The following is a 72,089-nucleotide window of genomic DNA, read 5'->3' as shown; positions in this document are numbered from 1 at the left end:
CTCCTCCGCCATCCTTCTTCCCTTCGCTCTCTGCTCCTCTTCTGCAGCCCTCTTGCTGCGTGTTCTGCTCTTCCTCGGCCCCGCTCCTCTTCCTCACTGCGTTCTCTTCCTGCTTCTTTCTTCATCTTTGATCTTCTTCTGTGTTCTTCATCTGTATTCTTCATCTGTGTTCTTCTTTCTTCCCTGCACCCCGTCCTGCATGTTCTTTCTTCTTTCTTCATCTGTGTTCTTCATCTGTGTTCTTCTTTCTTCCCTGCACCCCGTCCTGCGTGTTCTCTCTTCTTCTTTGTCCTTCTTCTGAGTTCTTCATCTGTATTCTTCATCTGTGTTCTTCTTCTGTGTACTTCATCTGTGTTCTTCTTCTGTGTACTTCATCTGTGTTTCTTCCTTCTCTTCTGCACCGCGGCCTGCGTGTGCTTTCTTCTTTCTTCATCTGTGTTCTTCATCTGTGTTCTTCTTTCTTCCCTGCACCCCGTCCTGCGTGTTCTCTCTTCTTCTTTGGTCCTTCTTCTGTGTTCTTCGTATCCTCTGCTTCTCAGGTCTCTCCTCTTCTGCCTGACTCCTCTTCCTTGACTCTTCTCTCCTCCTCTTCTTTACCCTTCTTCTTGGCTCTTCTCTCCTCTGTTCTTCTGTTCTGTACTCCTCGCTCCTCTTCTTCTTTACCTTTCTTTCTTCTTGGCTCTTCTCTCTTCTGTTCTTCTGCTCCTGACTCCTCGCTCCTCTTCTTCTTTACCTTTCTTCTTGGCTCTTCTCTCTTCTGTTCTTCTGCTCCTGACTCCTCGCTCCTCTTCTTCTTTACCTTTCTTCTTGGCTCTTCTCTCTTCTGTTCTTCTGCTCCTGACTCCTCGCTCCTCTTCTTCTTTAGCTTTCTTCTTGGCTCTTCTCTCTTCTGTTCTTCTGCTCCTGACTCCTCGCTCCTCTTCTTCTTTACCTTCTTCTTGGCTCTTCTCTCTTCTGTTCTTCTGCTCCTGACTCCTCGCTCCTCTTCTTCTTTACCTTCTTCTTGGCTCTTCTCTCTTCTGTTCTTCTGCTCCTGACTCTTCTCTCTGTCCTTCCTTACTCCCCTCTACCTCTGTAACGCCCCCTCCCCTATCTTCCTATCTTTCTTCCCTACTCCCCTCCACCTCTGTAACCCCCCTCCCCTATCTTCCTATCTTTCTTCCCTACTCCCCTCCACCTCTGTAACCCCCCTCCCCTATCTTTTCTCCCCTCCCCTCTACCTGACCCCCCCACCCTCCGCTTTCCCGCCACCATCTCCTGCTCGCCCCCGCCCCCCCTGCTCCCATTCATCGCCCCACTCCCGCCCCCGCCCCCCGCCCAGAGCTGACCCCTCCTCCCCTCCTCTTCTCTCTTATGGCGGCCGCTCTGCGGCCGCGCCGCTGGCGCGCCAAAGGCAAGCCCATCTGCGCCCGTCCGCGACTGGACCGCGCCCAGGGCCACGACCCCTGGCCCCCAGCACTCCCTAACCCCGCAGCACCGCTACGACCCCATCACCCTCCACGCCCTCAACCCGGGGCGCTCCAGCACCTGCTTCCAAGCCAACCAGAAACGTACCCACGGACCCTTCGTATGTCACACCTGCAAACTCACCTTCCACCACGAAACCACCACGCCCACCAGCCCACGCGCCAACAACCACCTCAAATGCATCCTGATCAATGCATGCTCCGTCCACAAAAACGCCGTTGAACTTTGGGACCTCCTGGACTCCACCGCACCGGACGTCGCCTTCATCACTGAGACCTGGAAGAACGCCTCCTCGGCCCCCAACATCGCCATAGCCATCCCCGACGGCTACAAGATTTCCAGGAGAGACCGCACCAACCAAGTAGGGGGAGGAATCGCCATCGTCTTCAAGGACTCCATCAACGTCACCACCTCCACCGAAGACACCCCCCTCACCGCCGAACACCTGCACTTCCAGATCCACACCGACCCCAGGACCACCCTCAGAGGAACTCTCATCTACCGACCCCCTGGACCACGCGCCCTCTTCAGCGACTCTATCACTGACTTCATCTCCCCTCACGCCCTTGCCTCGCCGGACTACATCCTCCTTGGTGACCTCAACACCACCGCCCTGCTTGACAACCTCGCCAACCTCGGTCTCAAGCAACTGGTGAACACCCCCACCCACATCGCCGGACACACGCTCGACCCCATCTTCTCCGCCAGCAACCACGTATCCTTCAGTCACTCCTCCGCGATACACTGGACCGACCACAGATGTGTCCAATTCACCTTCCGACGCGAGACTCGCCACCTCCGCACACAACCCATCCCACGCCGACAGTGGAACAAAATCCCCGCGGAACAGCTTCTCTCCACTCTCAGCGACAACCAACCCACCTTCTCCACCGACCCCAACAACGCAGCCCTCAGCCTCACGCATTGGATCACCAACTGGGCAGACAACCTCGCTCCCCTCAGACGCCTCCGAAGACAGACCAACACCAAAAAACCTCTCTGGTTCACTAATACCCTCAAGGAATAAAAAAAAAACTGCCGCACCCTCGAGAAAGCCTGGCGCAAGGACCACACCGCAGATAACATGACTGCCCTCAAGAACGCTACCCGCGAACACCACCAACTGATCCGCGCCGCCAAAAGAAATTCCTTCACAGACAGACTGGACAAAAACAGTCACAACAGCAGAGAACTCTTCAACATCGTCAAAGAGCTCTCCAACCCTAACGCCAACGCCAACGCCATCACACCCTCACAAGACCTCTGCAACTCCCTCGCCACCTTCTTCCATCGTAAGATCACCGACCTACACGACAGCTTCGGACACCAAACCCAGCCAACCACCACAGAACCTACAACCCCAGCCATCACCCTGAACGCCTCGACTCACATCAACACGGAAGAGACCAAAGCCACCATGAACTCCATCCACTCCGGTGCCCCCTCGGACCCCTGCCCACACTTCATCTTCAACAAAGCAGACAACATCATCGCCCCGCATCTCCAGACCACCATCAACAGCTCATTTTCGTCTGCCACCTTCCCCGAGAGCTGGAAACACGCTGAAGTCAACGCCCTACTGAAGAAACCTACGGCGGACCCAAGCGACCTGAAGAACTTCCGCCCCATCTCGCTCTTCCCCTTCCCTGCCAAAGTCATAGAGAAGACCGTCAACAAGCTACTTACCAACTTCCTTGAAGACAACAACCTACTCGACCCCTCTCAGTCCGGATTCCGAGCCAATCACAGCACAGAAAACGCCCTCATCTCAGTCACAGACGACATCAGAACCCTGATGGACAATGGAGAAACAGTCGCCCTCATCCTCCTCGACCTCTCGGCTGCCTTCGACACCGTCTGCCACCGCACCCTAATAACCCGCCTCCGCTCCACCGGGATCCAAGGACAGGCCCTGGATTGGATCACCTCCTTCCTCTCCAACCGCTCCCAAAGAGTCTACCTCCCACCTTTCCGCTCAGACCCCACCGAGATCATCTGCGGCGTCCCACAAGGCTCCTCGCTCAGCCCGACTCTCTTCAATGTCTACATGAGCCCCCTCGCCGACATCGTACGCAAACACAGCATCATCATCACCTCCTACGCCGACGACACTCAGCTGATACTTTCCCTCACCAAGGACCCCACCAGCGCCAAGACCAACCTGCAAGATGGAATGAAAGACGTCGCAGATTGGATGAAACTCAGCCATCTGAAACTGAACTCAGACAAAACGGAAGTCCTCATCCTCGGAAACACCCCGACCGCCTGGGACGACTCCTGGTGGCCCACGGCCCGTGGCACCGCACCAACCCCCTCAGACCAAGCATGCAACCTCCGTTTCATCCTGGACCCACTTCTCACCATGACCAAACAAGTCAACGCCGTATCATCCTCCTGCTTCCTCACCCTCCGCATGCTCTGAAAGATCTTCCGTTGGATGCCCGCCGACACCAGAAAGACCGTGACCCACGCCCTTATCATGAGCCGCCTGGACTACGGCAACACCCTATATGCAGGAACCACTGCTAAACTCCAGAAATGTCTGCAGCGAATTCAAAACGCCTCCGCCCGCCTCATCCTCAACATACCCCGCAACAGCCACATCTCCGCCCACCTGAGACACCTGCACTGGCTTCCCGTCAACAAAAGGATCACCTTCCGACTCCTCACCCACGCACACAAAGCCCTCCACAACAAGGGACCCGCATACCTCAACCGCCGCCTCAGTTTCTACACACCCATCGTCAACTTCGCTCTCGCCGCCATCCCTCGCATCCGCCGCACCACGGCAGGTGGGAGGTCCTTCTCCTACCTGGCGGCCAAGACATGGAATTCCCTCCCCACCAACCTCAGGACCACCCAGGACCACTCTGCATTCCGGAGGCAACTCAAGACCTGGCTCTTCGAGCAGCAGTAACCCCATCCCCCTAGCGCCTTGAGACCCCCACGGGTGAGTAGCGCGCTTTATAAATGTTTATGATTTGATTTGATTTGATTTGGTAACAGAAAACTCAACAGTTTCCTTTAACTGGTGATAACTTCCTTGAAAGGCAACCAGAAGGTACCCTGATGACCTTCAGAAGGGTAGCTCATGAGGGTCAGGACTCTGTCTCCCAGGCTGGAATTTGGTGACGAGCAGCGGTCAGGCATTCCTGAATAATGGGCTCTCCAGAAGGCAGACTTCCTAGCTATTGTGGCCCTGACACTAATTAGAAATACTAACTAACTCCTGGTGTTACTTATTTCTTCCTGGCCCAGGAGAGCAGGCAGAGCCCTCTCTTACAGTCAGTCTCTCTACTGGATCAAGGGAACAGCAGGACAGTCATTATTCTATCTTCTTTGCAGTCTAGCAGTAAACTAAGGTCATGGTTCCAGGGGTGAAACTTTTATGCCCACAGTGAGCTGCGGGTGGCGAGGACTAACTAGCCAATGGACTACTAGGCCCCCTTCATGCCTGATGACTACTTCCTGAGAAGGATAGCCTATCCCAGAAGATCCTAATCTGCCTACTCTCAAGATGGTCACTTCTCTTAGTGAGCAGAGCTTCTTGCCCAACCGATAGGTCTGGCTACCTGGGGGCTACACTCCCCTTCAAATACTTGTTTAACAACAGGTTTTCCCTTTCTGTCTGAGATGCCAGCCAACCTGCACAAACAAATGAACACCCCCTTTGAAGTGTGACAAGTATTGGCCTTTCAAAGGTGGCTCTCACTTTGAAGCTCACCGTTTGGGCTCATACCCACTCTGGCCATCCTGCCAGGAGGAGGTCGTACCTCTTCCCTCTGCATGTCCTTTTATCCTCTTCCTGAGAATCATTGTTACCTCTCTCCAGGAGGGCAAAGGTTGTCTTGAGGACAACTGTTTTCAACAAAAATGGCTTCTGGAAGCCATAGGCAACACAGTGGCTTCTTTCTAAAGATGCCATTTGTAAAATAGTTACATTAAATTTGACTTGAACAACAGTCAGATTTAATGCAATGATTCTTTTGATACCTTGACGTATCAGATGTAATAGTCCCATCTGGAAGCTAGCGCTGCTGAGTTGTCAGTGTGCAACTTCATACTAACCAACAAGCCTACTAGCCTTACTACAAAAAAATACAAAAAACAACAATGCAGGGTTTTTGCTGTCAGGATGCATAAAGGCTTCAAAACACATATCCTTTTTAATCTAATGCACCCTGACTTTGGAACAATTTGCACCTACATTAGGAGTGACTTCTAAATATTAAAAAGGAAGGCTTTGGGCTTTGCTACAGGCTGAAGTGGCAAAGTCGAGTTAGCAGTTTTAAAGCTGTGCTATCAGCCTGCAATGGCAGTCTGGGAGTCATGTTTCACCTTGTTACTCTTATGATGGCACAATCAGTGCTTCAGTCCATGGATAACATTTAACATACAGGCCCTGGGTACAAATAGTACCATAAAATAAGGAGTTATAGATAGGTTAATTAATGCCAATTGGGTGTAAACCAATCAAACATATAAGTGCAGGTTGGGGTTTAAACTGCAAAAAAGGGTATTTCTTCACAAGTGGGGAAGCAGAAAATGTTGCGGACTACCTCCATGGACTACATCCTTGTGAATGTCAAAAGGGGGAACACTCCGAGAGGGAAAGTCCAGACTTTGTGCTGACAAAGGTCTTATCGGCGGTTGAGTGCTTTTCTACGTTGATGTTGGTGAAGCCCCTCTACGTTCAAAACATTTAGTTAAAATCCTTTCAGCAGGAGAAACTGACAAATTGAATTTGACCAGAGATTCAAAGTTGGTGGCTTCAGTTTCTGTATCAGTACCAGGCTCCACTAGTTCTCTGGAGGAAAAATTCTGAAATAGATTCTAAGTACCCAGTTTTGCCAGTTGAAGGGTCAGAGGAGTAACCTCTAACACCAGTCGAGAGTCAAGGACCATTTGGGCACCACTTGAGGCTTATAACTCATTCTCCCAGAAGCCAGCTTCAGGGCAAATACAGTTGAAATTAGTCTGCTGGACCCATAGAAAAATTTGGTTTCCTAAAGCTTTCAGGGCCCTGTAGCTTAATAAGAGGTCACCCAACAGACCCTCAGAGTCCACTTCTTTTTCCTGGGTATAAGTGGGGGAAGGTCAAACCCTTAAGGTCTCCCTGTACAGGTTCAACAATAGGTGCAGTGCTTCTTCTGTCTTCTACAGGTCCAGATGTATTCTGAAAGAAATATCCAGGGGTGCCACGTTTATGCCTGGCACTGGTTTAGCAGTTGGGGGAGACTTCTGGACCGATAGGGGAAAAAGTTCTTTATGCTACCCTACCCACTATGACATAATTTCTTGGAGGATGGCCTTACATTACCACATAATGCACTGTTTTGCCAAAATGCAACATGGTAAAACCTTTCTTCTCCTGGGAAGAGCTTTGGAAACACCATGGAGTGCCTTGAGGAGAATTAGAATCTCTCTTAAAAACCAGAGTTTCCCTCCACTGGGATTGTTTCCATCCTGAATATCTAGACAATGAAAAGGCCATGCCTATGTGACAGCTTAAGCTGCCTGGGACATGGGATCCCCCTCTGAAGATTCCACAGATGTGCACAACCCCTAGACCATCCTTTCAAGAGAAGGTCACACCTCCTCCCACCCAAAGCCCTTTTATTCCCTTTCCTAGGAGCCATTTACTTCTCCTGCATAGGGCAACAGGGTGCCAGGTAACAATTAAGGATTAAATCTGGTCCATGGGGGCACAACTTGTGGGCTGGAATAAACTCTTACAGAAGACACCAGCAAAGGTAAATCAAGAGTTGAAACTAGTCTTCTGGACTCATAAAAAAAGTATGCTTATAAATGTTTACAGGGCTCTGTAGCTTAGCAGGAAGTCAGCCAAATGATTCTCAGAGTCCACTTCTTTTTTCTGGGTATAACTGGGAGCAGGTTGAGCCCTTAGGGTCTCTCTGTACATGCTCAACAACAAGTGCAGTCCTTCTTCTGCCTTCCACAGGTCCAGATGTATTATGAAGAAAGTATCCAGTGGCATCACGTTTATGCCTGGCAAAAGCTTGGCATTTGGGGAAACTTCTTGACCAACAGGGAAAAAAGATCCCTTGGCTACCTGACCCACTATGACATCATTTCATTGAGGATGGCCTTAAGCTACCCCATTATGTTCTGTTCTGCCAATCCTCAACATAGTAGAACCTTTCTTCTCCTGGGAAGAACTTTGGAAACACTTGTGGTGTGTTTCTACGGAAATTAGAATCTTTCTTACAAACCAGATTTTCCCACTACTAGGATTGGTGACATCCTGACTATCTGGATAATGGAAAGGCCATTCCTAGGTGTGAGTTAGAGCTGCCTGTGACAGGGGAGGCCCCTTTGAAGGTTCTACAGTGGGTGGGAATATCCTGCAGGTCATCCTGTCAAGAGATGGCCACACCTCCTCCCACCCAAAGTCCTTTTGTTTCCTTTCCAGGAGCAATTTATGGTGCATCAGGCTGCCAGGTGAACATTAGGGATTCAGTTTGGACCCTGTGGGCATCACTTAGGGGTTAGAACTCACTGTCCCAGAAGCCACCAGCAGGCTGACCCTTGGAGTCCCCTTCTTTTTTCTGGGTATAAGTGGGAGCAGGTCGAGTATTTAGGGTCTCCTTGAACAGGTTCAACAACAGGTGCAGTCCTTCGGTCTTCCACAGGTCTAGATGTATCCTGAAGAAAGTACCCAGGGATGGCAAATTTATGCCTTACACTAGCCTCACAGTTGGGGGACACTTCTTGACCAATAGGGAAAAAGTTCCATTTGGCTAACCTACCCACTGTCACATAATTACTTGGAGAATGGCCTTGAACTACCCCAAAATTCACTGTTCCGCCGCAAACCCAACATGGCAGAACCTTTCATCTCTTTGGAAGAGCTTTGGGAACACCCCGGGGGTGTCTCCAGGGAAGTTAGAATCTCTTGCAAAGCTACTGGGATTGGTGCCATACTGAGTCTCTGGACAATGGAAAAGCCATGCCTAGGTTTGAGTTAGAGCTGCCTGTGATATGTGATGCCTTTTGATGTGTCTACAGTTGGTGAGCACATCCCCCAGGCCATCCTGTCAAGAGAAGGTCATACTTCCTCCCACTCAAAGCCCTTTTGTTTCCTTTTCTGGGAGCCATTCTCACCTCCTTGCATGCAGGCTGCCAGCTGACATTTAAGGATTAACTCTGAACAAGCTTCTAGAGGTTTTAGGCAGTAAAATAGTGACTTTTTAAAGTTACTATTCCTAAAGTAGTTAGTTAGTCAAAATTCAACTTTGGCATTAAGTTGAACTTTGTTTAACTATACAAAAGAGTGCATTGAGGTATTTTTCTTAATATTGGCAATCTAAATGTAGCTTTACTGTGTGCAATAAAGGAACCTAGTGTTTATGATAGCACAGCAAACCTTGCTACTGTGTAAAATGGTTTTTGTGCATTTTTCACTGCATGGAAATGTTCACACATTGAATACATATGTTCTACATAGAAATGCTATGCACCCTGCATTAGGGCAGGTAAGGCCACTTTAGGGGTGACATATGCATTAAAAAGGAAGGTTTAGGCCTCGCAAAAAAGTTTATTTTTTAAAATGTAATTGATAGTTTGAAAACCTCTGACCAAGGCTGCAGGGGCAGGCCAAGAGACATGATTTGCATTGTCACTTTTGTGAAGGTGAAATATGTGCTGTAGTCCACTAGTGATATTTAACTTATAAGCCTGCGGTACCTAGAGTACCATATTCTTGGAATGTATTGGTAGGTTAAATATGTCAGTCAGGGAGTATCCATTTCTACATTTTTTTAGTGTTTAGAGCACATAGGCTGGTGCAGAACAGCAGCACCTCAGTGTTCAGAAACCACACATAAGCAAAAAACAAAAAAAATCTAATAAAAAGTGGGTGACCACACAAAAGGGCATTTTCTTACAAGACGTATTGTGGAGCAGATAGAGCATAACTAATTTCAAATGTACATTCTTATGCTGAAAAACAGTGTTTTGATACAAATATCTATATTTGCTGAATACATAACATGGTCCACTACCATGGTGCTTTGTAAACTTTTTCATAATTAGTCTAATTATGATGAATGTCTATCTTTCCTCCATAGTGCACATTGTATGAACTTGTTCTTGAGAATTAAGAAGAAATGTGAGCAGTTTTGACATACTCTCAATTAGCAGCAAGTTCACACATAATTCATTTAATGATGAAAACGGTCATATGGATGTCTGTACTAATCACCTGTAGGGCATTCACACCATCCAATTGGGAAAGTAACATGGCTAGAAAGGTACTTCTCAAATCTGATTTGTGGGGATTTGGTTTTATGTTTGGCAGAGTGATGAGATCAGAGTTGTTTGCAAATGTGAAATTTGAAATTAAGTTGCTGTTGAATACACAGAAAATAGTTATAAATTGTAAATCAGTATTGTGTTTTTGGATCTGTTGTACTTTGAAATGCAGTGGATGTACACCCTTGCCACTATTTCAATCATTCTGATGCTGTGCAGCATTGTTGGGGTTATGTTTAGCGGACTGAATGCCCCATGCTGCATGAAAAGATATTTCTTCAGATTTAGGACTGCAGAGGTGGGCAGTTCTTTCCCTGTGAGTGTAGGGAAATTCCCCTTGTTGCATGTTCACCTCCTATTTTTACTAGATGCAGTTGCCATTTTTATTACTAACACTGTTTGACACTGCTGTCTAGTGTCTAGTGTATGTGCTCTCACCCGTAAAAACATGTTAAACTGGTATACACCTAATTGGCAAATCTAACTTGCCTATAAGTCCCACATATATGTACCCAGGGCCTATAAGTTAAATGTTACTAATGAACTCCAGCACATACTGTACCACCACTAAAGGGATAGTGCACAACATGACTGCAGGCCTGTCACCAGGAACCTGGCTGGCCAGGTTTAAACTGCAAATTCAACCTGTCAAAATTATCACTTTTGCACGTCTAAACCCTACTTTTAAACATTTATGTCACCCCTAAGTTAGTGGTAAGTGCACATAAGGTGAGTCGCATGATATGTAAGAGTAGGACAAGTGTAAACATGCCCTTGTAGTGAAAAGGTCCAAAATATATTCACACGGTAGCAGGGTTAGCTGTTCCGGAAGAAAGCATTGGGAGTTAGGCCCTCATTATGACATTGGCGGTAAGTGCCACATACCGCCATGATGACTGCCACCAACATACTGCGGCGGTCTGCCAGCCCAGAGGTCAGTGAGAAAATGGCAGTACCAAAACCCACACTGTTATGCCAACAGAAATACGTCCACAGCATTATGACCCACGAATCACCGTGGCAGACATTCAACCGCGGTAAACCATTGGCGGTACATACCGCCGCGCTCAAAATACACACACACTAACAAAACAACACCACATTGGACAATTCAAACTACACACACCTGACACACATACACACAATATACCCACACACCCACACCACTATAAAACATACACACACATTACTCACAACCCCTTACAACTCAAGAAAATTGACAACTGAGGGAGAGACACTCCAGGAGGACCCACAGAATCAGAGCCACAGAACACCATCGCCCATACACAATCCAAGCACCTCACAGCACGCAACCCAACACATCACCCCACACATCCTCACAAACACCACTCACAACACACCCATGGCACCACAAAGACACCCCAGGTTCTCTGAGAAGGAGCTAAGGGTCATGGTGGAGGAAATCCTCCAGGTAGAGCCACAGCTATTTGGATCACAGGTGCAGCAGCCTTCCATTGCTAGGAAGATGGAGCTATGGCGGATAGTCGTGGCAAGGGTCAACGCCATGGGACAGCACCCCAGAACAAGGGATGACATCAGGAAGAGGTGGAACGACCTATGGTGGGAGGTGCATTACGTGGTCGCAAGACACCAGGTAGTTGTACAGAAGACTGGCGGTGGACCCCCACAACTAACAACATGGGAGGAGCAAGTCTTGGCGATCATGCATCCTGGGGGACTGGCAGGAGTAACAGGAGGAATGGACTCTGGTAAGTCAAATCTTTACTACTCCCCCCCAGCTGCATGCCATCACAAAGTCCTACCCCTACCCTCACACCCCATCACTCCACACCTTCACATATACCCCACCATCACAACCCACCCATCCCAATACCCATTTCTGCATGCAACACCAATGCATGGACCCCCATCAGAGACCTGCATGGACCCCCATCACCACAGCATGCACACTAGTAACAATCATTTAGCCAACCAAATCACAAGTCACACAAGCCAAAGCTGCCTTGGTAACAACAACCATAGAGGGGAACATACCCATGCATAAGATGTCACATGCAGAAACAATAACACTGCATTTAAATCCCCACAGGACCCCCTCACAAAGTAACTGGAGAGGAGGTGCCAGCAAAATCCAGTCCCCACAGAAGAGGCCCACAGTGATGACAGCATCTCTGCATGCCTGGATCAGGATGACCAACCTGGCCCATCAGGGACCTCTGGACAGTCAGTGACCCAAGCACAGTCCCAAACCACCACAGAACCTCCCCCCTCAGGAAACACCACCACAGCACCCACCCAGTGGGCCCATACCTCTGTCCCCAGGCCACGTCATTCAGCAGTGTGTCCACCACTACAGGGACCCCGGGCAACCCCACAAACAAAGGACGATCAGGGACCTGGGGTCAGTGGCAGTGGGCACACGGTTCAGGGGACAGAGGCACAGGACAATAGGGAAGCTGGGAGGACTGCTGTGCGACAGGGGGAGGACAGGCCAAGGGAACCGACTCTCCACGAGGCACTCACCAACATCCTGGGAGAACACCACCATTCCCAGGAGGCCCTGGGCCAGATACTGGCCAAGTTACAGGAGACCCAGCGGCTGCAGGAGGGACAGTACCTGGGGATCAGGAAGGACCTGAGGGACATCCACACCACCATGGTCACCATTGCAGTGGAGAAGTGTGGCACAATGGTTAGAGAGGCAGACCCTGCTGCAGAGAACGGCCCGGGACCAGGGTTAAATTCCTGCCTCTGCGGTTGTTGGGCTCAATTTCCCTGGACAGGATATTTCTCGCCTCGGTGCCTAATTCAATTCATGGGTCTCACTCTGCAACTCTGGGCAATAGCTTGCTTAATCTCGACAACAGTGCTGGGATGCTTGGCTTCACCTTGGGGGTTGCCCAGGAGTGGGCACCTCACAGGGTAAAGCCAGGAGGGGTTCCACAGCGGTATGTGTTCAGCGCCTCGATACCTTAGGGTCGGAGTGCGCTTTATAAGTACAAATTTACATTTTTTACATTACATTGCAGGGGTGCTGGCAGACATGGCCAACACCACGAGGGAGACAGTGGCACACCAACGGGCCCCTGACACTAGCCACACTGACGAACAGCCCTCCACCTCCGCTGACGCTAGTGGGCAGGAGGCCCTGCCTCAGGAACAACAGGCCACCAGCACCCCTCCCCCTGCAGAAGGAGAACCACCCTGCAAAAGGTCCCTGCGATCCAGGCAGAAGCCAGAGAACATTGCCAAGACCCCGGCCAGGAAATAAGACTCCCCTGAATGTCACCCTTATGTCCCACTATGTCACCCTGTCCACCTTGAACTGCCATTGCCCCACTCCCTATGCCCCCTTGGACAATGCCTCTGTGATACCAGTAGACTGGACTCTATCCTGGACATTCCTCCATCATCAACCCAGCCCATTGCAATACCCCCTGCACTTATTATCACAGAAATAAACACCCTTGGAACTAATACAAGTATGGAGTCTGTAAATTGATTGGAAAATGTATTAGTTTAATAAGATGTAAACGTTGCAATTCAAATGTACAGTTATATATACATAGGTATGACCTGTAGTGGGTAGCATTAAACACACCAGGAGCCAGAGTGGGGCACTGATATGTGAAAATAGAGATGCCAAAGGGTACAGTAAGTGGCCATAGATTTTGGATAATCAGGCTGCCATGTACAATGTCCAACACAAACTGCAATGGAAGGTGAGGTTGCAGTGTCTTACCTGTGTGTCACTGTAAGTACTGTTGAATTATAGTAGTTCTGTTGTACACATCCTCTTCCTCTGCCGCCTCTTCATCACTGTCCACAGGCTCCACCGCTTCCACACAACCATCTCCAGCCTCATCCTCCTGCAGAAAAGGCACCTGGCGTCTCAAGGCCAGGTTGTGCAACATGCAACAATGATCTGGCAGACCTTCTGGGCTGAGTAGCACAGGGATCAACCTGTCAGATGAAGACACCGGAATCTTGGCCTTCACGAGGCCAAAGGTGTGCTCAATGATCCTCCTTGTTCACCCATGTGCCTTATTGTAAAGTTTGTCTGCCCTTGTCCTGGCATTCCTCACTGGGGTCAGTCGCCATGAGAGGTTGGGGTAACCAGAGTCACCTGTAAATATAAATGTATACCTATTAGCCAGACACTCACCTTTAGGGCCAACCCCACACCCATATACCAACAGACACTGGGTGGGGACCATGGGCTCACCTATTAGCCACACCCTGTGCCTCTGGAGTTGAGACATCAGATATGGGATGCTGCTATTGCTCAAGATAAAGGCATCATGTACAGAGCCAGGATACTTTGCATTGACATGGGAGATGTACTGGTCCTTCAGGCACACTATCTGCACATTCAGAGAGTGAAAGTTCTTTCGATTACTGAACACCTGTTCATTTCTCCGGGGGGGACAAATTCAATATGTGTACCATCAATAGCACCAATGATGTTGGGGATATGTCCCACTGCATAGAAGTCAGCCTTCACTGTGGCCAAATCCTCCACCTGGGGGAATATGAAGTAGCTGCACATGTGTTTCATCAGGGCAGACAACACTCTGGTCAGCACGTTTGAGAACATAGGCTGTGACATCCCTGATGCCATGGCCACTGTCACTTAAAAGGAACCAGTTGCCAAGAAATGGAGCACTGACAGGACCTGCACTAGAGTGGGGATACCTGTGGGGTGGCGGATAGCTGAAATCAGGTATGGCTCCAACTGGGCACACAGCTCTTGGATTGTGGCCCTATCAAGTCTGTAGGTTAGGATAATGTGCCTGTCCTCCGTTGTTGCCAGGTCTACGGTCTGTACATGAGGGTATGTCTCCATCTCTTATTTCATCTTCAGCGCTTGAACTCTAGGGTGAAAAATGGTGAGCAGATGGTCATATTCAAACATATACTCAGATTAATATGCCTTGCATTTTTTTACAGAAACTTAATGTGAACGTGTAGGTCCGTTGATGTGCCTATGTCTGCTGTGACGCAGTTAGGAGCAATGGCCTGTGCCCCCCTGAAATGGTGGCCGCCTGACCTGTGAGGAGGGACAAGTGGAAATTAGGTCATTCCGCTGACGTTGTGTGCCGTTGCGAGAGGTGGTCGACGACCGCCGTGCAACACATCATTGGTTATCATTGGGGCCTAAGCATTCCAGGAGCCAATGGTGATGTACGCAGGCGGTGACGGGTACGCACCACCGTGCCGTGACCACCATTTTCTATCTGTTCACTCACTGGCTACCTGACCTTCAACAGGTAGGACCTACACTGCAAGTGCTGCTGTGACCTGTGTCTGGAAGCGACCACGGCTCGAGTGGCTGGGGAAAGGGCCCCTGCCTTCACTTCCGAGGAGTTGGAAAGACTAGTGGATGGGATCCTGCCCCAGTACCTATTACTTTATGGTCCTCCATACAAACAGGTGAGTACACAGTGAGCATAACACATGGGGCATGAATGTATGGAGTGCTGTGTGTGTAAGCACCGTGTAGTGGGTGGCTGAGGGGTCACGGGCAGAGTGCTGCATGTTTGGTGGGCAATGTCAGTGCCCCAGTGGGCAGCCGTCCGAGGCTGCAGGGGAAGAGCTGGTGCCTCCCCCCCACTACTGACAGCACCGAAACCTGCCCGCTGCCAGCACCGCCACCTGCACTGCCATCAGCACCACTGCCTGCAGCAGCAGCCCCAGTGGGCAGCCGTCCGAGGCTGCAGGGGAAGGGCTGGAGCCTCCTCCCACCACTGGCAACACCGCTACCTGCACCGCTGCCAGCACAGTCACCTGCACCGCCAGCAGCACCGCTGCCAGCAGCAGCAGCACCAGAGAGCAGCCGTTCGAGGCTGCAGGGAAAGGGTTGGTGCCTCCCCACCACTGACAGCACAGCCACCTGCACCGCCACCTGCACCGCCACCTGCACCGCCACCTGCACTTCCAGCAGCACCACTGCCAGAGCACCAGCCCCAGTGGGCAGCCGTCCGAGGCTGCAAGGGAAGGGCTGGAGCCTCCCCCCACCACCGATAACACCGCCGCCAGCCCCGCAACTGCCATCCACTGAGCAGCCGTCACCGCTGGCGAGAAGTGTGTAGTTGTGACTACATGGGCTGTGGTGCGTCCTGGCCCCTGCAACACCTGTAGGTGTGACACCCAGGTGAGAGACTGTGAGCTTGCACCATCCAGGATCAGCATCACTGGGCACAAGGCCCACTCCAGAACTAGTGGAATAAGGCATCCACTGACCCCCTCCTTGCCAGGATGAAGCACACTGGGCACAAGGCCCCCTCTAGAACAGGTGGAAGAAGGCATCCACTCACCCCCTCCTTGCCAGGATGAAGCACACTGGGCACAAACCCCCTCCAGAACCAGTGGTGAAGCCATCCACTTGAGAGACTGTGGCTTTGCACTCCCCAGGACAAAGCAGTGGGCAAACCGCCCACTTGAGAGACTGTGGCTTTGCACTTCCCAGGACCAAGCAGTGGGCAAACCACCCACTAGAGAGACTTTGGCTTTGCACTCCCCAGGACCAAGCAGTGGGCAAACCACCCATTTGAGAGACTGTGGCCTTGCACTCGCCAGGACCAAGCAGTGGGAGAACCACCCACTTGAGAGACTGTGGCCTTGCACTTCCCAGGACCAAGCAGTGGTCAAACCACCAGCCTGAGAGACTGTGGCTTTGCACTCCTCAGGACCAAGCAGTGGGCAAACTACCCACTTGAGAGACTGTGGCTTTGCACTCCCCAGGACATCGCAGGGGGCATGTAGCCCCCTCCAGGAGCAGTGGCGATGTACCATCTTCTGGCTGAGGTGCCCGCCTTTCCCTTTTCCCCTGAGGTGCCTGTGTATTTTCAACCTGATGCCCCTACAGTGTTCTCTCCGTATCGAGGCAGGAGTCAAGTGTGGCCTTGGCCTATGTGTTATGGCCCTGAGGGTCACAGACAGTTTGGAGTGGGCATTTTCCCTCTGTTTATATATATTGTACATACTATTTAGTGCTTTAAGGACATATTTATCTAAATGTTTAATATTACACTCACTTTAATCAATTCCTTTTGTCCTTGCGTTATTCCTGAGGGTTATGGGGTGTATAAGTGATGTTGTTGCATCTGTTTGTGTGTAAGGTGTTGGGGGTGGGAGTGGGGGTGTTGCGTGTGTGTGTCACTCTCTTTCCCCCCTTTGTGTGTTAGATGCGGTACACACCGTGGTCGTCTTCGCCGCCGTTCGTGTTCCTGGTGTAGGAGGAAGTAGACAAGCATTGGAAATATGTGCAGTTCGGGCTCCATGGAATTGTGGTTCTTCCTTGAGTGTCGAGAGGTGAGTCGTATCCCTTCTGTGTACAGTTTCCACTGTGCTTTTGATGGTGTTGGTACCGCCCCAGAAAAGGTGGCGGATTGGTGTGTCATAATACAGTGTGCGGTACATTGTCTTCTGCCTGGCTGTTGGCGGTTACCGCTGTGGTGCTTGTTGCCCATTTGCCTGAGCTTCCAGCTGTCATCCAGGAGCTGAATAGCTCCTTGATTGGGTGTGTATTTGCTGTCTTGTGTCTAACTAGCCAATTCGGCACCAATCCCAGTAGGAGGAGAGCTGCCCCCAGACTTGGTTTTGAGTAACCACATGGGAAGGTTTGCTCATTTCCCTGGCCACACCTTTAGGTTGGGCACATGAGCTCTGCACAGGGGAAGGAAGGTTCAACCATCTTAGTCTTAGCTAGAGAGGAGGCTGTGGGTTTGTTTGCGGTAAGGCACAGAGGACCCCCTGCAATTGTGGTTAGACTACCCCTGGAAACTTTTTCTCTGTTGCTTAGGGAAGGGCCAGGAGTCACCCCTACCCACAGGATGGTGTCAGACATAAGTGCGACCCCCGTAGGTACCTTCTTCAAAACACTACTGGACATATAAAGGCAGAAGAAGGCCTGTACCTTTTGTTGTGACATCTGAGAAGAACCCTAAGGGCTGGACGTGTACCAAAGACTAAGAAGTGAACTCCAAGGACCAGTTGGCTGACATCCTGTTAAGGTACAGTGACAGAAAAGCTGCAAGACCACTTACTTGAGAGAGGCCGACTTACCAGTTTCAACTGGACCCACCCTGGACCCTGATGGTGGATTCTCCTGGAGTCAGTCCTGACCCCCTTGTGCTGCTCCTAAGGTCATGGATCCCTGGACTGGTGTTACAGTGTACTCTTCCCATACAAACTGCCAAAGCTGGGACTTAGAACCTATTGTAACAACTGCACTGGTACCCTCCTTTTCAGCAACCCACCGTCATCAAGGCCTACTTTAGATCCAGTTTGTCCCCTCGGCTACTTGTTAATGACAACATTTCTCCATAAAAGTAAGAAGGTAAATGTTTAAACCTGGATGAACCTGGTACCTCTATCTGACCAGCGATCCATCATGGTTGGCCTTCACTTTTGACTATGACCCGGTCTGGCATGACCTGATACCCTCTGTTGATGCGTTGTGATTTTTAATGCTGCTTTTACATAAACCTTGACGAAAAAGTGTCCAAATTCGGGCTCTACAGACACTAGAAAAAAGTTTCTTTCAAAAAAGCTTCTATGCAAAATCTATTGAAGGCCCACTCAAATTTTATTTATTAACTCGTTCTTTGAATTTCTCAGCACCACATACATCTCAGTTTGCCCACAGGATCCCTCAAACCTAGGATTTCCAGCAGCCACAAGCCAAAGCAAAGATGTTCCATCCCATCAGGTTCGAACGTTATGTCCACCCCTCTGCCAACACATGGCATAGGCGCCCTCTAAGAGTGGTCCCACTGTTATATTCTAGCCAGAAAATATTTCTCTCAACATCTACTATCTTAAGCTGAGGTTAACAGACCAGAACATATTAAGAGAACTTAGCAAGATACTACCAAATAATCCTCTTAAACATTTCTCAGAAAACGTGACGATGACACAGCGTTGGGCACGCTGTTTGTGGCACGGTGGTTATTTGAAGCATGGACATGACTATCGCCTGCTATTCAGCCTTGCAACGACTTCCATCCAACAGTCCAATGCAATGCATTGCTTGCACACACCGTTTTATGCTAGAATCACATTGTGCTCAGAAGCAATGCAAATGACATTTTTACAATAGTTGTTTGTGTTTTTTTAGCAATACTTTGGTTTGCGCATGAAATATTCCTACATTTCACCAAGCAACAAACTCTAACTGCGAAAAAAGATGTATTTGATTGAATAACTAGGATCCTTTTAGAAGATAGGTTGTAATTAATATGACCCTTTAAATTGCTGCATTTTAATCCTCCCTCGCACCTTTTATAAGAGCAAACTTGACAGTGATCAAAGTCGCCCTGACTTAAAAAAAAGCTGTGAATAGAAACCAACATGCTCTTCTTTACTAGAGAATTAAATAACTAGCTTCGCACGTCCCAAGAAAGCAAAAATGCAAACGAACTGGAAGAAATGTGTCTCGAAATTCATTGGAAATATCTATCAAAATATATAAAAGAAACAAGAAAAATTGAAAATATAAAGTTTTGGTTCTGATGAAAAATGACTGTTATAAACGATGATAAGGCACTTTGCAACAGAATTGCCAAAAGCCAGCCACTATCTGCTCTGATAAAACGTCAAATGATAACTAGTTGACCTTAATACTTAAAAAAGCATAAGCCAATGTAGGGTTTGTTCAGTTCCACAGTTCAATATCAGGTGACCTCCAGCGCAGGTCACCTGATATTGAGAATTATACTGGGAAAACTCTTTAAATTAGGAACGCATTTTAAGAAAGAATAGGTGAACTTCTCCCTGGTATTAGGTGTAACAAGGGCAGGTGAGGAAAAACATACGATATAAAAATTGCTCCAAAATAAGAAGCATGTAGTGCACACTTGACCTTCACTCAAGAGGGGGTTTATTGAAGAGAACAGGCAAACAGAGAGTGGAGTGGCTGAAGTCAAGAGGAAGCACGGCGAAGAGTGTGCTAGGTCATCAAAGCTAGACCGTGAGTAATGTCGACTGATGGATTGCTTGGAGCAGGTCTGTAATTGTACAAGTAAACCATTGTGAGAAAAATATAAACGCAGTGGGGCCAAGGGAAATCAGCCGGCTGCTATTTCAACGAAATGTGCTTCTTAGTAAGATACATTGAAGTGTAGTGGATGTGTACACACCTGTAAGAATATTATTTCTAGCTGATCGAGTAACTTTCTCGAATCTTTTTTGATTTAATCTTTTTATTCAGTTTCGGTTTTAAAGCATTTACAATATGTGCACATTTACTTCAATGAGGAGGAACCTGAAGCACATCTCTGGTTACAGCCAGCTTAGTTTGATCCTATAAAATTACAGAGTTCCATACATCAGTTAACAATGAGATTAATAGGCAGAGCCAACAGAGTAATTTATCAGCATTAAGAGTAGACATATGCCTCCAATCTTCAGAGTACTCAGTGTTGTGGGATATATTACACACCAAAACATTTCTTAATGAGCACTGGTCTCTGTCTTGCACAGTGAAGAAGTAAAGATTCAGCACTATCATGGCATATAGTAATATAACAACAAAACGACAATTGGAATCTGTTACCATAATTCCCAGGTCTTCGCCTCCCTCTTTCATGCCCCGGCCAGCTCCGTCCAACAAGACCACACGCAGTGCAGCAATAGGGCTCCACCAGACATGCCTCGCCAGGACCTCACTGAGTGGGGGGAAACCAATTGCCAAGGGCGTGGACAAATTGAAAGGCACACAACCAGACCACTGGGCCTTTTCCAGCATGATTCATGGGCTAATAACACCTTCATTAGCCTCATTCTCTAGCTCCTAAAGCTCAGACAGCATTTGATCCCATCCAAAAGCCAGTGGGTATTTACGCAACCCCTTCTGCTTTCGACCACACCACAAATTACCTCATCCATGCTCCAATCAACTTGGGCCCCGAGGACTTCCATCGCCTGGTAATAATGAGTTTGGGGGTCAGGAGGCCTAAGTCCAGGAACCTCGTGGTCGCTTTTTGCTTTTTAGCTCTAGGGAAAAGGCCCAGGACACATGGCTCCCACGTGTTCAGCGGTGGCCATGCGTGCAAACTGACAGATCTCGCCAGTAGGAGCGCAGGCAAATCCGCTGCCGCAAGTGCACAACAGGGGCAAGCAGCATCAGTGCGGTGAAAAAAATGATTAATTTTAGCTGGAGTAAGATAGGCTCTGTGCAATATATAGAATGAGATAAGACGAAATCGCACATTGCACAGTATGTCAGTAGGGCCCCTCAATACCTTGTCTATTCTTTATCTGTGAAGGGTCTGCCTAAGTCGCCCTCCCAGTTGGCCTGCAGGGTGACATATCCATGAGCTGTGTGGGTCCTTAGTGCACTCGCAAGCCAACACACCAGGGGGCATATTTATACTCCGTTTGCGCCGGAATTGCGTCGTTTTTTTTTACGCAATTCCGACGCAAAACTAACTCCATATTTATACTTTGACGTTAGACGCGTCTAGCGCCAAAGTCCATGGAGTTTGCATCATTTTTTAGCGTGGACACCTACTTTGCGTTAATGATATGCAAGGTAGGCGTTCCCGTCTAAAAAATCGACTCCGAGGCATGTGCGCCGTATTTACACTCCCGGGCAAAATTCGCGCCCGGGAGTGGGCGGGTCAAAAAAAATTACGTACGGCCACTTTTGCGCCGTTTTTTAGCGCCTGGAAAAGGCAGGCGTTAAGGGACCTGTGGGCTCTGAAGGAGCCCAGAGGTGCCCTCCCATGCCCCCAGGGACACCCTCTGTCACCCTTGCCCACCCCAGGAGGACACCCAAGGCTGGAGGGACCCATCCCAGGGACATTAAGGTAAGTTCAGGTAAGTCATTTAAAAAAAAAAAAATTGTGGCATAGGGGGGCCTGATTTGTTCCCCCCTACATGCCACTATGCCCAATGACAATGCCCAGGGGACAGAAGTCGCCTGGGCATGGCCATTGGGCAAGGGGGCATGACTCCTGTCTTTGCTAAGACAGGAGTCATTTCTATGGGGGTTGGGAGTCGGAAAAAATGGCGCAAATCGGGTCGAGGCGAAAAATTTGCCTCAACCTGACTTGCCCCATTTTTTGGCGCCCAAGCTCCATATCCCCCTACGCCGGCGCTGCCTGGTGTACGTCGTTTTATTCCACGCACACCAGGCAGCGCCTGCAGCTAACGCCGGCTAACGTCATTGATTAAATACGGCGCCCGCATGGTGCTTCAGAATGGCGTTAGCCGGCGCTAATTTTTTTGACGCAAAACTGCGTTAGCGCAGTTTTGCGTCAAAAAGTATAAATATGGCCCCAGATGTCTACCTGACCCCATGACCTTCAGGTACTGTACCATTAGATGTATCTGTGGTTCAGCGGAGATGTCTCCCCAGTGTTGGAATAATGTTGCTATCAAGAAATTGTACAGAAAAGAGTGTCCTGATGGGAAGATGGTATCTCCTTCTAGCATGGCAAATGGGATTAGCGTGCCTTTATTGTACTGATCTCCCAGCGTATGTATCTCAGCAGCATACCAAGTTTCCAGCTCTGCCATAGACGTGAGCCAAGAATTACGACGGTTTCCCAGTAGTGCCAATGCCAGCGCATAAGGGGTCATCGCATGTGTGAGTTGGAGACTCCTGTGGTAGCAAGGGTGTGCCAAACCCAACAGTATGGAGTCCGGCCTCCCCACACGCACAATTTAGTGAAACAAGTGGGACACACTAGGTATCGTCCAGGGCCATAGGACTGTGGCCGTATCCAACAACTGTGATCCAGAAAGCCATCTGCCCACCCATTACAGCTGTGAAGCTAAATAATATTGCTCCAGATTCGGCACCGCTAGACAATTCTGTTCCATTGGTGAGTACAATTTCGCTTGCGCCACTTTACAGTGGCCCAGTTCCAGATAAATTCCCTTGTTCTGGGTTCAAGTTACCTAAGGAATTTGGCTGGAATGTATAAAGGAAAATTGGAGAAGTAGTATAGCATCCTTGGGAGGACCACAATTTTTAGAAGAGCCACTCTTCCCATCACCGAGAGCGGCAGTGTATGCCAGAAGCTCACCTGGACACGAATAGATGTAACCGCTCGTCTAAGATTCCCATCATGAAAATCCACCATGGAGTGGTGTATATTAACACACAGGTATCGAAACATACTGGGATGCCAAGGAATGATTGTACCAGAGAGCTTAAGCCCTGGGCTAAAGGGGATTTCACACAGTTTTCCCGCAATCCGGAAAGAGTGGCAAAGTGCTGCAGTATAACAGCAACTTCGTCCAGAATGCTGAAAATGTCTTTGAAGTACAGAAGGAGGTCATCCGCGTAGAGGGACACAATATGTGGTCTATCTCCTAGCAGAATGCTCTAGGCCTTCCCCAATCGACGCATCTGTTCTGTCAAGGGCTCAATTACCAGTGAAAACAGCATTGGGGAAAGGGGCAGCCCTGATGAGTCCCTCTGCCCAAGACGATTGGCTCAGAGATAATCGTACCAGTTTTGACATGGACCATTTTGATCTGGGTGAATCAGCCAAGGCACCAGGGGAGCCAGCCACGTCACCAGAATTTTGGCCAGGATCTTATAATCTGTGCTGAGCATTGCCATAAGAACCCAAGTCCACTGGCTTTTACAAGGTTTAGAAAGCAAGATCAATAATGCCTTTCTTTGCAACGTGGTCAGGGAAGCCACCGATGAAGTCTCCTCATACAGCCACAGTAAGCAAGGAGCAAACATGGAGAAGTGTGCTTTATACAATTCTGCCAGAAGGCCCTCAGTACCTGGGGTTTTGCCGGTGCCTCAAGCAGGTATACAGTCCTGTACCTCAAGTAGTGTTAGAGGTTCGTCCAGTTCTACCTGCTGCTCAGGCCTCAGACAGGGCGGGGGGAGTGAAGAGAGCAAAACCTCTAAGTCCAGTGGGTCTGCTACTGCAGCCGGTGGGTACAAGGGTGTGTAGTATCTTGCACGTTCATCATGTATCTCACTTTAGGTATAGAGCATGTGCCCCACCACCGAGCGGGATAGGGGTGCATTGCTGTTCTTGATGTATTAGCCAAGCTAACAGCCAAACCAAACTATTGGTGGCGGCATAGGTGAAAACAGAATGGGCTGCATAGTTAAGATGGTGCAGCCTCTCTATTAGGTGTAGAAGGCTGGCCCTCTATGTAGTGTGCATAGCTATGCACACTGTACAGGGGCTCCCGGCAATCACACATTGGTTTACAGATGTAAAAACTAGATCACCAAATGCTCTAATTTTCAAGGTAGCTTGGTCTACAGTTAGGCCATTCTTGGAGAAGTGCAAAGCATTTGTTGTACTCACAGTTTCATTCTTGCAACTCACACACTCAAAGAAATAACACAAGACCAATTTATAAACATACTTCAGATCTTTATGTAATTTTTAAGACCATGATTATCAAAATTGGTTAAGCACTTTTTGAGATATAACTTTTTGAAGTTTAAGAAGAAATTGTCTTTTTGTGCATGATTACGCACCCTAGGAATCAATGGAAGATCACCTTTAAAAATACATATAAAATATTACAGTTAGTTTACAAAGTTCTTCTTTTGCAGGTTAGTTAAGGTTGTCGGTGAGCACACTGTGCCAGCTGGAGAAGTTCAGGCGGCTCCCAGTTCAGTGGGAGCAACAATGAAAGGTCTCTGGTGCTGGTGCACGGCCACTACAGGGGACCCCTTGGAAAAACATGCACAGATAAGTTTAAAGATGGTTCCTTGTAGTCCCCTTGGAGTGTTGAGGTCAAAAGGGGTGGAGGGCCCTGTTCAAGGGTCATTTGCAGGACAACTGTCCAGGGTCATCCTGAAGTCCCTGAACTGGGGCTTCTTCCTGATAATTTTTCAGCCCCAGGTGGGCTGGTTCTCTTGGTGACCGACGTAGGCTGACCAATACCCAGGGTATGGTCTGACCACTGGAGGGCGCAGTGCCACCAAACTTGGCACACTTTCAGGGTTTGTCCTCACGGTCGGTGTTTTGTTTGGTGCAGCTGTGCTTTCCGGTTCAGGAGTTAGCGGCTGGTCAGAGAAGCAAACCTCACTGACTTGATGGTTACTTGCTGTTGTAGAGTGGTACCTCTACTCTGGAGGGAGTTAACTGGTGAGATTTGAAGCCTGGAGGTCCTCTAGAGTTTTTCCAGTTGTCCAGCAACTCCTCAGTGGCATTTGTCGGGTCTTGGGTGCAGCAGGCAGGTTTTGGTGCCTTTTCTTTGTTGCAGCAGGTCCACAATTCTTGTGCCTTGGATCTTCTTGGTACTGGTCTTCTTTTGTCCATTGAATCTGATTTCCTCATCTAGAGATGCCCACTAAATACTGTATTTAGTGGTCATTAAAGGGGAAACCTAGTAGTGAGTAATGAGTCACCTAACTTTTGAGTGGCTACACCCACTAAAGTGACCACCTTCTGTGAGAAGGACCACTTCCCTATCCCTGATTGGCTATTTTCCTTCCATCCAAGATGGAAGAAAATGCAATGGAGTGCCCACCTCACAGGCAACACCTTAGGGCTGGTGCATGCCAAGTGGGGCCACTCCTCCTACTCTTTGTTTGAGTTTCCCAATGTTGCTCCTGCCAAAAATGGGGGTTTGTATGGGGGTTACCTTCAGCTGCTAGCAGCAGGCCTGACAATCCAGTTTCAAAGGCGCTACTTTCCGCCAGGGCAGTGCACATTCCTGAGGGAGGGGGTGTTGGCACTTTCACCTAGGAAGGGCATTGTTTTACAAACCAGAGAGATGGATCTCTCCCCCAAGGTTTGTAGATTTTGTGTCTGGAGGTAGCAGTCAGCAACCATGCCAACGTAATTAGCTTTTGCAGGGGGCACCTGTCATGTGACCCCTGGGTACATTTAGTGATAACTATAATACAGGACACCCAGCTTGCAATGGCAGTTCTGGGTGCATCTGGGTGCATGGCCCTAGAGGGTGGTACAATCAGTGTTGCTGGTCTCAGGGGCCTCCCCTTAGTACCCCATGCTCTGGGTACCTAAGTACCTTTTACTAGGGACTTATAGTGGCAGCGTGGTGGCTAAAGGTATATCCAGTTGTGCCAATGCATCACAACAGTTTTAGGGAAAGAGCTCTGGCCCAGGGAATCTGGTTAGACTGGGCCCTGGGCACTACAATTTCTAGGCTACATCATTCATTAGGCAAAAAGTGGGGGGCTAGCCATGTCAAAAAGAAGCCTTTTTCCACATAAGGGATTGGCGTTCCTTGCACCTGTTTGCGAGTCAACATCATCCCATAGGATCTTGGATAGCGCTATTCTCATTTTGCAAGAGGGTTTCCTCTACTCTGGTTAAATCACACTCAATTGATTTGCGCATACTCCACTGCTCTCCCAAACAGTGCCCTCGTATGATGACCTTGAAAGCATCCCACTCAAGAAGGACAAATGATGCAGAGCCATCATTGTGTTCAAAATATTCGAATATAGCAGTGCCCAAAGTTGTCCTGAAAGGCACATCTTCCAACATCTCAGGTCATAGCCACCAAGCGGGGGCAGCAGGGATGGAGGTATCCCACCCCAATTGGAGGAGTTGTGGATTGTGATCAGAGTGAGTGAGACCTAGATAATCAGTCTGTAGTACAGCAGAGTTCAAATTAACTGTGCAAAGAATTCTGTCAAGTCGCACCGGTGTGGGACTGAAGAAAATGAATACACTCATACCTCATCATTTCGCTGGCACCATGGAGCTATCAGATGCTAGTGCTGGAGCCAATCCCACAGCAAACGTGCAGCGACTACTGTCAGTGCAGTAGGTAGTGGTGGAAAGGAATGGTCAAGTTTAGGGTCAAGAACACTATTGAAACCTCCTCCCAGGAGCCACGGAAGGCCACTTCAGTGAGAAAGGGTGCCAGATAACTTACACAAGAAAGAGGCTTGGTGTCTGTTTGGTGCATAAATTGATCCTAGTAAGAGGGTGCACCTGTCCAAACGTCCACACACTGTGCCAATTTCATATTCTTCTGCCACAAAAGGGGTACCTGGCAGGATCCATATAAAAGCCCCCCTAGCATGTGAGGAGAAATTTGCTGCAAACTGTTGTCCTCACCAGCCCCACTGCAGCTTTGTGGTCTCCAGTAGAGCAAGATGTGTTTCCTGCAGGAGCGCTATGTGGATCGGGTGCCGCTTAAGGTACGAACAGATGGAATATCTACGCACAAGTGTATGTATAGCACTCACATTCCATGTAAGTGGGAGTCATAGTCAGATAGAGGGGTGACAAACACAATATTGTTCCTCGAGTTAGGCAGCACTGCACGACAAGCGGCCAGGCCACAGGGGGAGGGGAAGGGTGGGAGAATGGACTCCATTTAACCAGAAACAAGTGTGCCATAAAACAAATGGGTGCCACAAATCTAAAACAATAGAATGCAAGTAGAGCAGAGGGACAACCGGTACCTGCCCAAACCATCAAACCCATCATTCCGGCATAACTAGTGTGGGAGAAGAGGTGCCCATGATCAAAGAAGGGGGGGTGATTTGTTACACTGAGAATGCCCAATAGCAAACTTCCCTGTTACATCATATATGCAGGCAGAAACCAGGCATGTTTCATAACGCACTCTACAACAGCCCAGTGGGCCACACACAGAGCCATTGCGTACAGCGCTGACAGGGAAAAACGAGCGACAGGGAGTGACAAAGTAAAGTGAGAGGGGAAAAGGGGGGAGAAAAGGGAGGGGATGGGGGCGTTGAAGGAAAGATGAAAGAAGAAGGCAGACCTAGCAACACCCCCTGGAGTCTTCTACAGTTGTAAGTAAGCAGTACGACATACATTCTAAACAGTTTAAGACAACAATACTAAGCAGCATAGCTTTCCTGAGAATATCAAGTAACATCTGCATTGAGGTTTCCAGCTGACAGGTTTTGGGGGCAAGGTTGTTCAAGTTGCATTCAAGCTAATGGGTCTTGTCTATTAGTTTGTGATGCTCCACGTGGAGCAGAGTGAGGTCATTAGTCACCTCGTCAATTTTGTTCTCTATCGATGTTCGTGTTTGGCCGAGGGACGTGCCAAGGTGTTCCACTGCTGTCATCACAGCATCTAGCTTATGACTAGCAGACATCGAGGCATCTGATCTCACCGCCTGGGAGTTGCCACCAGTTCCAGAGCATAGACGGCCCATTTCACCAAACTGGGAAAGCCAAGTGTCCAGGGATGATAAGGCTAGGTATTCAAAATGTTCAGTGCAACAGCATTCAGACCGCAGCGATCTACGCTTCAGTGTTCTGCTCGCTCCAGGCTAATCAGCTGGTGCCTGCAAAGTTCTCCAACGCAGAGTACGCATAAGTATAGTCTCAGTCACCAAGAAGGGGGTTCCAGGGATATGGGAGCCCGCGTTCTTGGCGATGTGGCCTCCAGGAAGGTACAGCAGCACGAGCAGCCCCCCCCCCACCATAGGCAGCAGCCTCAGATCAATGAGGTAAACTTCTGTGCGACCTACCTCTCACAGATCTATTTACGTTCTTCGATTGCCAAATTGGTCCCAGGTCAGTCCTCCACCAGGAAGGCCACCCCTGCATAACTCAGACTCCATGCCCACTATAGCGATCGCTCTATTTTATGGCACTGAAATGAGATCACCACCGAGGGGCCCAGAACCCCCTGTCCGCTCAGATGGCTCACAACAGGCACTCCAGATAGGCAGAGGAGGAGAGGGGCCATCAAGTGAGTCCAGGCCCCAATCCCATTAAGGGCAGGCTGAGCGTGCTGCCTCCCGTCAGATCAACAGGTCCCGCGTAGAGCAGACCCAGGTCAAACAGGATTACTTTAGAAGCCATCCCAGAGTCATTTGATGATCATCCAACTACCTTAGAAGTCATTTTCTCATCATCCGGTGTCATCAAGCTCTTGGAGTCATCAGCAAAGCTTAGAAACTTGTGCCTGATGACTTGAGGATGATTTAAAAATGACTACCTGATTACTTCACAAATTGATATTATTCCTGATGATTTCAGGATGGGTATCTGATTACATCACAAGAAGAGATTGCTCCTGATGACTGCAGGATGGTTAGTGATTACTGCACTAACACTGTCTTGCCACCCTATCCCTCAAATACTAAAGGAGAGTAGTCAGTATTCAGTTTAACATCTAACAGTAAATTGGCCCAAGAGCACACAAGGTAAAATATTTCATGTGTTACACTTTGAGTGCAGTAACACCCTGCTTGCCCTGGGGTACCTGAACTATGTTTCACACCAACTTTGCTTTTTAAACAAAAGTAAAAGCTCACTTTTAAGTTTCTACAGTAATTACAGTGTTATTTCAGTGTGCCTACCTTGCAATTTCATGCCTGTAGGTGCATTTAAACTAGCGCTATAATTCAGAGGTGTGATTAATACCTAAAACAAAGATTGTTATTTTATTACCGACCTCAGAAGGATTAAAGGGTGAGTCAGTTATTCTGGAATTAAAACCTGCAGGCTGCCTGTTAGTGCCAGATGTCTTCAGCAGGCACATTAACCCACTGAACTAGCATACATTTTTCTAAACATGCACACTCTCTCTCTCTCTCTGTCTTTATATATATATATATATATACATATATAGATAGATAGATAGATATAGATACATATATATTCAGATATATATGTATATATTGCTTTTAAAACTTTTCAGAAGGTGTACAATTTTAGTTTAATTAGCATTTCTGCTTCATATGAACCACAGATTTTATATATGCCCATTGCTTTTTTATTGGCCTCAGAAGGATTAAGGACGGCGTAAGTTTTTCTGAAATTTAAATATACTTATTATCAGCCTCAGAAGGATTATCGACTAGGTCTGTTTTCTGGAATTTGAATATATATTTAAAGTCTGGAAAAATTACTCAGTCCTTAATTTTTCTGAGGTTGATAAAATAGAAATGTGTATTTATAAAAAAAAGTGTGGTTCCTGTGAAACAGAAAGGGTAAGCATTCTGATCAATGTTGCAAACCTTTTTAATGTCTTGATAGCAAAATGTGTGACATTTAATCAATATTGTTGTTATAACTATCAGTAACACATCAGTACATATTATAATCAAATCCTCATTCTTTGTAGTTTTATATAGCTCTAAGTCGACCCAAAGATATTGGAGCGCTTTACTTGAGCACCAATTAAATTACACAAAGACACATTCATTTGTTTGTTAAGAGAGATTAAGTGATGTGCTCATAATCACAGGATGTTGAGCGAAACTGAGACTCAAACCTGGTTCCCGATTTCCAAAGTCGTCAGCACTGCCCATAACGCCACACCTCCTCTCACTTGTGTAAATCAGGGGTTGAATGTCAGCTGCTGAGATTTATCTGCAGCCTTCAAATTTACTAGGTCACTATCTTAGAACACAGACAGCGTGAGAAGGTTACAGAGATGAATTACTTTAGCCCTCAGAACAACAAATGCTGCACTTTTGATGGCTTCAAATGCTTAAGCAGCTGCTCTCACCGGCGATTGTGCACAACATGAAGAGCACACAGACTTTTCTCTGACTTACTAGCAGCAGCTTTATAACATGCTGAGCTCGGAGTACCCAGCTCTCGCTTGCACAGACAGTGCACACATGTTGTAAGACAAGTGGTTAATTTGTCAATAAAAATGTGCCGGTGCCCAAAGCTCTCCTCTGAATCATGCAGCTGCTGCATATAAATGTGCGAGCACAGAATGTAATCCCAAAGCCATCTCGGGCCTCTTTAATCCAATTACAGCCACTCCCTGCCCCTTCAGATCACTCTTCCATCTTTCTGCTTTCACCCGTAGTAAGGCTTTTCCGTCTTTCTTTGCTCCATCTTTCCCATACGTGTCTTTTGCTCGCAGTAATTGTCTGATACAGAATAATAAGTGCCGGCCTTCAACAATAAATCCCGGTGCCCCCCCCCCAGGCAACCACTGGCTCAAATTAAGCACTGGCTCTGTGTCTTTTGAATATGCAGTGGGAGCATCATGAGGGGCCTGCCTGCACAAGCTAGCATTTTCACAACACTTACAGGAGAAAAGGTTTCTGTTTGTGCATGATTAGCGCATGATTTGGAGCATGATTTGCAGTGGTAGTGCGCAGAATGCGTGCTGAAATATATATTCAACAGCCATCTTTAGGATTTGGGCTGTGTTAGTATAGAGGGCCATTTTAATGGTTTGGGTTAAAAAGATGAGAGAGATTTTGACAGTTGAGCCTGCATACTGATCAATAAATCGGAAAGATGACTGAGATTACTGAAGAAGCTGAAATGGGAGGGAAAATAGAAAATTATTTAAATAAGACACTAGGAAAACTTATGAGTTATACTTCTGATTCAATTGATAAAAAGTTAGATAAACTATGGCTAAATAGTAGGCAGAAGGTGATTGAAGATACATTTACTCCAGAAATAACAGTTAGTGAAGGCAATGGTAAGGCACATCAAACTGTGCATGGTCACGGGTAAGCATGATCGAGTTGAATGGGGACTATCCATCATTCAAAGTAAAACTATACCTCCTGACAAACCAATCAAATGGGGGTTGCTTTGTTTAGACTTTGGTATTCTTTTTTGTTTTACTGAACGTTTTTGAAAAGGCAGAAAAGCAACAAAACATACCTTGAAGTGATTCCATGTTAGTTTCATCCCATTTAATGGAAAGTGAAATTTAAATGCGCAGATTGCGGACTACGCATCATCAGAACAGCTTTTTCTGCAGTTTTTATGCAGCATGAGTTTGATCCAAAGGCATTAGACAGCTTTGCATGAGCACTAGATTATATTATGCAAAGCAATATTGATGCTTTTTTGTTTGTTTTTTATTCATGGGAATGTAAAGTGAATCAGAGGGTAGTGAGCAGACACCAGGCAGTTCCAAAGTCGGAAGCTCTGGTCAAGTAATTGTATGTTTATATAACGCTTAGGACGTATACAGTCTAAATTGAGAGGGTTGGCTTGTGTGTGAATTTGATTTCACCATTTACTTGCCTTAGAATGGGAGGCATTCCAAGGGGGAAAAAGCAAAAATAACATTGTTAGCTTAAAAATCAAGTCTCCAACTTGGAGCGAGAGCGTTAGTCTGTGTGCAACGTACGGTGATTTATTAAAGCCTAACTAAAACTCCCAGGATGCAGTTTGTTTTTAAATGACACTGGAGAACTGTGGCCCCCATCTTCTTATCTGGCAGTCCCTCTGTCAACACTATTACAACACTAAAACATATACCAAACATCAGCGTTGGATGATTTTCACTGTAGTAGAAATATGCTCCTCTGTCTAGGAGAGCTTTTGCCTTCCATTCTTTGCTCCGTTCGGATCTGCATGGTTGTTTGCCTGTTTACAATACATTTTCAATAAAGATTGTTGAAAACAATGGACAAGGGCAACCAACCTTGTAAAACCCCGCCCTCATTCAAGCCGTTTTGGCCAATCGGGAAGGCGATTGTTGTGCTCAACCCAACAATCAAGTTACTCGACCCCAACCCATGCAGCTCTTTCTTCCTCATGTTGCTGAAACTGAGGGAAATAATGCCGAGCCTTGGAGGAGCGTGTATGGAAACAAACAGAAGGAATTGCATCACCAGAGTCTCTTTTCAAACTAAATCGGGGACTTTGCAGGGTGTTAAGCTGAGCGCAGCGCTCTGGCAGGAAGGGAAAGAGTGTAGTGATCAGGGAGAAATAGATGAATGAGGTAAGTGAGGAACCGGCCCTCCCCATCCCCCAAAGGTGAGCTGTTGACTAGTTTGGTATTTACAACAAAAAAAAAACGGGGGAGAGGGATGCCTCGATCCTCATAATGGGCTTTTTCATTGTGCCTCCTTTCTCTTCTATCAGTCCTTTCATTTCTGCAGCGTATTCTACTGCAGCTTCGTTTCTTCCTGCCCACATCTAGCATCTACGCTCTGTTCCTTACCTGTGCACTTTTCACGCTGTAAGGTCTGTCCTTGCATGTGCTGTCTACATTACTTTCGCTTTCTTCTCTGTTTTCACACATTTCTTCCGCTTTTTGCTCTGCCAGCTGCTCTCTGCTTATTACTAAAACATTTACATCTGATCTCGACCCTCCGCATTAACTCTCTGCTTGATTTTCGCACCCTGCACACATGCTCTCCTGCTCGATCTGCTCTCGCCATTACACCTGCTCTCCACTATCACATTTGCTTTACAAACTGTGCTGTCCACCCTATGTAAGAATAAGCCACTCACCACCTGCATTCTCAACCCTCCACATCTCTTCTCCCTGCACGCTCTACAACCTGAACATCCATTTACCACTTTTGTAAGTGCATGCTCTACCCCCCCAAATTGGCTATCTACTTTCCACATGCACTTTCTACATGCATTCTCTCCACCGTCCACGTGCCCTCTTTACATTTACTCCTCACAATTCACATCCATTTTCTTCCCTGTACATTACTATTCACCCCAGACATCTTCTTTACACTTCACGTTTACATCCTCCAATTGTAGTCTACAGCCTGTTCATCCGCACATTAGTCTGTACATTTTCTCGCAATTTTCCATTTGCTGCTGTCACCCTGCAATCATTTCCATGCTATATATCCATTCCCAACCATACAAATGCATTTTCCTCTCCCCACTACGCCCTACACCACCCAGACTCTCTCCGCCCTCCACCTTCCACCCACTCTCTCTCCGCCCTCCACCTTCCACCCACTCTCACTCTCCACACACTCTCACTCTCCACCCACTTTCACTCTCCACCCTCCTCCCACTCTCTACAATGTACTGCAACTTTCCACATGTGCTCTACACTTTGCACATGCAATATCCATCCTGTATCTCCGCTCTCTACTCTATGTGCTCCACACCCACTCCAAACCCATGTGTAATACCATTCACTACATCTACTGTGCAGCCACTACATCTACTTTCCACTATGAGCACCAGCACTCCATGACCCATATCCACCCACTAAAATATGCTCTGCATCCACTTTCCATTTATGTTCTCAAACTATACATTTGCCTTACCTCCTATCCATTCTCTTTCCATTGTCTGCAGTCCATGTATCCTGCACATACACTACACACCACCAGCTACATGCACGATCCACCCATGCTGTCTACTCTCCAAACCCAATGTCTATGCTTTGTATTCACCCTCTACTTCTCTTCAACACAATACACACTCATTCTAAATCCTCTGCATCCATACTCCACATTGCCCGCCACATCTACACTTTACCTCCGCTCTATTCTCTCTTCTTGAAACACATCTCTCAGTGGCCAGCTGCTTTCTGCCATCTACATTTGCCCTCCTCATGGGGTTTCAACACTTTGCCTACCTTTCTATTCTCCGCCCTCCATAGGTGCTCTTCAATTGATAGATTTGTCCTTCACATGTACTTGCCATCCAGTACTCTGCTTGCCACCCTTCACATTTGCCTCCCCACACTTCAGATCTGCTTCCCTGCCCTCCACATTTGCTTTTCACATTGCACATCACCTCTCTGCTCTCCACATTCACTATCCACACTGTGCATGCCCTCTCCAACCTCCACTTGGGTCTTCAACTCCATACATTCGCTCTCCAACCTCAAGATACCCTGTACATCCACTCTCGATGGTCAACAGCCACTCTTATTATCTATTCTTCAGGCTACTGCACCACATCTGCAATGCAGGCTCTACCCATTCTACTATTATGTATATCTGCACTTCATGGTCTCTATCCTCTCTGCATTCCACAACTACTCTCCAAGCCCCCTCACAGCACTGTATAGACACTTTAGACACTGGTCATCTGTTTCATCCTCTAAATGTGCTCTCCGCCTCTCTTTTTGTTCTCCATACTCTGTCGTCACCCTCCATATGCAATCTTCAGGATCCAGGTGTGCACTCCACACTTCACATGCACTCTCTTCTGTGTATTCATTGTCTGTTAACCCTTCACATCTGTTCTTAACCCTTCACATCCAATCAAAGCCCTCTGCATCCACTCATCAAGCCTCACCTACACTTTCCACCATATACATCTGCTCTCCATGTTCAGGTTCTACACTCTAAACTTTCACTGCATAACTCCCTTCTCACTGCAGTACATCTGATCGTTGCCCTTTATATTCTCTTGTACTACATGTGCTGACCATACTACATATGCAGCCTTGATCCTCTATATCTACTTTCCACACTGTATACCTTCTCTCCCCTCTGTACATTTATTTCCCACTGTGTACATTTGCTGGAAACACTCCACTGTCTACATTTGCTCCACACCCTGTGCATCTGGCCTCTACCCTGGACATGCGCTCTCCATTTTGTACATATGCTCTTCACACTAAATATGCACTCTTCTCATCTACTTTTAAACTATACTTTGACATGTCACATCTGATCTCCACCTTCCACCTGTGCTCCACATTCTGCACATCACTCTTCACATTTGCCATTCAGCCTATACAGGTACTCTCAACCTCTACGTCTTCACCACCCTAATTACACACTTTTGCCACACTCCACATGCTGTTTTCACTCTCCACATTCACCCTGGTCTAAATTCTTCCCTCCGTCCTTTCTCCACACTACCTCCCCACATCTGAGCAGGCTCTCTATTCTCTTTCTACAATACATCTTCACACCACACCCCACATTGCCTCTCAAGCATCCCCTCTCCAACAAGTACCTACACAAATCTTCCCACCACTCTCCATCTTCAAACTTATTGTTCATCCTCGTGGTGAGTATTTCAACTGTCTTCCCTCGATATCCATCCTGTACATCAGCTCTTCGCGGTACACAACCAATGTAAGCACTTTTTATCAGCTTTCCAACTCCTTCATATCCTCACCCTGCCTTGTACATTTGCTTTCCGCATGTGTCTTATCCATTCTCCACAAACTCTCTGCGCACTACATCAAATCTGTACTCTTTTTCTGTTGTTTCGGTCTGCCCCCTACCCTACTGATTGACTCTTAGTCCTTTTCATTCTCTCTCCAAGCACTTGATCGCTTCTGCATCCTGCATACTACTCTGCATAACATCCACGGCTAACCCTTTCCATCTCTGTCACATTTATATGCTCTCTCTCTCCACCCTCCGAAACCATCCTGCGGATCCATTATGACCCCCGACGTGAGCTCTCCATGTGTCAATGTCCACTGACTCTTCATCCCTGCTCACCTCCACAAGCACTCTCCATTCTTTTTCTTGAAACTATCTCTTGATGTTGAATCCAAAGCTGATCCACACACCACACTTCACAGACCAAATACATGCTCTTATATTCACATTTGCCCTCCACATGCACATCTGCTCCCTGCCGTCCACATCCACTCTCTGTACTATACATGCATTTCCCACCTTCCATTTGCCCTTACTACTCTATACATGTGGTCTCCACCCACTCAATGCATTCTTTATCCTTTCCATCCATTCTCCACTGTCCACATATCTTTTCTCCACACCATCTCGCCACATCTGCAGTGCAGGCTCTACCTACTCAATCTGCATCCTCTCTCTGCGGCTGTGAATTTTGCCTAATTCTGCGTAATTCCACTGAAATTTTGTGTAAGTGCACAGAAGCAAATTATGTGCATTTTGCACACCCCTAATTCAACACGCTCTGTAACCTCCCATTCAGGCCCCACAATTACTTCTCTACATCCAATCTGTCCTTTGTCCACACCACATTTGCTCTTAGTGGATTACATCCACACTCTGACCTTTCCATTGTCTGCCTACTCTTTTTATTCACTATCTGCATCTGTTGTCCACCTTAGATATCCACCCAAGCACTCCCAATTCACTATCAAAGTCCTACCTCACTTTCCACGAAGTACATCGACTCTCCATTTTCATGGTTTGCACTCATTCCTCTGTGCATACATTCTTTCTCAATGGACTACATCCACTCATTGCCCTCTAGATCTTTTGACCAAACTCTGTATGCCATTTACTTTTACTTCAACAAACAATTTCTGCCTGCTATATCCACTCTCCACCCTACACATTCGCTCCAACGTTGATGTCCACTGTCAACATGTGTTGTTCATGCTATATTTGCCATCTCCATCCTTCATTTTTACGCTCTGCACTTTACCTTCCCTGACCACTCTGTGTTCTTCACCCTCTACATGTGCTGTAAATACTCCACATGTGCTGTACATGCTCTCTCCACCCTGTACGGTTGCTCTTATTTCCACTCTCTGCATGTCCTCTCCATTTGGTTCATATGCTCTAATACAGTCACAGCACTCTCCATGTTTCCACCCAGCCAATACATGCCTCTCCACGCTAAACGAACACTCTCCACCCTAACATATGCTTGCCACCATCCAGATATTCTCTCCAAATACTTTACACATTCCTCGTGCTCTCTCCACCTTCTATGCTCTCTCCACCCTCCTTATTCTTTCTACCCAGTACTTCCCTCTTTAGCCTCCACATGCTCTTTCCACTGTGTGTATTCACTGTCTACCCAGTACATCCACTGTAAACAGTCCAAACCCTTCTTTCTGTATCTTTTCTCCAAACCACCCCACACCACCACATCATCAGTGTAAGCTCTACATCCTCTCTCCATCATGTCCATCCAAGCTCAACAACCTTTGTCTCCCCTTTTTTGTACTTCCACTCTTCATCTCTGCTTTTCAAAATCCTGCACCTTACTGTAAACTTCTCGCCCACACTGAACGTTCATGTCAACCAGCTACCTCTGCACATCTGCCCTCCACTATTGATATCCACACTCGCTCTTCTGTCTGGACATGGGGACTCCAACATCCACAGGTGCTTTTCACCCTTTGCTTGCATGCTCCCCTCCACATACATTGTCCTCCTTCTAAATCAGCTCTTGACAGCTGTTCTTCTACTTACACAGCCCTTTGTTTCAACTCTCCAGTTTCCATATCTTCATCTTGACCTGTATGTTTGCTTTTTCCACCCCTAAACTAGTCTCTACATCCACTCTACACCTTTGGCACAAGCTCTTCATATCTGCTGAACTTCCACTAACTCCATCTCTGTTCACCTCCAGACTACACAAGGACTCACATTTTTCCTTGAAACTGCTGTTTATGTGCTATTCAGATCTACTGCTCACACTACCTACACACCTTATCCATACTCTTCTGTCTAGCTCTATCGTGTTTCACTATCCACTACCACTTCTCAAGTCTACTGTGCATATTTGATCTTAAAACACCACTTAACTCTTTGCTATTCAATGCTTATTTGCACACACTCAACACCCCTTACTCATATCTACTTCCCTCACTAGGCATCACTGAGCATATCTCCTGTTCTTGCACGCTCTAGATCATCATCCATACATTATACAATCTACTTGCACTGCAAACCCATTTTTAATCAAAGACTCTCAAATTAATATACAATTTATGTGTAGACATTTAGAACACTATACACTGCATTGCTCACTGGCATTTACTTACATAGCACTCACTAATTACTCATCACCCACAGTACTTACCCTCATCCACTTAATATACTGATTTACCAGTAGCCATCTTGGCCATAAGCTTGTCCTAACTCATCCAAGTGCAGCGCCACTGACACCAGTACTTACCAGACTACTAATACCACCACTTGACAATAGGTACTTTCCATCTGAGTGACTGGAATCATGCAATTCTGCAGCCAGGTTTTTTTTTCCATAATTGATTTGCCACATAATCTTTGCCCAGACAGTATTACTATGTGTAAACATAACCAAATAATGAAGTAATACTAAAAAGTGACACACCATGCCACATAATTAGCCATTTCTTGTTGTATAATTTGGTGCTCCCCTTCTGCATAATTCCAATGGCCCTGTTTATAATAATAGTTGCTGTCACCCTGCACTCATGGACCACCACTGGTGATACTTATTCATGGTTGTATGTTGGAACAACGCAGGCATTTACCATGCCTGCCTTAACGCGTCCCGAACCACGAATGCGTTTCTACAACGCATTCCTTTACCACGCAAGTCATTACAATGACTTGCGTTGGGGAAAGCTCTGGACTTTGGAATAGTTTAATTTACTATTCCAACTCCAGTCTGAGCCACAGTAGGGAAAGTGTTGAACTTAAAGTCCAACCTCAGTCCAACAACACTTACCCTAAGGCAAGTCGTTGCAATGACTAATATCAGTTCACACCAGTCTCCTACACCCACTGATAAGACACTCACAACTCCTCAGTGACTCACATTCCTATTTTCCAGCCACTCAAATCCATTCCTCAATCTCACTACCATTTAATTTAACCTACTCACACTACTCATTCAGAAAACCATTTAGAAAACTTTTCACATATCTACACCATTGACCCACTTGAAAACAGTAACTTAAAAACCCACCCACTCACAATTAGCCAGCCCCTCGCCCAAAGCCATTCAGTCATAACTGTCAATCTCTCCCAGTAAAAATATTACTCCCTCCTAAAATTCATGTCATGACATCCACCAACAATGCTTAACAAACCCTCTCACCTATAGCTCCTCAAAGTGCTCCCCTGCCACTGTCATTACCATTTTCCTATATCTTCTCAGACACTGATAGCAAGAACTAAAAGAGGATATTGTTAATAGAAGTATGCAAAATATGTGTAACTTTCTTTCCACACAATTACATTAAATCTCTGCACAATTCTGTGAAATTACACATAATTAAAGGAAATGCGAATGCAGCAATTAGCACTGTATTTTAGTGTTAAATGCACCCTTGCGTCACTATTTTACGCGAGTATTTTTTGTGTTAAAAGGGTGAGTAATAACTGCTCTCATTCTGTCATTTCTGTGCATTTTTGGTAAATTTTTACCACAAATGGCACATTCACATGTAAAAGATAGTATAATTATGCAGTGTGGCATCATTTAAAAGAAATTGCGTAAGAAGTTTAATTCAAAATTCCCAATATTATGTTAATTACGCTGGGGTAATTAACATTTTTTTCAGGCCTAATGGTTGATAAGATTGAGATAAGTGGGTGAAATGCATTGTGGTAGTTCTCCCTTGTCCTTAATACAGTCTGTTGTAAGCGCAAAAAACATGCTTAGTATGAAGTAAGTGAAATTCCAGGCATTCAACACAATTATTTCAATTTAGAGAAATGTGTTATTACTCCATTAAGAACGTTTTAATACCATTTTACTTCAAAGAAACTGGTGCTATTTATGAAACTTTAAATGCGATGACATGTTTCCTTACAACACCTGTAATTCCCCGTTAAAAACATATTTTGCAGTAATTGCAATTAAAGGTTGCGGTGACAGAGTTAGTGGAAGTGCAGTAATACTACAACATTAAGTCAGGCAGAGATATGAAATGCTGTAATTGAGGGGCTTTATTGTATTTACTTAAAGATATGGTCTAATGTTCTTATAGTGTAGCTGCGGAACAACTCTGAGAGAGAGATCAATCACAAAAAATTAAATCAGTGCAATCATCATAAAATTATGCTGGACTCAGAAAAACATATCCAGAAATCCCCAGGGTCATAGTGAAGTAATAAAAAAGAACCATGAAGTACTTATGGAGTTGTAAAATAATGCATACACATCCTGAAGTAATCATAATCTTCTCCCATCCCCTAGTTGTAACAAAGGCATTGTGACGTAATCTGCTCCCATCCCCTAGTTGTCATGGAGACATCATGAAGTAATCTGCTCCCATCCCCTTGTTGTCAAGGAGTCATCATGAAGTAATCTGCTCTCATCTCTTTGTTGTCATGGAGTCATCATAAAGTAATCCGCTCTCATCCCTTTGTTGTCATGGAGTCATCCTGTAGTAGTTCAAGATAATCACACATTTTCCAAAGAAGTAATCAGAAGACCATCCTGGAGTAGTTCTTGTGATGACTCTGGAGTCATCTCATTTAAATATTTCGCCCTATAGGCATACTTCAGGATGGTTTGGGATGACTTCACTGGATAATTACAGGAATAGCCCAGCTGAAGTCATCGGATGACTTCAGAATGACTCCAGGAAGATCTTCCTTTTTGACTTGGGGAAGCAGCAGTTGGCGCCCTCCCCAATATCAAGGCCAGGGGGGGACATAAGAACTCATCAGCTCAGGGCCTGGAGGTGCACCCTCCAGCCACGAGCAGGCCTCCGAGGGTGCATCCCATCAGGCCTCTCCTCTCGCATCGCCCCCTCCCCCCGCTGCAGGCTCACTCACTGCCACCTTGCGGCCCGCTTTCGCTCGGCAGGTCTCACTTCTCCTTGGGGTCTAGCATCTCCCACCAGATCAGATCAGAGCCATTTCTGGTGCCAGTCATGCACGGGTTGCCGTGGCCTCTGCTGCCCTCCGACGCTGTTTGTGGCCTGCGCCCATGTGAGTATCAGCAGCTTGAGCGTCTCCTCAGCCTCGGCACCCGGGTGTCAACCCTCACGACTTGCACCTCCAGGGAACCCTAGACTCAACTGTCCTATTCTGCCGCACGGCCATGCAGAGTTGCATGCCTGGGAGCGGATAAAAGGCGGATAATCGGGGCTTTGCTATGGAGCCTCGCTAATACTCAGCCACCATCTTGGCTGCTCAAGCCATGGCCCCATCGAGTAAGTTTCTCGATAGTTGCACAAAATGCACCCGGCCGCTCGTTGATTCCATTTGGAGAGTACCCGAATGAATCTATTACTCCCAACAGAGAAGAAATGTGGCTGAAAACTAAAGCGACGTGGATGAATGCATTCAACAAAGGAACTTATTGCATAAGGTTTTAAACCAAATTAAGTATGCGTACCCGTTGGTTTACGAACCGCTATACAGTCTTTTAAAACTACAAAAACAAAACTGTATACATCAAACAGTGAAAATGTCAAAACCTTCTGGTAACAGTAGCATATTTTAAATTTCAACAGAATTGTATTCCAAGTTGTATTATAGTACCTCCTCGCGGCTTCCATTTGTAATAACAGAAATAAGAGAGCCACTTAGAAATGGTCAGGGTAAACTAGAAAAGTAAAATAAACCTCTAAACTAAATAACTAAACGAGTTTTGTTAATGAAGAAATTAACTATCAGATTTATCATTGTTAAGTCTCTTGTTGGGGCGAGGTGTCAGATCGTGATTTAACAGGAGAAACAGTTACTAAACATTTCTGTAGAAGACATATACAGACATGCAAGGCTGCTCTCCTGTTTCATGGTTAATCTGCTTCTAACCTAGTAGAGGGGTCTGTTCTCGAGGACTGGATACCTTTGAAACAAAAGGCACCAGTCATTGGCTTTCAGAATTTACTCCAGTGTCCTGTTGTCTCTTTGGAATCCAGTGGAGATTTTTGTAGGTGAATATGTATTACTGGTTGTTGGGATTATTAGCCCTGGCGCTATGATTGGTCAAATAAGAATTGGTTTGTGCACCTGATGGCTTCTCTTTATAATTTTTCTCTTTTCCTGAGTTTTTTCTTCATTGGGGAGGCACAGGAGGTGTACTTTACAGCAGTTAGTGCCTCTTACCATGCCATTTTCTTGCTATTTTTAATGCAGCACTTTATATGATTCAGCCTCCCCACTCTAAGGGAAAGAATCAGGCACTTTTCCAAGTCATCGAATGCGTTGAGAATACACAAGACTGTATTTGTAGACTTACAAATTCCTCTTTGGTGTGCTTCTCCTTATGTCCAGATGCAGTCTACCAGCTGTTCGTCCCCTTCTTTTAGCTTTGGATGCTTTGGATGCTCTCACCCTTCTCTCACTTCTAATCAGCCATCCTTAAATAAATTGCTTGTGGGATTGGACAACTACTGCACTGGAATATGGGCGAAATTATCGTTCACATTTTAGTAATCGCATTAAATCATGAGAATTCATAAATTCCAGATCAATTACGTGATTTAGCGCTGTGCATGCCAGATGATGTTACAATTACTGTAAGAGCTCGGTTAGGCATCAGTGGCAAACACTGCTTATCTCCAATCGTTTTCAGTCTCCCCTTTCTCCATACCCCTCCAGGCGTTTTCACTTCTTACATCAATAGTGTCATGCTGCTTGGATCGGTAAGCTGTACCAGCCTCACACCAAAATGGCCTCTGTAGTTTTGGGGGTCTGAGGTTGGCTCACATGTTGTCAGCATGCTTCAACCAGCACAGTATGCAGTTACCATCAAAAAACTTTGCTGTGTGTGCACGCCTTAAATTGGAATTGCAGGCACTCATGTGTATCAGAGTCTACGAGCAACTTCTCTGCTGCCGGTGCCCTCCTGCTGTCTTAACTCCACTATTTGTTCAACCGATTTTTTTGAATGCAGAAGAGTGCAGAAAAATCTCTATTAAGGTCGAATGCTATATTGTCATCCCTTTGCGATAATTCAGTATGTAGTGTACATCGTTATTGTGGTTGCACGTAGTTGCCCATTCTGGGAAACGTGATATGTGCACCTATACTGTTTACCTCAGTGCTAAGTGTAGGAGGCTGGCCTGGATTATAGTGGGTACCCTGTGGGACTTACACCCTGTGCCAGGTCCAGTTCTCCCTTATTAGTAGAATAGAGGTGTTTCTAGCAGCTTAGGCTGATAGAAGGTAGCTATGGCAAAGCAGCTTAGGCTGAACTAGGAGACATGCAAAGCTCCTACTATACCACTTATATCATATGCACAATATCATAAGAAAACACAATACTAAGAGTTACTAAAAATAAAGGTACTTTATTTTTATGACAATATGCCACAAGTATCTCAGTGAGTACTCTCAGTAAGAAGATAAGTAATATACACAGGTTATATGTACACAAACCCAAAACAGGTAAGTAAGAGTCAGAAAAGTAATGCAAACAGTGTAGAATTACACTAGGTTGCAATAGGCAGACATAGGTCTAGGGGCAACACAAACCATATACTCCAAAAGTGGAATGCGAATCACAAATGGACCCCAGACCTATGGGAGCTTGTAGAGGGTCGCTGGGACTGTAAGAAAACAGTCAGGGTGTCCAAGATACCCCACCCCAGGACCCTGAAAAGTAGGAGTAAAGTACACCTACTACCCCCAAAAGAGCACAATAGTTGTGATAGGGGGATTCTGCAAGAACAACAAACACAAGCAGTGCACTGAAAATGGATTACTGGACCAGAGGACCTGCAAAGTAAGGGGACCAGTTCCAATAGTCGCGACAGTGTACGGGGGGGGGCAGGAGCCCAGGAAACCCCAGATGAAGGTGCAAGAAAGCTGCCTCCGGATGGAAGAAGCTTGGAATTCTGCAAGAACGAAGAGGACTAGGAACTTCTCCTTTGGATCGACGATGTTCCCACGCAGAAATACCGCAAACAAGCCATGCTAGCTGCAAGGGTCGTGGTAGAGGTTTTTGGGTACTGCTGGGGACCAGGATGTCGCCCCTTGGAAGAGGAGACAGAGGGGGCGCTCAACAACTCAGAGAGCCCCCACAGAAGCAGGCAGCACCCGCAGAAGTACCTGAACAGGCACCTGGAAGATTTGTGAACCGGACTCCACGCAGAGTTACAAATGAGGGTCCCACGACGTTGGAGGCCAACTCAGAGGGTTGAGCACTGCAGGACAGAGTGCTGGGGACCCAGGCTAGGCTGTGCATCAAGAAAATCCTGGAAGAGTGCACAGGACCCGGAGCAGCTGCAAATCACGCAGTACACAGGTTTGCAGTCTAGCGTGGGAAGGCAAGGTCTTACCTCCGCTAAACTTGGACTGAAGGATCACTGGACTGTGGGAGTCACTTGGATAGAGTTCCTGTGTTCCAGGGACCACGCTCATCAGGATGAGAGGGGACCCAGAGGACTGGTGATGCAGTGTTTTGGTGCCTGCATTAGCAGGGGGAAGAATCTGTCAACCCACGGGAGATTTCTTCTTGGCTTCCAGTGCAGGGTGAAGGCAGGTGACCCCCCAGAGCATGCACCACCAGGAAACAGTAGAGAAAGCCGGCAGGATGAGGTGCTACAATGTTGCTGGTAGTCATCTTGCTACTTTGTTGCTGTTTTTCAGGTGTCTTGGAGCAGTCAGCGGTCGATCCTTGGTAGAAGTCGAAGAGGGAGATGCAGAGGAACTCTGGTGAGCTCTTGCATTCGTTATCTGAAGAATTCCCCAGAGGAGAGACCCTAAATAGCCAGAAAAGAAGGTTTGGCTACCAAGAAAGGAGGATTGGCTACCAAAAGAGGTAAGAGCCTATCAGAGGCGGTCTCTGACATCACCTGCTGGCACTGGCCACCCAGAGCAGTCCAGTGTGCCCCCAACACCTCTGTTTCCAAGATGGCAGAGGTCTGGGACACACTGGAGGAGCTCTGGGCACCTCCCCTTGGAGGTACTGGTCAGGGGAGTGGTCACTCCCCTTTCCTTTGTCCAGTTTCACGCCAGAGCAGGGCTGGGGGATCCCTGAACCGGTGTAGACTGGCTTATGCAGAGATGGGCAGCATGTGTGCTCATCAAAGCATTTCCAGAGGCTGGAGGAGGCTACTCCTCCCCAGCCCTTCACACCTATTTCCAAATGGAGAGGGTGGAACACCCTCTCTCAGAGGAAATCCTTTGTTCTGCCTTCCTGGGCCAGAGCTGCCTGAACCCCAGGAGGGCAGAAACCTGTCTGAGGGGTTGGCAGCAGCAGCAGCTGCAGTGGAAACCCCGGAAAGGCAGTTTGGCAGTACCCAGGTTCTGTGCTAAAGACCCGGGGGATCATGGAATTGTACCCCCAATACCAGATTGGTATTGGGGTGACAATTCTATGATCTTAGACATGTTACGTGGCCATGTTCGGAGTTACCATTGTGACGCTACATATAGCTAGTGACCTATGTATAGCGCGTGTAATGGTGTCCCCGCACTCACAAAGTCCGGGGAATTTGCCCTGAACGATGTGGGGGCACCTTGGCTAGTGCCAGGGTGCCCACACACTAAGTAACTTGGCACCCAACCTTCATCAGGTGAAGGTTAGACATATAAGTGACTTATAAGTTACTTATGTGCAGTGAAAAATGGCTGTGAAATAACGTGGACGTTATTTCACTCAGGTTGCAGTGGCAGGCCTGTGTAAGAATTGTCTGAGCTCTCTATGGGTGGCAAAAGAAATGCTGCAGCCCATAGGGGTTTCCTGGAACCCCAATACCATGGGTACCTCAGTACCATATACAAGGGAATTATATGGGTGTACTAGTGTGCCAATGAGAATTGGTAAATTTAGTCACTAGCCTGTAGTGACAAATTTAGAAAGTAGAGAGAGCATAAACACTGAGGTTCTGCTTAGCAGAGCCTCAGTGATACAGTTAGGCACCACACAGGGAACACATACAGGGCACATACTATGAGCACTGGGGTCCTGCCTGGCAGGGTCCCAGTGACACAAGGGCTAAAACAACATACATACAGTGGAAGCAGTTGATGCATGTGTCCGTTTTTGTATGTGTTTTTTAACTGAGGTTTTGTACAAAGATAAGCTGCTGCTTTGAAAGTATGTCGATGTATTTGTTTCTAAAGGGAAACAGATCAACAGTCTTTGGCGTGCTATCTGATTTTCTTCTTGCACTGCTTGGTCTCAAGGCAGGGAATTCCTCAGTTACGAGCCTTGGAAAGCCCTCCTATTTTACTTTTGGATGTCAGGTGGTGTATGGTCCAGAGGTTAATAGGTTTCAAGGGGATTTATCAAGTCTTAAAGGTGACACAAATAGATAGAGGTAGATAGCTTTAGGAGTTGGGCTAATTCTACTGAATTTACAAAGAATTGTAGCCCAAAAGATTCTAAGCTTAAAAGTCACTTTTAAATTTCATAAAGCATAACATTTTAAAAGAAAAGGATTTTCATATTTCCAAAGGTGCGTTACCTTCCACATATTTGCAGTCAAAATATTCTTTCCTTTTAAAAACGTACATTTTTTTTCAATCCATTTCTAAGCTCCATACTTCTGCAGCAGAAATGTGTTTCATAAATTTATAAACAAAGTCTACAAAAGAAAATAAGCCCACAGTATTACTTAAATTAGATCAAATCCATACTTGTAGTTTTAATCTAATATTTGTTTGTAGAAAACTCATCAGAAACTCTTACCATAGAATTCATTAAGTAATTGCATGAAATTCTATCAGTCAGGGACAATAGTCAAGTTCGTCTATAATTGCATCATACTCTACTGTACAATATATTTTGCAATGTTTTAATTATAAATGAAGTAGCTCATACTTATTGTTTTTGACCTGTAACATGATGGTGCCATCTTGGATCAATTAATGTTGCATCCTCAAAGAGATCCCTCTTTTGTTTTTAATAAAATCTGTATGTCTATCCATCTTATTTTTAGTTTTTCTAGAGACAACTTGTGTTTATATGTGCAAAAAAAAAAAAATTCCACCTGTGAGTGGAATCTAGTGTGTATAGAGTATCTTTCACTGGATGACAACATGGTCACAGTGTGCACCATCTTGATTCAGGGCCATATGTGTCAGAGTCACCAGATCCTCGGGGTCTGTGCACGTTCCCAACACGTCCACCACAAGACAGCTCCAATACTCTGATTAGAATGTCACAGAGTCTAAGAGAGTCCAAGTGGGGAAAAGGGGATTAGGTAGGGAACAGCTGGGAATGAGACCTGTAGGAAGCAAAAAGGTTAGATCACACAATATCAAGATTATATCATACTAATCATTACTAGGCTATGACTCTAAACATTGTCACACTGGAAACATGAATAACTTAAGCATGGACTTAAATTACAAGGCCTCAAAAATGTTTGAATATCTGTGAGGGAATCAAGAAAGATTAATACAACATTCTAATGAACCACTCAATGAAATGTTCCATATGAATTAGAAACATCAGAATTGTCTAGAATTACGCTTTCAAATTCAAGCATCGACGTTGGCATGAGGACAAGGAAATAATCTGAATGATTTCTATAACACCATATGAATTGTACTTGAGAGACTTGTTATGCACATACAATATAACATCTAGAATTTTAAAACACTTTAGTTTTCTTAAAATGCAGGAACATGAATTGCACACATTACAGATTTCCACAAAGGTTTGTAACTGCCATGAAATGATTGTGCACAAGGAGTAACATGAATTAGACATGAGAAATGAATCGCGCATCTTACCGATTCAAAGACCACCAAGTAAATGCCATGAAGTGGTAGCACACAAAGAACTTCGTGATTTTAACACAAGAAATGAATCGCGCGTTCTGCCAATTCAAATGTCACCACAGAAATGCCATAAAATGGTAACACACAATGAATATCATGAATTAAACACAAGAAATGAATCGCACGTCTTGCCGATTCGAAAGCCACCATGTGAATGCCAAGAAATGGTAGCGCACACTGAATATCATGAACTAAGCACAAAAAATGAATTGCGCATCTTGCCGATTCGAAGGCCACCATGTGAATGCCAAGAAATGGTAGCGCACACTGAATATCATGGATTTAGTACAAGAAATGAATCGCGCGTCTTGCCGATTCGAAGGCCACCATGTGAATGCCAAGAAATGGCAGCGCACCCTGAATATAATGAACTAAGCACAAAAAATGAATCACGTGTCTTGCCGATTCGATGGCCACCATGTGAATGCCAAGAAATGGTAGCGCACACTGAATATCATGAATTTAGTGCAAGAAATGAATCGCGCGTCTTGCTGATTCGAATGCCAGCATGTAAAATACCATTAAACATCAAGTGCACATTCACACGCACGAGAGCAAAATAGTTTTATCATGCTACTTAGGCCCAAGAACTCAAAATCCTTTGAGAACGGAATCGGGGGGCCAGCCCGACCTCTGTCTTACCACCCTGATCAAGAATCACCGAGCACAGTGAAAGGGCGAGGCCTGGAAGATCAAAGTAGGCCTCCGGAACAGGAGCTCAGGAAGTTGCTGCTGCTCTGCACCGGGACCTCTGAATAGTGAGCACGTGGAGCTGGGCTGGCTCCCTTATATAGAGTCTTCGCCCAGCCCACAAACCACACCCAGGCATGCTGCAGGGAAAGCTTCTAGAAGGCCCTGGAAAGGGACCACACCCTGACACAGTCTGAAAGCCTGCAGCAGTACATTGCAAATGAACAGTATTTATATGCACCTTGAACATAAGTCTTCAGGATTAAACTCTGCAATGCAAAAGGTTAAACAACAGCATATCAGCACAATGCATGAATTACGTTATCTTGAGAGTGCTGGGTTTTTGCATTCTAGTCGCACGTAGAGCGCGCACTGCCCTGATGTTGACAATATGCCCTTAAATGTACTATTTCCTCCATGTTCTATATTTAACCCTACTCTTTTAAATATATCACATACACACCAAACTGTATTTTTGCCCTATCTATATCAAGTGTGATTTATTTCCTCAATACTCACTCTGCCTACATTTTATTTGCATTTAATTTCTCTCTTTGGGGCTGCACACTACTTTCTGCAACATTTTGCAATTGATGTGTAGGGGCTAGAATTGTCTTTTTCATTAGTCTCTCAGATCTACCCTTGTCATTATCAATATACTGTGTGAATCTATATTGGAAAACCCCTAACAAATGAGTTGCTGTTGTACATAATATTATTTGGTTAAACTTCGTTTGAGGTGATTTATCACCTATACTCATCCACTTAAATTTTATCTGAGCAGTAACACAAAATTACATTGGAAATACAAAAAGTGTGATGGATATCTGATGTTTCACTTCATTTATCTTCTGAGTCAATTATGTATCAAAACATTAGCCACATTTTGTTAATATTTAACCTGCATTTATTTCTACTTCAAGTATTTGAACATCTCCACCCTGATAACAGAGAAATATCCTCTAACTTCAAATCATTTTTCCACAACTGAGATAGTGTATTAGTCTTCAATTTGCAGTATTATTTTAATTTACACAACCTAAGCAAGAATAGGTACAATTTCTCTTCAGTTTTAATTATTTTTTTATTGAATTCTTTAGTTGCACATAGGATTCCAGCACACTGATAAATACTTTGATCGCTCATATACAAATTATGTTTTTGCTTTGAACATCTGCTTTATTCCTCCACCTGTTTGAAAGGGTTTGTTAATGTCTTTAGATCTTAAGATTGACTAAAGAAAGTTATACTTTCCTTTGATGTTTTCTCAAATAAAACGTTTCTTTTTAATGCTCACACATTTTTTGCCTTTAGTAACATATCCTTTTCATTACCACAGTCCATAAATTATGAATTTAAAGTTCTTAAAAAAAATCACAACTTTGTTCCTGCAATGAGTGGTTTTTATCTTAAGATATGCGTTTTATTCATAGATTAAAAAAATAAATTGAAATTTCACAGTTCCTTGTATGATATTAATGTTTAAACATTTCCCTGATGATTGACCCATTGTGAGTCTAAATTGAATTTGCAGTTTACTAATGTTTGTCCTGTTGTGATTCTAAATTGAATTCATCCATTACTCTCATTCAGTCTCATTCAATCTTTGCTGAAAATGTAACTACTCTTCTTTTGTATCAAAATGACTTTGATGACATCAATGAATCTTTTCCAAAAATATAATTCTGTATTTTCATTAATCATTGTTAAGGATGTTTTTTGGGGTGAATTGTAAATAAAAAAGGCATGTGAAGGGCTAAATGAAATTCTATAGCAGTTCCCTATACATGTAAATGGTATTTAATCTCAAATTTGAGGTAACTGTGGTAAATAATTATATATATATTATATTAAACAGGGAATGGATTGTTTATTTAACCTGAAACTGAGAGACATTTGGAACAATGGCTTGGACGGCACGAGCTGTTAACGACGTGCTTTTTCTGAAAGGCGAGCTCTTTTGCTAATTTCAATATGAAAGTGAAAGACATGTGCTCTAAATACTGCGAAATGTGTCAACAGAGGAAAGGATTAAGGATGATAGTTAAGTAGCACAGTTTTTTACCAAAAATGTTATAAATGGAAATGCCTGTTAATTTTTTCATGCTTAAAGAGACGTTCGTGCTGAAAGGAGTAAAAATGCCGCAATTGCTTTCAGGTGTTGTGGATAATTGCGAACTAACAATCCCAGAATGCAGTATATAAATCAGGATGGAAGTAGCAAAGAGGAAAGAACAGATGAAACCACCGGAAGAAGACACTTTGTCGAAACGCGTCGTGGGGTCTGTTTGAAAGCTTGTAACATCGTGAATAAAGGGTTCAACATGAATACAGCCTCCGAGAGTGCAGCGCTGTTCTTCTTTGAAGGTTTATGTGAGGGTTTTGGTCTTAACCCTAACGCTGCACCAGCAGGAAGGCACGTCGCTAACTAGGACCAAGTGCTTGTGTATGTTTAATTCAAATAGCAACAGTGCCCGGCATGAAGGACTGGATAAATTTGGAGCTAGCAAGGAAATACTTACTTTCTGCGTGTGTACAGTACACTGGAGGATTTAGAAAGATTGGACTTCCAAAAGCGCCTGGTGCTGCTCCAAGGCACTACCTCGTCGGAACATGGTGAGCAGATGCCTATTAAAGTTTCTTATGTTGCTGATGCGGCCCGAAATATAGGGTCCGGAGACTGCATGCTCTTTCTTAGTTCATATCATCGGATGTATATTAAACAGGGAATGGATTGTTTATTTAACCTGAAACTGAGAGACATTTGGAACAATGGCTTGGACGGCATGAGCTGTTAACGACGTGCTTTTTCTGAAAGGCGAGCTCTTTTGCTAATTTCAATATGAAAGTGAAAGACATGTGCTCTAAATACTGCGAAATGTGTCAACAGAGGAAAGGATTAAGGATGATAGTTAAGTAGCACAGTTTTTTACCAAAAAATTTATAAATGGAAATGCCTGTTAATTTTTCATGCTTAAAGAGACGTTCGTGCTGAAAGGAGTAAAAATGCCGCAATTGCTTTCAGGTGTTGTGGATAATTGGGAACTAACAATCCCAGAATGCAGTATATAAATCAGGATGGAAGTAGCAAAGTGGAAAGAACAGATGAAACCACCGGAAGAAGACACTTTGTCGAAACACGTCGTGGGGTCTGTTTGAAAGCTTGTAACATCGTGAATAAAGGGTTCAACATGAATACAGCCTCCGGGAGTGCAGCGCTGTTTTTCTTTGAAGGTTTATGTGCGGGTTTTGGTCTTAACCCTAACGCTGCACCAAACAGACCAAATGGTAAACAGAAAAAAAAAAACAGAAGAGCAAAAAGAAATAGGAAAAAGACAATATCCCCTCAGAAGTCAGAAGAAATAACATAAAATCAGCCAAATTTGGTGATAAATCTTTCAGACTATGAGTTAACTTCATCTGAACTACAATTATTAAATAAAGGTTTATCATTTTGCCCTGAGAAACATTTTGATTATGTAAATACTTGTATTGACATTTATAAATTTATTCGAAAATAAAAATTGGCAACATTTTATTCTACAAATTCCAACAACACAGATCTAGATCATGAGGAGGTACTAACTGATAATTCTAAGACAACAGATTTGCAAATTGATCAGATTGCAGATTTGAAAAACCTTTTTGACTTATATCATGATTTACCGGACGACGAGTATACTGAAGCAGAGGTCCTTCAAGAATTGCAAGTGGGCACTAATAAACATCAATTTAGCAATTTTAATAAAGATCAAAGTTTTGTCCAGTCTTATCACCTGGTAACAAAATTGACATATTTTCTGAATTAGTGATGGAGGATCTAAATAGATTACAAAAGACCAGACATCATGGACAACGGGAAATTTGACGAAAGAAGAACGATTGGCTTTAAAGAAATTGACAAACAATAATAACATCATAATAAAACCTGCGGATAAAGGTGGAAATATTGTGATTCTTAACATACGGAGCTATATGTCTGAGGCATACAGGCAATTGAATGATGAATCCAATTATAAAAAATTAAATCATAATCCCATGAATCGAATGATTTATCAATTACATTCAAGACTTGATGATTGGTATGAACAATCACTTTTGAACAAGGAAGAACTTCAATTTTTGAAAAAAGAAAATCCAACCACACCCACAATTTACTTCTTACCCAAGATACATAAATCCTTAACAGCACCACCAGGAAGGCCAATAGTTTCGGTGATTCATTATATGAGAGAATTTCAGATTATGTTGATTATTATCTAGCACCCATCGTGATGACCTTAAGTTCATATATTAAAGATTCAGGAGATTTTATTGCGAATTTTATCGGATATAAATTGGTCAGATTAATATTTATTGGTCACAATTGATGTTGTGTCGTTATATACATCTATTAATCATGAAATTGGCTTGAGAGCATGTGAATATTTTTTAAGGCAGAGAAGTATTGTGGAGTATGAGCATTCAAAAATGTTATTATCTATGATAGAATTATGTCTCAAAAGCAACATCTTTATTTTTAATCATGAAATTTACCAACAAATGTGCGGAACGGCAATGGGCATTTCCCTTTCTCCGAATTATGCCAACCTCACAATGGGTTGGTGGGAAAGGGAAATTGCTTGGGGTAAGGACAATGATGTATTTATGGATAAAATTGTACTTTGGGTTCGGTTTATTGATGACTTATTTATAATTTGGCAGGGATCACAGGAGGACTTTCAGTTGTATTTTAACAAATTGAACAACAATGATTTAGGTTTACAATTCATATGTGAAATGAGCAAATTATCGATTAATTTTTTGGACATTAATATCTATGTGGAAAATAATAAACTAGAAACCACAGTATATCGTAAGAAAACTTCAACAAACAGCATTCTGCATGGTAAAAGCTTTCACCCTAAACCTCTTATAAAGAGTATCCCATATGGGGAGTTACTCAGAATGCGTAGAAATTGCTCTAATGATCGGGAAGTTGAGTTAAAATATCAAGACACTATACAAAGATTTAGACAAAGAGGGTATAATCAGAAAATTTTACAAAAGAATTTAGAAAGAGTACGAACCATCCCTCGGGATGAAACATTAGTTCCGAAACGAGCGAGGACAAGACAGGATAATTCTGGTGAAAGTAAAGTTAGAATGATATTGGATTACACAAAGGAAAGTGGCTTAATTAGAGGAATTTTGTGTAAACATTGGCATGTTTTACAAAAAGATCAAGATTTGGGTCCTAAAATTGGTTTAGCCCCATTAATAACATATAGGAAAGCACCTTCATTAAAAGATCATCTTATTAGTAGTCACTTCATTATAAAAAATCAACAAAATTGGCTGTCAGAACAACAACTTGGATTTATTAAATGTAATAGTTGTAAAGTATGTAAAATTGGTAGATCAACCAAAGAAGTGAAATTATGGAATGATATGAAATTGAAGATAAAACATCGAATTACTTCCAATACAAAATTTACAGTCTACGTCATTGAGTGTCATAGTGGTTTAAAATACATAGGTAGTACAATTTGCATGCTTAAGAAAAGAATTTTAAAACATATTAGAGCAGTTCTGCATAAGGATTTCACATATGCTATTGTAAAATTTTCAGCAACATGAAGTGAACAGTTGGAAACAGTTACGGTATTATGGAAATGACCATATTCCTGAACATGAGAGGGGTGGAGATAGAGTAAAGAAACTCAGACAACTTGAATCTAAATACATTATCTTAATGAGGACAAAGAGCCCATTGGGATTGAATAATGATGAGGAACTTTTTGTTCATCTTTAAATTTTGGAATATTGGTATTTATAATGTTAATGATGTCTTTATGAAACTAGAATACTTTAATTTAAGTCAAATGGTAAAATGTGAATTCAAAACATTTTTTGTATTCAATTACTGTGGCTAATCCTCATAAGTATTTTTAAATTAATCATGTACATAAGAAGTTGATTACTTTTTGCCTACCTTTCAAAATTATATAATGGGATAATTATTAATTTATTTAAGTGATTATTGATTCCCTTCTCCATAGTATTTTGTTCAGATATTTTCTTTTTAATCTCAATGCAATTCCTAACTACTGAAAAATTCCTTTTTAGGTTAATTATATGAGAGTATACACAGAAAAACTACTCGGACCATAATGCATTGTAATGACTATGGGAATAAAGCACTATAAATAGTGAGAATGGAGAAAGGACTGTAAAACCAGGAAGAAGACTGTAAAGTCGAAACGCGTTGGTTTTCTCTTTTTGCATCAAATAAACTTGATTTATTTTTTGAGGAGCTGAACGGAGTGTGTGGCATTTATCTCTTGCTTACAAAATTAATTGAGGGTTCAGCCACCCTCTTTGCCTCGCACCAGCTGAGTGTGCGTCGTTTTTTCTCTTGGCGTGCTTTGTTTTGAATATATATATATATATATATATATATATATATATATATATATATATATATATATATATATATATATATACACACACACACACACACACATACATATATATATACACACACACAAACACACACATACATATATATATATGCAATTGAATAATAACAATTTTACAAGCTTATAAATCCCCGTGTTGGAGGAAAATCCATTCAACACTTTCTAGTCCTTTATTACAAGAAAGTGAAGTATTTAAGGATTGGTTGACAGATCATCTCTTCAGCAATACCTTCAATCATATTCAGTTGCCTTAAACAATCACTAGAACCTTCTGTGTAAGTAGTGAACTGCTTTATCAGTCGTTTGAGGATCTTTATAAATCAATAATGGTTGTAGCACAGAAGTTACAGTTTTCCAGGTGGATTAATATCTTTTGTATTTTTCAGAACCAGATCAGCGGACAGTGAATGTTGAACGACCATTGGCGGTACGGACTGCCACGGCCAGCAATGGGACCCGCCAACAACAAATGCACACATTGGCAAGTTTGAAAAGCACACACCTGACACACATGCACAACACTTTAAAACACACACATACACAGCCCACAATCCTTTGGAAAAGCCAATAGCACAAAAGATATTGACAACACTACACGCATACACTGAACTCACCATCACACAGGTCACACACTCAGAAATACAACCAAAACTCATACATTGCCCAACCACCATCACACGCCACACACCCAACCACACAACAGCACACTCACCAATACACCTATAACACACCACCCACAGCACACACCATGGCACCCCCTATTCGGGGCACAGGTGCAGCAGACTCCCTTGGCCAGGAAGATGGAGCTATGGCAGAGGATAGTCAACAAGATCAACGCCATGAGGAACCATCCATGCACAAGGGATGAAATCAGGAAGAGATGGAATGACCTGCGCGGGAAGGTTTGTTCCGTGGCATCCAGGCACAATATCGCTGTACAGAAGGCTGGTGGTGGCCCCCCCGAATATAGTGAGTGAGAGGAGAAGGTCCTGGCTATCCTGCTCCCAGAGGGCCTCACTGGACTCATTGGAGGACGGGACTCGGGTAAGTCAACTACAATATTTTAACAGTCACCACACATATAATGCATGTATCACCCCATCCCTCTTACTACCACCAGGACCCCATGCCCTACCCAGTCCACGACACCCACACCCTCACATCCCATTTATCTGCATGCCCACAATCCCCCATACAAATCACCATCCAGCCCCCTGTGCACAGTCACCAACCCATGCATGGAATCCCAGTAGCACTACAAAACCCACAATGCACCACCACCCCCTCAATAAATGCAGCAAAATGTACATGAAGGGACCTTGCATGCCACTACATGGGAATCCAACCACCAATTACTGCTGACCAGTGCTGCAATTGACAAGAAAATGCAGGACACCCACATCTTTAGTCTCTCACGCACAGGCACCACCACCCATGCCACTCGGTCAGAGACGTCAAGGAATGCCAGTCCTCCACCTGAAGACGAAGGCCCCACTCAGGAGAGTGCAGAGGGATGTCTGGACACAAAGGAAATCCCTGGCCCATCCCACAGCCCTGGACAGTCACCCTTCATAAGCCCCACCCAGGACACCACTGACACACCTACCACTCAGCCACCACCGTCAGCTCTGGCCAAACGACCCCACACCAGTGTCACCAGGCCATGGACTGGCTGCCAACATGTACAAAGGCCCGAGTCTCCACCCACCACCAGGCAGGGTGATGAAGGGCCAAGTGGGACTGCCAGACCTGTGCAGGGGACACAGGCACTGAGGGCTAGGGCCAGTGGGAGGGTATCATTGGCCCAGGGGGGATGGCCCAAGGATGGATGCTGTTGCCCAGGAAGTGATTTCTGAGGTCCTGGGAGCATACCACCATTCCCAGGACAGGATGGGCCAGATCCTGGCCACCTTGGAGCAGAATCAGAGGCTGCAGGTAGCACACCACCGGGAGGACATGGAGCACTGGAAACAGCTCAATGCCACCATGGCCTCCATTTCAGGGATGCTGCAGAGCCAGACAAACATCCAGCCTGGGTCCCCCAACCAACTGCAAGCCCCTTACACTAGCCAGGACTCTGCCCTGTCATCTACATCTGCAGCAGCTAATGGACTGTTGGCACTGCCAGAGGAGTCACAGGACACCAGCACCCCTAGCCCCGCAGCCCATCTTCACCCTCGCAAACATGCCCTCAGACCCAGACATCCCACTGAAACACCAGCCAAGACCAAGCCCAGTGCCAGGAAGTGACTTTGCCCTGAACTGTCTATTTTGTGTGCCACTGAGCTACCTAGTTGACAAGCCACTGTCATCTCACCATCTTCGAATGGCCCCACAGACGATAACCCTGTGCAACCAACAGCTGAGCATATGTACCGGAGTATGTTGTTCACCATGTGCCCACTCCCTTACACTGTCCCAACACTCATGGATGTTTTGACCTGTGTACTCAAAATATCTGTCCTTAGTCAATATGAGCTATAAATTGTGAATTTGAATGCATTAGCCAGTTACCATCATAATGCCACTTTTATTTCAGGAGGGGGACTGTACTGTCTGAAGTATGTCACACTGTACATCCCATTGTGTTAGCTGGCATCTGCCATTTCAGTCATGATTTAGCCTTATCATTGGTAAAGGACACCACAATGCTTACTACATGGTTAGAGCGGCAGACGCTGATGCAGATATCTGGCCCGGGACTAGGGTTCAAGTCCCACCTCGGTGGGTCTTGGGCTAAATTCCCTTGGACTAGATAATTCTCACATCACTGCCTAATCTAATTAATGGGTCCCACTCTGTAACTCTGGGCAGTAGCTTGCTTAATCTCCACAATGGCCCTCACAGCGCTTGGATGCCTGGCTTCACCCTTTGGCTGACCAGGAGTGGGCGCCTCACAGGGAAAAGCCAGGAGGGGTTCCACCGTGCTATGCGTACAGCGCCTTGAGACCCTAACGGGTGAGTTGTGCGCTATACAAGTGCAAAGGTTTACTACATGAGTCAGCCTGAAACAATGCAGTGAAGCCATCAGCATCATAGGAAATGTACCTGCGAGTCACTGGAAGTGTAGCCGGATTAGCTGGGTCCTGGAGGTGATGTCTTCCCCCTCTTCTTCACCATCACTCTCATCTCTCCTCTGAGGTGGCAGGGGTGGTTGGACAGCATTCTCCTCTTCCAGAAGTGGGATAGCTTTCTTCACAGCCAAGTTGTGCAGCATGCAGCAGGCCACCACTATCTTACACATCTTGTCAGGGACATAGCACAGGGATCCTCCAGAGAGATGGAGGCAACAAAATCTTGCTTTCAGGAGTCCTATGGTCCGCTCAGTCACCCTTCTAGTGCAACCATGTGTCTTATTATAATTCCTTTCTGCATGTGTGGCACACTGCTGTTTCTCAGGACAAATGAATCATGGACTGATCCTGGGAACCTTGCATTGATGTGAGATTTATTGATCAGCAGTACACACCAATTGCACATTCATGGAGTGTGGGAGCCTGGCCTGGTTTGTAGTAGGTACCCTAGGTACTTACCCATTATACCAGGTCCAGTTATCCCCTATTAGTGAAATGTAGTTAGTGTTCTAGCAGCTTAAGCTGTCTAGATGTAGCTGTAGCAGAGCAGCTTAGGTTTATCTAGGAGACATGCTAAGCTCCTGCAGTACTACTATACTTACACAGTACTTACACACAATAAAAGACAAGACTCAGTGTTACCAAAAACAAAGGTACTTTATTTTAGTGACACAAGGCCAAAAATATATTAGCGGCAATACTCCTTCTAGAGGTAAGTATTATACACAATATAAACACTAGAGACCTAAATCAGGTAAGTAAATAGTCACAGAATTGTGCAAACAGTGGAAAATACAATAGAATGCAATATAATGCAATGGGCAACACAAACCATATACTAAATGGAATGCAAATCACGAATTCCCCCTAGCAAGTGTAGTGTGTAGAGGGACGCTGGGAGTGTAAGAAAATGACAAAGGTAAGTAAAATACACAATCCCAGAGTCCAGGAAAGTAGGAGTAAAGTACTGCAAGTTTCCTCAGGACACACTACAAGTCGTGATAAGAGTTATTGCAAGAACCAAGCAAGACTGCATACAAAAAATGGTGGATTCCTGGACCTGAAGACCTGTGAAGAGAGGAGACCAAGTCCAGAAGTCACAGAATATTCCGGAAAGGACAGGAGCCCAGGCCAACCTAGAAGATGGTGCAAAAGAGGATTCTCCGGTTAGAAGAAGTCTGCAGAAGAGCACCAAAGAAGATGGCTGTGGGTTCCTGCTTGGTGCAGGAGATGTCCCATGTCGAGATGTTGGATGCAGGCAAGTTGCAGTGCTGGATTCATCCAACAAGCCTTGGTTTAAGCAAAGTCGCAGTTTGCGTCGAAATAACGCTACCTGGACCCAGGAGGGACCCGGGGGCCTCAACTCAGACTGAGGAGGCAGAGGAGGCGCCCAACACTGGAGAGAGCCAACAGATGACCAGGCAGCACCCAAGGAAGTCCCAGGACATTGGGGACAAAGAAGGTGCAAATTGCGGTTGGTGCAGCACAACAAAAGAAGGTCCCACGCCACTGGAGAACAACTCAGCAAGTTGTGTATTTCAGGATGGAGTGCTGGGGACCTGGGCCACACTGTGCAGGAAGGATTCTTGCAGAAAGTGCACAAAGGCCCAAGGAGTTAGAGATGACGTGGTGCACAGGGGTAGTGTCACAAACCGGGAAGACAAGCTCTTACCTCTGTCAAATTTGGACAGCTGGACCTTACGGCCATCTGGGTCGAAGAGGTCTACCACCTGGGCCACAGTAGCCTTTCTGGATACTTTGTTGCAGTTACAGCGGTTCCTGGAGCAGTCTGAGGTTGATCCAACAGTCACAAGCTGAAGTAGAGGTTGCAGAGGATTCCTGGAGGAAACCTGCAAGCTGAATCTGCAGATGAACCCAGAGGAAAGACCCTAAATAGCCCTGATAGGGGGATTGGCTACCTAACCAAGTGTTTACCTATCAGGAGGGGTCTCTGACATCACCTGCTGGCACTGGCCACTCAAAGATCTCCAGAGTGTCCCCACACCTTGGAAAACAAGATGGCTAATGCCAGGGACACACTGGAGGAACTCTGGCACTACCTGAGGGGTGGTGATGGACAGGGGAGTGGTCACTCCCCTTTCCTTTGTCCAGTTTCGTGCCCAGAGCAGGGACTGGGGGTCCCTGAACCGGTGTAGACTGGCTGATGCAAGAAGGGCACCATCTGTGCCTTCAAAGCATTTCCAGAGGCTCTGGGAGGCTACCCTTCCCATGCATGTAACACCTATTACCAAAAGGAGAGGGTGTAACACCTTCCTCCCAATGGAAATGCTTTGTTCTGTCTTTGTGGGACTGAGCTGCTCAGATCTCAGGAGGGCAGAACCCTGTCTGTGAGGTGTCAGCAGCTGCAGCTACAGTGCAAGCCTCAGGGAGCTGGTTTGGCAGTACTGGAAGTCCATGGTAGAGACCCCAGGATGCATGTGATTGGCTCCCCCATTCCAGGTTTGGAGTGGGGGGACAATTCCATGATCTTAGACATCTTACATGGCCATATCCGGAGTTACCATTGTGAAGCTACATATAGGTATTGACCTATATGTGGTGCATGCGTGGTATGGTGTCCCCGCACTGGCGAAGTCTGGGAAATTGGCCCTGGACAGCATGGGGCACCTTTACTAGTGCAAGAGTGCCCTCACATTTAGTAACTTTGCACCTAACCTTCAGCAAATGAAGGTTAGACATATAGGTGACTTATAAGTTACTTAAGTGCAGTGAAAATGGCTGTGAAATAGTGTGTGCACTATTTTATGCAGGCTGCAGTGGCAGTCCTATGGAAAGATTTGTCTGAGCTCCTTATTGGTGGCAAAATAAATGCAGCAGCCCATAAGGATCTCCTGGAACCCCAGTGCCCTGGTACAAAGGTACCATGTACTAGGGACTTAGAAGGGGGTCCAGTGTGCAAATTGGAATTGGAATATGAAGTCACTAAACTATAGTGACTAATTTGAAAGTGGAGAGAGCATAAGCACTGAAGTTCTGGTTAGCAGGACTTCAGTGACACAGTTAAGCACTACTGACAACACATACATTAGGCCACAAACTATGAGCACTGTAGTCCTGGCTAGCAGGATCTCAGTGAGACAGGCAAAAAACATTGACAAATAGGGTTTTAACTACAGTATGAGCACTGGGGTCCTGGCTAGCAGGATCCCACTGAGACAGTGAAAACACTCTGACACCCACTCACAAACAGACCAAAAGTGGGGGTAACCATGCTAGAAAGAGGCTACTTTCTCACATGGAGTTATAATTTTTACGATTCCTATACACCTGTTCATGTCCTCTTGTGGGTATAAGTGCTATGTGGGTACCATCAATGGCACCTATCACATGGGGTATATTTGCAAAGGCATAGAATCCAGATTTGATGGCGGTGAGATCAGCCCTTTGGGGAAACTGGACATATCTTTGCAAGTGTTGAACAAATACTTTCCATTTACCATTTATTTAATTGTTATTAGCCTATCCGGCCTTAACAATAATCACACAATAGATATCAATCCCTCGAACTCAATAAAAATCACATTAAATAAAACATCTCAATAAAAGGAACTATGCTTGAATTTTTGATTTAACATGTGCCAAAATGTATCCAATTTACCATGCATTATCGTAAAACCTGATTTGACCATAATTTACATAAAAACTTAACTTATTCTAGAAAAACATTATGAGTCTAATATTTAAAATGTCTTATTATGGGACGAGTCATTTGGGGCCTTGCATTGCCTTCCAGCCATTTAATAAAAGCCCGAGGCCTAACCCAGTTTACACTACCCTGCACCGATTTCCCAAGCTAAATAGGTACGGGATAACATAGGCTATTGTGCCTGTGCCAACTGTAGGTGCATTGATAGACGTAATTTCCATGCTTCCAAGATATAGGTTGAGACCTTTGTCACAATGTATTTCTCATCTGAACGCATACATAGCGCTTCCGCCTCCTTGCACTTCCTAACTCCGGAAGTTCTGAAAAGTGGACGAAGGTACAATTTACGGAGTCTGAGCGTAAAGTGGCATAGTAAAAGGAAGTGGGAAAGTGTTTCCGGACCACCATGAAGGCATGGACAACATTCTAAACTACTCGGAGGAGCGGATTGCCATCTGTTGACCACCGCTGTCACTGGTAGTGTGCCCATACGGAATTTAAAGTAGAGAGCCCTTTTTTCCTCCGGATAAATACTGTCTATGAATAATGCTGGTTTAAGCTCTTGGTTAAACAAAATATACCGCTTGAATAAAGGGCTAAATGACTCGCACATAATCTCTGTCTTTCGCTCCCAATATGCCTTTTTTATGACAGCTAGACTAGGCCTTCCGATTTTTTCTGGATGGAGCCAAAAGTCATCCTGGCCGATAGCAGCCAGGATAGTTGAGATATGTTTGAACCAGGGCAGTTTCCGATGGTTTTGCAGCTTCATGATATCCTTAAGTACGTCTCTGAATGGTTTAAGAGCCTCTTTTGTCCAAATACGGATCCAGTATCTTACTGGAGCCAGAGCGATGTAGTCCTCAACCTTTCTCATCTGTAGATCAATTCTTATTGAGTTCATTGGTGTAGCATTACCTAGACAAAGTAATTGGCGTAAAAATTTGTTCTCGGTTACTTGTATTGATGGAATCTTTCTGAATCCCCAGATCTCTGCGCTGTAAAGTGCTGCGGCTCTTGCTTTTGTTTTGTATGCAAGCAGTGCGGAGCTCACGGAGTGATTGCCTGTAGCCTTTGCAAATCTGAGTACTGCTCCGGCTTGTTGGGCCAAGGAAATTCTGCTTTTGTAGATTTGTGGTTTCCATGTCTGTTTTTCATCTAATCTGCAGCCCAGGTAATCATAGGTGGCCACTCGGGCCAAAGGCTTATTATTTACCCTAAAAGTCGATTGCAACGTCTGTTTTTGGTTGAGAATCATAAACTTTGTTTTCCCCTCATTGATTACCATGCTCCTTGAGGTACAGAAAGATTCGAAGCCCCTAAGTAGACCATGCATTGCTATCTCTGTTCTTGCCAGTAATACGGCGTCATCAGCAAAGAGCAAGATAGGTATACTTTCATTGGCTAGTTTTGGCACGTCCAGATTTAATTCCTTCAAAACTTGACTTACTTTATTTATATAACAATTGAATAAGGTTGGGGCCAAAACGCAGCCTTGTTTTACACCTCGCTCAATTGGAATTTTGGCCGTATAATCATTTCTCGTAGAATATCTGACCCTGGCAGTGTTTCCTGTATGCAATAGAATTAGCAGCCTTAAGATTTTTCCCTGTATGCCCATGTCCGACAATAGCTGCCATAATGTTTGGCGATTTACGCTGTCGAAGGCTGTTTGGAGATCCACAAAGACCAGGTATAATGGACAGTTTTTAAGGGTGGCGTATTTAGCACAGATCATGTTTAGCTTAAAAAGTTGGTCTGTTGTACTTTGGCCTCTCCTAAAACCAGCTTGGTGTGTTGATATTAAATCTCCGTCCTCTAGCCATTGGTCTAGACGCGACTGAATCAATTTGGCAAAAATCTTTCCAACACTATCAAGCAGTGAGATAGGTCTATAATTGCTCACCATGTCCCGAGGCCCTTTTTTGTGAATTGGAACGATTATTGATTCCTTCCAAGAAGGAGGGATTACCTCGTAATGCCAAACACTGTTGAATAGACGGGCTAGAGCAGGTAACCATAACGTTAGCTGGTTACGGTAAGCATCTGAAGCGATGCCATCTGGGCCTGCAGCCTTATGCGGCTTTTGAAGGAGGATAACTTGTTTAATCTCTCTTTCACTGAATTCCGGTATTAACTTCATTGCACGTGGAATGACGTGGGCTACTTGCGTGGAATTTGTGCTGGAAAATTCGTTAGAGACTAGTGCATTCTGGGTTCCGTTTACCGATCTAAAAAGACAATTTGAAGATGCTGCATGGGTCTTTTGAAGAGGAAATACTTTGCTTGATCTTTGATTTCTGCCTCCCAGCCCTTGAGTGAGGATGTTTGGGTTAATGGTCATCCCTGGTTCTGTCTTGGCCACTTCCTGATACAAGGCAGTAAAGTGCTTTACCCAAAGTTGAGGGTTAATATTCAGTTCTAGGTTTTTCGGGGGGCCTTCGCATCCCCACCTGACTATCTCCCAAAACTTTTTGGGGTTCCCTGCCGTTATTGCTTGCAGTAAAGTTTTCCAAAGTTTATGTGGAAATATCTTCCTTTTGTATCTTAATAATTTTTTGTACTGTTGCCTACATCCATGAAAATGTTGCTCGTTGGAATCATTCAAGTGCCGGTTCTTCAGTGCTTGTGATAAGGTCTTTTTTAGCTTTAAACACTCTTCATCGAACCAGCCCTCCATCATTTTAGGATTGATTTGAGGATGCTTGATCTTTTCCTTTTTTGTTTGCAGTAGCAAATTATTAAAGTTATGCAGGAGGGGTATAGCGTCATTATCTGATGGGTTTAAGAACGTGCTAAGTAATGACAACCAGGTTTGGCTGGGAACACTCATATAAGGTTCATCCTCATTTGACCTTAATATGTTTTTCCTGTTTGGTCTCATAGTTATTGTTAGGCTATTTCCGTTGAATGGAGACTCCGCCTTCCCTGGGCTCGCGTCCGGATGGACTATCTCCATTAGCAGTGGGTCGTGATCACTCTCGATTCTGTCCCTTATTTCCATATCGATGACATAATGCCAGGCTTCGATGTTTATTGCCATATAGTCAATTATGCTTTGCCTTTTTCCAGTTCGAAAGGTAGATTTAAAGGTTTTATCTGACTTTGTTCTCCCATTTAATGTGCGAAGTCCTCCTTCTATTAATGCTTCAAAGATTAATTCTCCTTTCTTGGAGTCATTACAACGTTGGATAAGAGGCGTTGGGATATTCCAAGCATAATCTTCCTCTGCTACTTGTTCGTCCCAGAGGATAGAATGAGGTTTAGTGTTGAAGTCACCACATATCAATAAAAAGGTTTTACAAGGTTGGAGAGAGCGATTGTTCGTGTGACTTGGTACTGGGTTCCTCCGATCCATGGTTCTTTTGTTTAGGATATGTTCTTTAAGGAGACGCACCCCTGGCATAACTTGAGCCCGGCTGATAGGTGGGAAGTACACATTTACTATTTCGAGTGACCATTCCTCGTATTTGACTGCGAGCGTCTGGATTCCCTTGCTTTGTACGGTGTGAGTTACTACGGAGTTCCTCAGTAATGAAGTTCTAATCCAAATACTCAGACCTCCCGAGGGTCTTCCTTTTTTTTGCTTAATTGCAGGTGAGTGGAAGGTGGCGAACCCGTCTAGGTCAATAGCATGAGTAGACCAAGTTTCTTGGAAGCAGCTGATGTCTTGTTTTTTAATAAATTCAACCCAGTCTTTATCTTCCATTTTGTTTTTTAAACCTGCTATGTTCCAGCTTAGAATTTTTAATATGGGACTGATTTTATTTTTTATGTTCGAGTTATCCATTTTTTGCTACGAGCTTTTAAATGATTGCTCTTTGCAATTCTGTAACTGTGGGGGATTACCCCTACTGTTTCTAGGGGAATTAGCTACCAGGCAGAACCTCATATTACTCAAGTTTGTTCGTTCAGGGAGTTGTTGTTTGGAGCTGATTGCTCCCTGAAGTATCGAGCCAGAATTGCCTTTTGCCTCTTGCCTACGCATCATGTTTCGGTCTGTAGCTTTTTCAAGAAGTATTGTTGGATATAGTTCTTTTTGCGGAGTAGCAATGGATATTCCCCAGGTCTTCATCGTGTTTGAACATTTTAAGATCTGTTCTGCTATCCAAGGTGAGGCCCAGACTGTTTCTGTTGATTCCCCGTTCTCTAATTCTTTTTTTGGTATGAATCTTACTGAAAGGAGTTCTTTAGTTGTTACATTCTGTAAGGCTGGCAGGGAGTTGACAAGACATAAGATGTTAGACCTGTTCAGGATGTCGTGACTTCCTCTTGAGGAGTACTCAGGCATGAACAAGATCGTGGCTTCAGACTTTTTAGTTGTTTCAGACCGGATCACAGTGTGCCCGCCACCTTCCTGCGACAGTCTTCCTTGGAGTTGGGTGTTCTCATTTTGTCTGTCTTGAGTGGTAGCTGCACGACTAGTAGGTGTTCGATTTACCTGGCCTTTTTCCCTCCCCAGTTGCACTTCTTTGTTCCTTTGTTCTTCGTAGGGTTGCCTTTTTGGAGGCCAATTGTCCCTTTTTCCTTTGATTTCATTGGTTTCCAGGTCCAGTGCTGGGCGCGATGGTGCAGGCGAATCAGTGATCCACCCAGGCTGGTTGCTGAGATTATAATTTCCAGGGCTGCCCTGAGAACAATATTTTGCCTTTGTCCGGGGTGCGGGAACTGGAGCTGTTGTGTTGTCCACGCACATGGTTGTTCTTATACTTTGTTCGTTTCGTATATACTCTGGGGTCTCTGCCCTTCTATTTTTGCCTTTGCTATTATCTTGTTCTGCCCCCTCACTAATGGAGTTCGGAGGCTGCTGGCATTTTCCGTAGTGGTCTTCTACTATGTTTGAGTAGTGTACCTGAACTAAATGTTCAGTTTTTGTAGCTGGGAGGTGCTTATCGATACAAATGCTAGGTTTGGATGTTCCTGGGCTCCATTTGGGTTGTTCGTTGGCTGGAGGATCATTTACCTCGTTTATCCCATGATTTGTTCCAGGGTCTTTTCCGGACCACCTTTCTTTGTCTAAGTCATGCCCAGATGCTTGGTGTCCCCTGGGGCCAGTGGGTATGCAGTTTATATGGGAATGGTGAGTGCAACTTTTGTCGCACAATAATCCGGGATTTTTGTTTATAAAGTTAAAAACTTTATCAGTGGGTTTCTCAAAACTCTCCGACTTAATGCTTTTATCTTTATACTGACGTTGGGCGCTCTCATCACCTGTGTTCCTGATTTCTCCTATTAGGCCTATCTGTTGTAACATGTTTAAGGCCTTTCCTGCTGGTGCTTTTTTTTTTCCTCTAGCTTTCTTCCATGTGTTTTTCCATCTGCCTGTTAGTTGAGGCCTTTTACCCGGAGGCCTTTTTTCTACTGTGTTTGGGACTTTGCTTCCAAATTCAGGACTTCCATTTGTTCTCTCCCTCTTAGGTGTCTGATTTTTTGCATCTGGATAGTTCTCTCGTCCTGGGCCGAAGTGCCTTTCTATATTTTCTTTGTCTGCTGGCCCTTCAATTAAACTAGATTCTGTTTTCCCTAGCTCGTGAATGCACCCCTGTGTGCTTTTAAGGTTGTGTTTGCAGTCTTCGATTATGTCTTTGATTACTTTTGGGACTTCCAATAGTTTTTCCAGCAGTGGTCCACAAACTTGTCCATCCAACTTGTCCATTTTATCGGCCACTGCTTGATGCAACAGGTTTTCCCTAATTACGCCCTCTACTAGGGCCATCCTGTAATCTATAGACTGTATTGAGGATGTAAGTTGTTTGGTCAGTTCAAGTTGATCATCAAATTTTTGAGACTGGGCCATGATCGTTGTTGCGATTGAGCCCAGTGTTGCACATATAACTTTCATGATACTAAGAATTGGTTGGTCTAGTGAGAGGTCATCTCCATTTCCAATTTGTTCGTTGGTTATCTGACCTTCTGGATTTTTACCTTCCTTTCCTCTGTGGCCTATGATTATACTACCTTCCAGGAAGTTTAGATCTTCTGATGTTATGCTGTTTAGTTGAGGGTCTGTGTTGCCAATAACGGAGTTGTCGAGTGAGGACAGCTCCAGACTGAAAGAACTACTGTTGAGTCTGCCCAGCATTAAATTAGTTTTAACAATTTGTCTTCCGCAGTGAAGCTGTGGCGCTGGGGTTTTATGGGTCTGTTTAGATGGTGAGCAGTCTGTTTCTGGACCCATTACATTTTGGAGTGCTGTGAATTCTGCTTGGGCACATTGTGGAGAGGATGTTAGTGAAAAATTCCCGGAGTTCAATAGTCCCGTTTGGGGGTCAGGATAAGGTGAATCGTTGCCTTTTCTTTGCTCTCCCGAAAAGTTGCTCCACTTTGGGGGGTTATTTAACTCCACTTCACCATCCCCAAGAGGATTACTCATTGGGCAGAATAATTGCGATAAACCAACCGGTTGCTGTTGCTGCTGAAGTGGGCGAGTATCCTGGAGCCCGGTCGCTGGTAGCTCCAGTTCACCCCCCCCCCATGTTGTAGCCACCCACTTCCCCCGATGGCTGTGATCGGAGGCCACTGGCTTTAGGACTTTGCGTTTGCGGCTGTTCTGAGTTCAAGTTCACTTGGTTGTAATAGTTAGTGATAGTGTTTGTTTTTGGTCTAGTTTTCCTTACTCCCGTAGATCCACCCGGGCCCGGGAGCGTCGGTGTATACTTATGTCCCCTGCACAGAGGAATTAGAAGGCCCCCCACAGTTTCGCCTACAGTTTCTCCTGCATTCGGTAGGGCACCCCCTATATCGTCAGAGTCAGTATAGGCTGGCAAGCAAGGCAGTGTCACCACTTCTAATGTCCCGCCTGACTCTTCTCCTGGCTCGGAATCGCTTTTGTTGGCGGGAGACCCGAATTGGACACCCTCTGCTGTGTCTGCTGTGTCTGCTGTGTCCTCACCTAGGTTTGCGAATCCCCCCTGGGATTGCTGGATGGTTCTGGGGTCCTGGTCCTGGTCCTGGTCCTGATCCTGATCCTGGTTCTGGTCTAACCCTAGGCTTTGTAGACTTTTGAGCTCCTGCTCTGATCTTTGGGAATCCGCTAGGTGAGTGAGCGCCTTGTTGGCCTCCCTAGCCTTCTTTTTTTTTCCTCTTGTCCCAACCATCCTCCGGTTACCGTTCACTGCTCACCGTTCACCACTCCCCTTGGCTCCTTGGTTCCTTACTGGGTTCCTTCCTTGCCTGGTCTTTAGAAGAGACCACCAACAACAACGACAAGTCCCAGTCCAAGTCCAAGGCCAAGGCCAGCTAGGGCCAACTAGGGCTATGGCTAGAGCTGTTGCTGTGGCTGCGGCTGGGTGAGGCTGGGTGAGGCTGGGTGAGACGACGTGGCGCGGTTGAGTACCGATGCCGGAGCCGAGGGCAGGGGCAGGAGCAGGGGAGGAGCAGGAGCAGGAGAGGGGTTCAATGGCCAGGATGGACTCCCTCCCCCCCACGAAGTCTGCTTACCCGGTCTCTCCCGGTCAGTCCCGGTCAGTCCTCACCCGGTCTGCTCTCCCGCTCAGCGTCTTTTCCAGGAGGGGCTGCAGGAGGTCACAGGGGTCCACAGGGGGACGGCAGGGCTCCTTCTCCTTCTCCTTCTGGCTCCCTTTGACTCTGGCTTCTGGCTTTCCGGCTCCTCCAGCGCCCAGGTTACGCCTGGTCCTGCCGGAATGCCAACCCACAGCCGGGGCGCACAGAGATCCTCTGACCCCCCAAAGGCCGCGGCAACGCCGTGCTCCGTGCGTGAGCCGACCGGCAAGAATTCTCCTCGGGCCCCCAAAGCAGCAATAGCGGTTGAGGCAGTAGCGGCAGTAGCGTTCGGCAGCGTTCGTGCTCCGCCCTGCACTCGGCGCGACGTGAACCACCCGGCGCCTACGTGTATCCAATCTTGAGCTCGGCAATCACGCGAATCAGCGAAACTTCAGAAGCAAGAGCTGTGGGCTGGCGTTGCTGGCAGTTGAAAGAGATCCTGCAAATTTGTGTCACTGATGCTTCAGTAGGATTTTCTGGTCAGAAAGGCAGTAGTACTGGTTTGTGAATGCTCTACAGAATGAGACGGATAGCCTACACCTGAAAGGATAACTCAGTTGGTTAGCTTATCACTTCAAATGTCTGTGGCTGTAACTGGATGGTCACAGATTTGAATCCTGGCCCGTGATCGAAGTCAAAGAGATATTGTAGAGGTACAGTTACGCTAAACCGCGAGACCGCGAGACCGCGAGACCTTTACACCCGCAGATTCTGTAATACCAACGGGAGAAGTCCAATAGCAAATCCTTTTCTCCCTCCAACAAATACTTTCAGGAATTTGGACAGGATGTTGCTGAACATTGGCTGAGATATCCCGGATGCCATGCCCACTGTCACTTGAAATGAGCCTGTGGCCAAAACATGGAGCACTGTTAGTACCTCCACAGTTGTAGGCATCGCATGGTGATTCCTATTAGCCAGCTTCAGAACAGGATCAATTTCTGCACCGAGGTCAAAGATTGTAGCTCGATTCAGTTGGTAAGTTATGATGATGTGTTGTTCCTCCATGGTGGTCAGATCTACCAGGGGTCATTAAACAGATGGGGCTCTCTCGTCACATGGGTCTGTACCTATGGGTGATGAAGGAACACATCTTTAGTTTGGACATACACTTGCATCACATGGTGACACAATTCATGTTTTCAATGCGAAACATATGTAACGCACACAAACACAAAAAATTAGGTAATCCTGTCAGCCTAATGTGTGGTGAGGTGTCTCAGTCATAATGGCATCATAGTGTAGACACACTTCCCACCATAATTACATGTGGGGGACCAGTACTCATGTCAGTACTCAACAAAGGGGAGAGGGGAGAGGGAATGGGGCCATGGATGAGGCCCCCGGCCAGGCTATGGAGACGTGGTGGATGCAAAATAGCAGCCTCCTGCCATCCAGGTTTTGTAGTGTGGAAGTGACTTCATTCTGCTGGCGTACCTCATCACGGCGGTAGGCGGTGTTCACCGCTGTGCACCTGATCATTGGATAACATGGTTGTCAATGAGGAACCTTTGCCAATCATGATCCCCGCCGGAGGTGACGGTGCACACATCCGCAGTATCTACTGCCATTTTGACAGGCCCTTGACACTTGACTCCTGCACTACGAGAGGGGAAGAACTCTACTGCGTTTGCTGCTGTGTCCTGACTCTGGTCCCTGAGATAGCAGGTGTGACAGGGGGACGGGCCCCCTCCTTCAGCACAGAGGAACTGGAGAAGCTGTTAGACGGGGTCCTACCCCTGTATGCCAAGCTGTATGGGCAACCAGAGGAGCAGGTGAGTTGCTATTTGTCCTCCTTAGATGTGTGTGAATGTGTTGGATGGCTGTATGCACTTTAGTTCACTGTGTGCATGCTTATTTGTAGTGTGCTTGGCAGTTTATGGCTTGAAATTTATCCATATGTATGTCTGCAATGGGCCATGTCAGTTTGAATGGGCATGGCATTTGTGTATGGGGCACCCACACTGACGTCTGTTTCTTTACTCTGTGTGTCCCATGCAGGTCAGCACCCATCAGAAGAGGGGACTGTGGCAAGACATCGCCAAGAAAGTGTGGACCCTAGGGGTCTACAACCGGCAGAGCATCCACTGCAGGAGGCATTGGGAGGGCCTGAGGAGCTGGGCCAAGAAGATTGAAGAGGCCCAGCTGGGGAAGGCCTTCCAACGAGGGAGGGGTGCCCGTCGGACCCTGAAGCTCCTAATGGCCCACATTCTGGCAGTGTACTATCCGGATTTGGATGGGCGGTTGAAGGCAGCACTGCAGCCACAAGGGGGTGAGTAATAACACTGTTGTGATGCCACTATAATGAGTGTAGTTAGATGCTACGGGGTGCATGCATAGTAGTGCCAGGCACATAGACAGGTGTGCCCCTGCAGTGTGCCCTGCAGTCCTGCCCCCCCCATGGGATAGTGTCATAGCTAGTTTTGGCAGGGTATGTAGGCCTGTGAGTGGTCCCCTGTTTGGCCCATTGTTTTCAGTGTAGCCTCATGAACTTGCAGATGTGTTGGCTTGGCATCGTCCCTCATTGGTTCACTTCACAATGTGTATCAGAGTAGTGGTCAGGATGGGAATGTAGTGTGCTGGGGGTCATGCCTACCAGTCTGCGGCACATTCATAACATGTGCTGTGTCTGCTGAGGATTTGTGCCTGAGCTGGGTGGGAGTTTATGTGTCCCAACATTAACATCATCTGGCGAGGGAGCTGTGGCACTGGTGAGTGGGGATGTTGCAGCCCACAGTTCCCAGGAGGCAGAGTCTACCGACGCCAAGGGTGCCAGTGGGTTGGAGGGCGAGGGCAGTAACACGGGGGAGGCAACTATTACTGGAGGTAGTGACTCCGATACCTCCTCCGATGGCAGCTCCCTGGTGGTGGCAGACCCTACTGGGCCCACCCATTCTTTGTCATCTTCCGTCACCCTCCCATATCATCACCGCCCTCCCAGTTGCTCCTCCAGAGTTACCCGTGCCCTGGAGGTTGGGTTCCTCT

The 72,089-nt window shown here is 45.7% G+C and overlaps 1 long non-coding RNA gene across 3 annotated transcripts; it reads left to right on the top strand.

The window, feature by feature from the left end:
* Positions 1-32,136: 32,136 nt before the first annotated feature.
* Positions 32,137-54,694, top strand: LOC138285189 (uncharacterized). 3 transcript variants are annotated; one of them, XR_011201538.1, is made up of 3 exons: positions 32,137-32,345; positions 44,566-44,737; positions 50,258-54,694. It is a non-coding gene; the product is annotated as an uncharacterized lncRNA (long non-coding RNA). The 3 variants fall into 3 exon arrangements; XR_011201537.1 differs by lacking the exon at positions 44,566-44,737 and having other exon boundaries at positions 50,558-54,694; XR_011201536.1 differs by lacking the exon at positions 44,566-44,737.
* The last annotated feature ends 17,395 nt before the right edge of the window (positions 54,695-72,089 follow it).

This window comes from Pleurodeles waltl, chromosome 1_1 (assembly GCF_031143425.1).
Source record: "Pleurodeles waltl isolate 20211129_DDA chromosome 1_1, aPleWal1.hap1.20221129, whole genome shotgun sequence".
In the NCBI taxonomy this organism is placed as follows: Eukaryota; Metazoa; Chordata; class Amphibia; order Caudata; family Salamandridae; genus Pleurodeles; species Pleurodeles waltl.
The sequence above is the reverse complement of the archived record's forward strand: the minus strand, read 5'-3'. Positions and strand labels throughout refer to the sequence as shown.